We start from the raw sequence: 56,453 nt of genomic DNA on the forward strand, positions 1-56,453 counted from the left end.
ATGGTGGAAGAGTACGGTCCTCGGGAAAAGCCACGTTCGGCCCTCTCTCGTCGCGACGAGCATTTAATCAATGGTAGGGGATGCTTAGTGGACTTAATCTTAGGGAACTGACGAAAGAAAAAAATGAGAGAGCCGACGAAGAAGGGGCGTGGAGAGGCGGAATCGTAGCGAACGTCGAAATTTTTGATTGCGTCGCGCGAACGATGAGAATAAACAGAGGGTGATAGAAGCGACGAAGAAAGGACGAAGTAGCGATTGAGAAAGAGATTGGGCGGGGAGTTAGAAAGCATACGAAAGATACACTATGAAATATCAGGAGAAACATTTACGTAGAGTGAGAGAGAATGCGAGTAGGAGAGAGAGAGTGTAAGATTTTGCTGCGTGTTGCGGGGTGTATGTCGAAAAATTACGCGCGTACAGAAACGCGAGCTGGACGAAATTAACGTGTAACGAAGCAGGAAAGGGAATTGGAAGAATAGTAATGAAAAGCGGGTGATATAAGAGAGATAATAAATGGAGACGTTGTACTGAGAAGAAATAGGGGTGAATTAGGGAGAGAGAGAAAGAGTGACAGAGAGCGAGAGCGAGAGAGAGAGAGAGAGAGAGAGAGAGAGAGAGAGAGAGAGAGAGAGAGAGTGAGAGAGAGAGGGAGAATGAACGGGTGGAATGCGAAGCTAGCTTAAAAAAAGGCACATTCTGTCAATTTGTCAATATTGTCATGATTCGATAATGGTCGATTGGTATGCCTACGATTGAACTTCTATTTACCGGGTGGATGTATGATGATTCAGTACGATTCTTATAATTATTATCATTATTATTCTTAATTAATTAATTGATTATCATTATCAATTATCATTAACAGTGCGAAAGTAGGAGTAATAAACCACAAAACAGAGAAAACAGGAAACCGATGATAAAGCAAAAACACAAAAAAAAAAAAAAATAAGGAAAGAAAGGCAACCACTTATATTATTGTACATATTTACTTGTAACTGCTATTCGTATTGCAGTGGTTTTGTTCTCTCAACAAATGATTTCCTCGATTCTGCGGGAAGAAAAAAAAATGAATAAAATAAAATTTGTGTATTATTAAGATCCGCGAGTACGTTTCATTTTCCCACTGACCTATCCTAAATTAGCCAATCTTAAATTACAGGAACAAAAGGTGAGAACAAGAATTTTTTCTTTATTTTCTTCGTCGTTTTACGGGGTTAATTTTCAGCTCGAAATTCAATTCAACGAACTTTTTTTTTCTTACGCGATCGAGTTCCACTCTTTCGAATTCGGGACGGTAATTTCACGGAATCGCGACCGTTCGTGGTAAAATTGAATCCGTGCCGCGTTACATTCCTGGATCTTTTACGGCATCGAAGATAAGCTATCTATCGGCGTGCGCGACGATCTCGCGTTTTTATTTGTTCTTCGAAACGATTTACCTCTTCGGCCACCCTGTCCTCTTTCGACCGCGAAAGATCAAACACGATACGCGCGTTCTGTCGCCATCTTGTGGATTTATAACCGTATCAGAGTATTGATTTCTTACTTGTGGGCAAAAATTACAGATACCGTCGCTCGTTCTTTCCTAGAAATGAGGGTTTCAATTTATTATGAGACGTAATCAAGTTGCAGCGCCGATACCACGCACGGACCTGTTATCCTGCCAATGCGCTGGATTATTGAATTATCCGAAAGTGGTTGCGTGTATCCGGGCTTAAGCGTATTTATAGCTTCGTTTTGCCGCGGAAACGTGTTTGCGTTTTGTAATATTCGGTTGTTTAATTCATGAAAGACCGAGCAGTAAAGTAATCTATAGCAGTTACATAATCGCATCATTGAGAAAAGTAAATAAACTAATTTATGTACTGTTTTATCAAGGTAGCAGAAATGCATTAAAATGTTATTATAATTATATTTATATACATAGAAAAGATTTTAAAAGGGATATGTGATCATAATACTTCTATTTCCCCAAATTTTACAAAATTGTTGGATCTAGATAGATGATAATAATACTCATTAAGATAAGCAGACAATTCAGGAATCATATGTTTCTGTGAGATTTAAAAAATGTAATCATAGGATTCCGTATGATAAGATAAGAAAATTAAAGCATTTAATTGCCGAATAAAAGCAGTCTCCGATTTTAAAACATAAAATAATCTCTAACGAGATATGATGTACATACTCTGTATTCAAAGAAACAGTACATATCCGAAACAACTATTACTGGCAAGAAACTTGTGAAACAGTATAAAACCTCTTATGTTCGTGCAATAATCGTTGTTTGATTTAATAAATATTCAATGCTACTAAATTAAAAAATAGTCTTCCTAGAAAACACATTGAAATAATATATTACATATACTACTTATATAAAATCTCCTATGAGAGATAGAATCAAATACATTTGATTAGAGTAAGTTCTTGTAATTTCATCTTAAGTGTCCTTCGCTTTAAGTTTAATATTTAGCATTTGACGCAATCCTCAAATAAATTCCATTTCATTCCTGTCAATAATTCCTATCAAATTCTCCAAAATTAGAAACTATCAGCAATGAACTGCGTATCACCAAGTCCTTATATATTTCTTTGGAAACATCAAAATCACCTGGAAACCGAAACAAACTTAACAGCGATATTCGTTTCATTCAAATTCCACCTCGAAGGGAATGCAATCCGAGAGACGAGCAGAGAAGATCCACGAGAAATTCCTGACAAAAACGAGGGTTCATCCCCGGCTTCAATCTCAAGGAAACATGCATACTTTGGTGTTCCGAGTTGCGAGGCAAAGTCCGTGAGGACTCGGCACGTAATAAGGTCTGGCAGAACGAATCGAGTTCGAAGGTGTGAGAGCTCGACGTCGGACCGAATCAACAGAATGGAAGAGAAGATCCGGACAAAATGAACGAAGTGACGTCATTATACCGAGCTCGAGCACACAACGTGTCTCGCAAAGGAATCGTGATCCATGTCTGTATCGAGGTTTGTGACGTAATGACGGTGAAGCACGCGTTGCTACGCACCCCACTAATTACGAGACACCGAGTACAATCGGACCCTCCAAGCGAAATCCGGCCAACCTACGCCCTTCGAGCCTCGGTCTCCGGGCGACCGAGTTTCGCGGAACCATGTATCACGAGCACGCGCTGCTTAACGACACGTGGCTCGTTTCCGCATGGCCGATACCACCCTTCCGCCAAGGACGAGTCTACCTGGTCGAAAGTGTGTAGGCGAAGATGAAGATACAACGGAAGAGTGAATTAGATCTTGACGAAAAAAGGTTGCATTTGTTGGATTACATGTGTCCTTGAGAGTTCACGGACTTGATTTTTGAAAATGTGAAAAATGATATTTGGTAAAAGGTTGTAAGTGGAAAAGAGATTGGCCAGTAGAGTGGTCGAGTCTATGTTGAAGTTGCTTGCTTGATTTTTGAAGGAAAAATTGAAGAAAATAGATCTTTGTGGATGAAAAGAGCGAAGTTTGAAGACCTGTAACGATAGTTGAACTTACATGTTTCTGCAATTAGAATCCTGTTTAGACCATGGACCTTTTAGTATACTAAAGAGGACAAGAATTTTCCTATTTTAATTGATAATACCAATATAGCTTCTCACATTGTACTATTACATTTGCATATATAAGAAGTTAGAAAGTAAGAAATTTAGTTCCTCGATAATAGTGAAATTATGCCTTCAATTAATTCACTAATTGTTTTAAATGAAGTAAATTTTCAATTTTGTGCAGCTACAATATCTACGCATTGATATTTTAGAATTTAAATGAAAATGCTCTTTGAAGTAAATCTCACGTAACAATAATGTAAATGAAAATTTTGGAAAATATGATTTCGCTGAAATGCACACAAAATAAAAAACTATTCTGGGTAGTTGACAGAATGAGAATAAGTAAACAGTGTTTCGCTTAACGCATCCTCTACTACTAAATCCATCAGTGGAAGGGGTATACAAGGGACGTGTACCTATCCTTCCCATGATTTCCGTCACTTCGTCAAAGTAGAATAGGTCAACCGAGAACGTATAGTCAGTGTGGTATAGCCACGATTACTATCATTATCGTATATAACATGGGAAATTATATACTTTAATAATAAACTTCATCAATTATATCAAAATATTTCTATTCGATATTTGCATTTATCTTATTTTGCAATTAATATTCAGACACCACGGGAACAGAGCAAAGAAGGGCAACCGAACAAGAAGTTCAATTCGACTATCCGAATAGTATTATGATCTTTCTGCATATTTTATGGATTGTTGGTGTATGTCCTATATATTATAACACTGAAGTGTACGGATGTCGCAATAAATACATATTAACTTACCATTTAGTCACCAGTAAATGGTAATTGAACTGTTTTTATATTATTTTGTTGTTAAGAAAAAAAATTATCGAACAATTCTTCGAAGATTGATATTGTCTCGTAGATATTCCGTTTAGAAAGCGTTTTACAATTATTCAATCTCATAGCCAATTTTGCCAAGCCATAATTTCTTGGCGTGGAAAATTTACGACTCACCTATCGCAGAATAATCAAGAACACCTTTCTGCCGCTAATATTACTGACGTTGCTGACTCATGCTGAAGATACATTCATAGCAGTCTCAGTTGAACGATGTACATATATCACACAAGGAATCTGTTAAGAAATTTAGTACAATTAGAATGTTCCAGAATTCAAAAAGTCAATTCTATAAGATTTTAAGTTTTAGTGAATTTATTATGCGGTTAACATATTGATTTTAAATAAAGAAAGAAATAGTCCACATTTATGTTACATTTCGTTATGAACGGATAATAAAGTAACAATGTATTAACAATAAAAATGCTATTACTTTCATATAACATGCAAAAAAAAGCTAAAAATACGTACTCAAAACTTTTCTGACGATACGGTGAATCGCACATTCAATTCTTTGATCATTCTGAAGCTGTCCCTCCAATGTATCGCAGGCATCGATAATATCGATTGTACTTTGGCGCCTTTGAAATGTTCTCGCGCGATATTTTTTACTGAATACTTGAATCAAATAAAAGTAATTCCTCGATAAATAAAAGTTAAGAAATGTATTATATTCATAATATATTGTAAAACTCGTTTAATATGTTACAGATTATTAATAAAATATAATATCAGCAAGAATTATTAATTAGCTAGAAAAGATAAACTATTACACATGATATGCTCCTATGTTATTAATTAAATTGTTAATCAGTATTGGTTAAGCATAACAATATTAGGGAAGGAGAAAGATTTTGAAATTAATACAATACTCAATAAATAATAATTATATGTCAAAACGCTCTTCACGTTTATGATATAAAATTTACAATACCATTTTATAATCTATGTGTGTTTAAATATGTACAATGATTTAGGAACACGTAATTGAAAATTAAACATTCAATATCATTTGCATTATTACGTAATTATTGTTTTTACACTATATTAGCACAATTCTTGTTAGCATCAAACATTGCAATAGCCTAATAAGTTATTTTAGGACTATTATTTCTATATAGAAATATTATTTAACCTTCTAAAGTTATTTATTACTAATACTTACATATAGTTTTCGTAGATTTAAAACTTTCTATATAAATAACTAATTTTCTAAAGTCTATTTGTATCGATTTTTTTACGTAATAAATAGATTGATAAACGTCTTGATATAGATAAATTAAGATATCGATACAAATTATATACTCTATTAAGTCAATACAGTAGATCGTTTCGAAGAGCCTCTTGAAAAGACAGGGTGATATTTCGACATGCATCAAATTAATAATTGACTATCGTTTCGAAATCTCCTCATTGACTACAGTAGTTGGTGGCTTATATAAAAACTGATAAAATATAAAGATTATGCAATATGTAAAAGTTGACGAGTTTTAAAGATTATTTAAGACGATCATGTTGAAAACAATATCTCAATTGACTCCTGTAGTAGCACCGTCTCAAATATGGCTGAAACATCAGCCAGTGTGCAGTCCGTACAGTGTGGTTGCATGTTACGGTGTCTCGCGTAACAATTTACGTCGTACTATTATTCAATCTAAATGTTCCGTGTTCTGCTTATACAAAACTACAAGAAGCGAGTTCCAGCAGTCAAGTAAACGTGCTGTCATCACATGCTGCGGGACAAAAGAAGAAAAAATGGCACCAACGCGTGTTATTCTTATGTCGTGTGGCAGTTATAACCCTCCAACCAATATGCATTTAAGAATGTTTGGTACATATATATCACTCCTTATAATCAATATCGAGCCTTCATATAAACACAAAATTCTTCAATTCGTGTACAATATAGTAGACGAATTTTACGACATTTAAGATTTGTTGATTATTTGAACGAATCAGAACATTGTTAAGATAACACCGTGTAAACAATCCAAATTGGTGTTGTCAACGTTCACAAATAAGAATTATTTAGGATATGAAGTTTTAATCAGATTTGCGAATAAAATTTTGTATTAATGAACAAGTTCAAATTATTCATGCAATTCTATCTTTTGTAGAAATTGTTTCACAATTGAAATATTAAATGTGATTTTCTTTTGATAATGTAGTAACCTTTTTTTGAAAATTTACAGAAATTGCCAGAGATCATCTTCACAGAATGGGAACACATATTGTGGTTGGCGGTGTTATATCTCCTGTACATGATGCATATGCTAAGAAAGAACTGGCAAGCGCAACGCATAGATGTGCTATGCTGAGATTAGCTTTACAAAACAGCGAATGGATTCGACTTAGCACTTGGGAAACTAGACAGAATGGTTGGACAAAGACTAGACTAAGTTTACAGTACCATCAAAATTTATTGAACTCTGTGGTATTTGACTGGACTAATGTTAAACATAATGTATCAACGGAGGATCTGGAATGGATTCCAGAAAATGTAAAAAATAGTTCTGATCACACTCCAATCCAAATTAAATTATTGTGCGGTGCTGATCTATTAGAAAGTTTTGGAACTTATGATCTTTGGGCTGAAGAAGACGTAAGTAACACTTTTATTTATCTTATTTTGTTATTTATACTGTTTTGATAATTAAAGAGAGTTTTTATAATTTTATATTTGCAGATCGATGCAATTGTTGGAGAATATGGTTTGGTAGTTATTACAAGGGAAGGCTCTAATCCAAATAAGTTCATATATGATTCAGATATTCTTTCCAAGTATATGGTAATTGTCTTATCAACAATTGTTATATATCTTTTACATCAACGTAGTATTCTTATAATTAATTTCTGTACAGCACAATATATACATAGTAACTGAATGGATTCCAAATGAAGTTAGCTCAACTAGAATAAGGAGAGCATTGAAACGAGGTGAGAGTGTCAGGTATCTCGTACAAGATTCTGTGATTGATTATGTCTATAAGCAAGGAATTTATGATGCAAAGTCAACAACATCGACAATGTGAGTTTAAACATAATTTCACTGGAACAATAGTTCACTTAATTAGTGGGAACTTAATAGTATGTCTTCCAGTAGATTTAAACAGAAATTTATTTTTATGTATTTTGTACGAAAAGAATATATTTTTATAGCATTCATATTCCTCATAGTTGGTGAGTTTAGAACATACAGAATTGGTTGATCTAATATATTGTAAACTTGTACAGTCATATACATACACAGTTGTATATATCATAATTAAAATTTAACCCTGTTATTACTCAATAACATGAATGCATTGTCATAAGATGGATTATAATAATCAATATATTGGTTTTTAAATATATAAATATTTGAATGTTGAATAAGAAAGGAGATATGGAATTTTTGTTTTCTACAAAGTAACTTTTTAAATATTTTATAAATAATATAAAGAATGTTAAAGAAATAATTGGTAGTATATAGATTTATTTTATTAGAAAATTTAATAATATATTTTTCACAAGGTACATATGATTACCAAACATACATGGGCGATATAATGTAACTTAGAATTAGATATTAGATGTAGTCGATAAAAATATTTCAACACTAAAAATACTATATTCTTATAAATTTTTCGAATTGTTTATTCGATAAATACTCGTAAAGCAACAGGTGCCAAACAATTCTGAAAAGAACTTATTGAGTGTTAAAAGGGTTAACACATCTCATATAAACAATATGCAGCAATATATTAGTCTAGTCTAAGAATTTTTTATTTATTATGTAAATCTAATCAGATCTATTTCTTAGTAACTCGACTGTAATTACAAATAAATTTTAGCAACTGCATTTTTTTTTTTATTTAATTTAAATTGTATTCAATTTGCTAATCGTGGGGAAAGTATCGATTCACGGATAAAGGTAATTTTCCTTGCTTCATTCAGAACATAATTAAACAAGAAAATTAAATAACGACTTTACATAAATGTGACATAAGTATCTCGATGTCAAGATATAGTTCGATAAAAAAAATTAGTGGAACAACTTTTCCCTGAATCGGACTTCTACCAAGCATCGAGTTAACGAAAACCATATAAAAAATAGTGTCTTGTTTTTCACGCTGCCAATCTACTTGGACACTGAAGTAAGTTGGAACTGACCTCGCCCAACGCGAATAATTACTTGACCATTGATTCCAAGTATCAAAGCACCTTTCTCACGCCGTCGCCTAGCGACGTTACCATGGACTCCCCGAGTCCGATCGAAATTATATCCATCGATGTGCCTGATACCGTTCTGCGTAAGAATATCCAGAACGCAACAAACATGGCTTGCGTGGCCTCCCGTCACGCCGGCTGCGGTGGTTTCGAGGAGGCGCGCGAGAAATTCATTAGCGCTCTCGTTGCCGAGAACGGCAACGCTAAACATATAACGACCGCGAAGGCCGCGTATCCAGGTCTCGCGAAACAGATCATCGCCACCGAAACCGGCGAGTCGCAGATCCTCGACGAGGTAGGTTTCGTTGACGATGATAAGAAGGTTAGGAAGGTGGTCAGGGTACAGCCCCGATCGAGTCAATTGGAAGAGGTGTCCCCGGGTGTCGCCACCTCGTCGAAACGCGAGAATCTCGTCAAACTTAATACGAAGCCGTCAATCGAGGCGAAAAATAGCGTAGCTAAATCGTCAGAGACTAGTAACAGACTTCGAGTCCAGTATGACGTCATTGATGTAGAATCAGGAGGAAGTAGAGTCATGAATCGCGAAGCTAGATCGTCGATTTCATCTTCGACTGTTTCGTCCTCGACGATGTCCGCTATGGACAGTGGTGGAGGACGCCACGAAGGCGCTTTATCTGACTTTAGCGTGGACAAGGAGGATTACAGGCTCACGCGGTATGGCTTGGACGACACGGTCGAAGACGAAGTCCAAGACAAGCATAAAGATTCTTGGTTAGGTAAACAACGATCAAACGACTCTATAGAGAGTCAGCAGGACGGTCTATCGCGCAAAAAACAATACCCTGATCCAAAGGGAAGCGATGAGGTTTGCGATCAGGACGGCTTTCCAAACGATAGCGTTCGATGCTCAAACACGCAGGTATTAGTGTTAGTTAGCGCGATGATTCATAATCCTTTCGACAAGGAAGGTACGACGTTGATTGTTGAAGAGAACGGGGTACAGGGTAAAGGCGAGATCACGATATACAAAGGCGAGTCGGATGGAAGTGTCGATAAATTGAGTCTCTTGGTGCAGTCGCCTGTTCCGTCGTCCATTAGCGAAGAGAGCACCGTAAAGATACAAGAGATAGTCGATGATGGAACGGAAATCGTAAAAGAAGCTTCCGATGACTCGTTGGCCTTAGATGACAAGTCCTCGAAGAGGGACGTAAGCCTAGAAATAGATGGTAAGTATGTAAAGTCAATAGTGAACGCGCGCAAGAGTCCCAGGAAGACAAAGAACGGTCAGATGAGAATACATAATGAAAGTGACGAGAAAAGAGTGAAAGAGAACGAAGCAATAGAGAAGAGCGTCGACTCGGACACGCAATCGGAAGAAACGTTCTATAAGACTCTCTCGACTGCTTCTTCATCGAGATCAAAGAGCCCTAAAAGAGAAAGCAAATCTCGATCGAAGATTCACGAGTCTATGATCAGCGATGAGAGAACCAAGAAAGTGAAACGGTACGACGCGTCATTAAAAGGAAGTCTCGATTCGGTGATCGCCACGAACGATTCGAGGACGATTTCTAGAAGGAGATCGAAGGCTGAGGAAACGTTCTCGAAGAAATCGAAGAGCTGCGAGTCCATTAAGAAGATCCAGGAAGTGTGTTACGAAGATCCTTCCAAAGCGGACAGTACGTCTCAGCTGATCACGGCGAACGAACTAGACATGCAAACCGACGAATTTTGCTTTGCCTGCTGCTACGTGAACGAATTGTCTTTAAGGACGGAAGAGATACTGGGAACGGAAGAAGTAATCATGCGTTCCAATTGCAGTTCCATCATCGACGAAGATTCTACGGAATGCGATATTTGTAGTTCTTGGAATCTGCAAGAGTCGACTGACACCTTGGATCGGAAACTCATTTCCTCCACGACCGACTGCGATCAGCTATGCGAGGTTTGTGACATCTGCAACGAGATCTGTGCCACTTTCAACCCCGACCAGGAGCCAAGATCGTACTCTACCAGAGATCCAAGAGATTTGACTCATAGTCGGGCGATCGAGTCTTCCTCGAGAAGTCTTCCTAAGAACAGTTCCAGAATCGACGACAGTATCGCGACTAATCCGTCTCTGGACGATGACAGCTTCGAGATTGAGAACTGTGGATTCCAGAGTGGACCAAAGTCGATGGACGATCGAAAGTTCAGCGATCAAATAAGCGAAATACAATTTTCCAAGTCTTTCAATATCTCCGATTCGGCTGTTATTAAAAAGAAATCACGCGATAAATATTTTATCCCTAAAGACGAGTTGGCTATCCTGTCTAGTAATTCCAGGCGCATGAATCGCAAGGGATCGTTATTTAGAAAAAAACCAGCCGAGGATCCTGCCAACGTTTCTCAAGATAAGAGACGTTATTCCTCGGTGGATAATCTTCAATCAGCCAGAACATCTTCCAGAAACAATGACAAAGTTCTGAGGCCTAAGAACAGCAAGCTGATCGGCTCAGCGGATAACATACGCGCTTCTAGAAGCTCCAGAAGATGCAAATCGTTGCAGAGATCGGCGGACAATGTTCGATACGTGGATTCGTCCACGGACAATTTGGATTCTCTGGTGGAAAGTTTAGGAAGGGAGGACGAGACGCAAGATGACGTCAACTGGATAGAGAAGCCTAAAGTCAGGGATAACGAAACTGTAAAGATGATCCTGACCAAGCATGGAATTAAGATAATTAGCGAAAAGGAAACCGCTCTATAATGAAATTAGAATGACGATATAAAAATTCAACGAATTTGGAGGAACGTAATTTGTTCGGAGGAAATCGCTCACGTTAGTTAAAGAAAAAATGTTGCAAGAGATATATACATATATTATTATTATACACGACACAAATTAGTTTGAACTCTCGTTAGGCTAACTGCAAACCTTAGGATGCAGACTTATCGACTCTCTTGTGATAATTCTGACCGATATATTGTCTTCAACAGATACAAGATTTTTCACATTATAATAGAAACTTAGTTAACGAATATACGTATCTATATATAAAGAGGAAAGAAGAAAAAGAAATATATATATACATATACATATACATATTATATATTTATAACTCGGGAAAGAGGTTCTTTTCCGAGAGAAAGAGAAACGCCAAATGTTACGAGATTTGATCCTACTCACAGATTCTATTTAATTAATAACGATGATGTTCACGCGACCGAGACTCTTTACGAAAATCCGCCAAAAAGATATTGCATAAAAAGAGAGAGAAAATGGAGCAAGATCTCAAAGCGTGATATTGTTGAGCCGCACGCTGTTCGTCGTGAATAGAAGGAAAAGAGTACTAAAACGATATGCATACAAGAGTACACAGGCCTTGGGAGAACTCCTTTAGGATAGGAATACAACCAGAGAAAACGATATTATATATGTATATTATTATTATTGCGTTATAACGAACTGAACTAACAGTCGCTGCTGTTGAGCGTGATTAAACAAATTAAATGAATCACGAGGTGTTTCGTTGTCGCGTGCGTTGGAAGGAAATATTAAAGAAAAAAGCTCGATAAATTTCAAATAAATACGAAATAAAAGGAAGATTACAAACTATTGTGGAAGAGAAATGAGTTCCGGACAACGCACGAGCATCGAGAACAGTAAATTATCGAGACAATCCTACAATTAACTCGTCAATATTATACGAAGAGAATAAAGAATGGTTTCGATTAACCATAAAGTATTCTATACATATAAACTACGTAAGCGATGCGTTACGATGGGCTGCGGTACATCGATCGGGGAGGCCGTGATTAATTAATGTCGCTTCTAATGGAACCCGCTGATCTCAGTTTACCTTTCGTCGTGTGCAAAGGAGGAAAGGGATCAAAAGAAAAAAAAAGGGGGGGAGGGTCAGATGAAACGATAAAGAGGACGTGCAATTTCGTTTGGAATACGAAATTTCACGAGAATGAATTATTCGCGAATTCAGTGACTGCCTTTCTGCGCGACGAATCTGACGATATAACAATTAATTAATTGATTACGGTTTACACATACATACATACATTACACCTCTGCCAAATAATTTTTATTAAGAACGTGCCAATTGTCTTTTAATATCTTTTTAGACATCGTGTTTTTTACTCTTTCGAAATCGTTGATATTTTTTCAACAAAAGCGATTCAAAGGGAGATCGAGAAGGGAGAGAAAACGTGGAACGTTCCTCGATTCCGACACTGTCGCTCATCGAGCATAATGCGTAATTTTTATGCGTATATTCGTATTTCCATTTTTTTTTTCTCTTTTTTTTTTAAGTCAATCTCTCTCTTTCGTATCTTTTTGTATCCTGTATGCACGGTGTCATGCGCCTCTCTTTTTGTCGTAAGTCTCGCTTAGAGAAATCCATCCAGCGATCGTAATTGCTGTCTTTTAGCGAATATTTTTTCCAAATATTGATCAACCACTCCACTGCATCTAACTGTGATGATATCGTTCCTGGAAGGAGAAGAATATACAGAGAAATCTCTGACAAATATCTCCTTTTACGATCGATACTTTTTCTTCTCTATCCTTCTTTCTTTCTTTTACAAGATTTTTATTATCAAACGTTTGCTCAGATTAATCGTTAACGAGAGTCACAAGACTCGATTGTAAATACGCTTAGGTGCAATGGAAACGAATCGTTGTTTGATATAATGGCTGAGCTTCTTAGGCGTATTACCTGTATTTTCATAGTGCCTAATTTCCTATTCTTCTGCCAGCAATCGCGCCTATTTTGGCGAGCCATTGTCAAGGTGCATCGTGTCTGCGAATGATTTTGCGAGATGCGATACTTTTTTACATTTTGTTTCATTCTTTTTTTTCTTAGCCGATAAGGACAAATTGTTTTGTTCTCGAACACACACCATCATCCTCCTTTCTATCACAGCCCTGTTCTTTTTCTTTAGTCTTGATGCGCAAGCCTAATTCTTTTACACATCCCCCCTCCCCTTTCGAGCAAACTGTTGTTCCGCTCTTGTTATTTGTATAGTAACGTAGATAGACGAAGGTGGCGAGAAATATGCTCAAGCTGACGGTATTCATTGTTTAAAATTCATGTAAAAGTGCTTCCTAAGTGCGACTAAAACGGCTCTAGGCCACCCTTGTATCTTTTTGGACCACTTCCGCTTCTTTTTTCTATTCCTCTATCGTTCGTTTCTTTGTTGTCTGTATTTTTCGATTATTTCGTGAGACATGTGAAATGTGTTTGGCCATCACGACTTCTATCATGCAATCGCTTGTCGAATAAACATCTTCGTTGTCTAAACCGTTTCTCTTATTCGTATTCGTACCGCGAAGTGTTCCCTGAAAAATTGAAGAAAGAGAAGAAAGCGTACAATTTGACTGTGTACAGATCAGTATTACTGTTCAATTTTTTAAATAATCCTATCATATATTAAGCATTCGGTATTGTTAATACTTTTAAGTAACGTTACAGATTACGCGTGATATTCACTATTACTTAAGAGATCTCGCGATACGTTAACGTTAATGTCACTTGTTAATGCTATATCATGTCGAAAACGCGAGGGTGATCTAAAAAGAGGCAACAAACGATCTAGAGAAATAAAAGAAATATAATTTCCATAGAATCTAGAAAGTAATCTTCCTTAATCAATAGGAAAGGAAGGACGAAGATCAAAGATCGCGACATTTGAATCACGATTGGAAATCAAACTATCGTAATTTTGTCTTCCATCACAGCTCCATATTTTACATTCGTCTAAGTCCCTATTCCAAAAACAAGGAAGATTCTTCATATCTGTAACTCCAATATACATATCCGTTATTTCGCGATTATTAAAAAATCCCTCCAAACTCTCTTCTCGTATCTTCCTTAGCTAAACCAGCGTTCGATCGATTTCGAGTTTCAGAAAATCCACGTGTCACGCCACAGCACTGCACTCCAGATCTATAGATCTTTATTCGATCGTTACGGAAATATGGCCGAGCCCTCTTTTTAGATTTTCCTTTAATCAAATCGCGATGGGTGGCAAATTTCATCAAATTCATACGTGTCGGTGTATAGGAATCGTGTTCGACGGAAACGTCTCTTTCTCAATTTTTGGCCAAAATTCGAAAACGGTGGTCGCCGCGCAAAGATCATCGTAAAAAGGAAGACGAGACAAGCGAAATAAACCCCCGATGGCGTGATAGAAGTCGATGTGTGGTTCGGTTCTGATGGAGCATGTGATATGTGTTTTCCAGGGTACAGCAAAACCTGCATGCCTACTGTAAGACAGATAATTGACTGTCTCGTTGCTGCTCGACCCATGCCAATCCGATGCGGCCCCTGCCTTACTGCTAAACGTACTAATACTGCTACTAACAATCGCGGTAGTAACGGCGCCAGTCGCGTTAGTAGCACGGCTAACAGCAACAACATCAACAGCTACATCAACAACAACAAGAACGTACACGCCTACGAGAACATTCAGAGCTTTAGTATGCGCGAGAACGTCCTGATCGGTTGCGCGACCAGCCGCGACTAGGATTTCCGTTTATCGCAGTGCTGGGGAGGCTTGGTCAAACCCTTACGAATCACTTGAGAATTGTACATCTTACGAGTTTCTATTCTTTTTCTCAATTGATATTCTTTACGAGCGAATGGAGCGAAGGAATAGATTGATTTATTATCTTTTCCTTTTGTTGGATTGTTTGGAAAGTTTCTGGCGAAATTGAAGAACAATGGAACCTAACATCGATCGTAAGAAATCGTTATGAACTTTCCGAAATACCTAAGGTTTTTCTTTGGTATAAACCAATGTACTATAACAATGGGAAATGTTTAGGATTGGACACCATTTAGGAGGAAAGGTTTTGTTTATTGTACGATCGTTTATTTTATGAGAATTTTTATAATAATGTACGATTAACTATTTTACTTCTATTTGTTAATTCTTTATGAAGAGCTATTATTTATTTCGTTTTTATTATCTGTTGTTTTTATATTATGCAAATATGAGAGAACTAGATACAAATCTTAGGGGTTATATAAGGATACGAAATTTCTCTTATCCTCCTTAAAAAACAGAAACTTGTTGTACCTGTTTTGATATAAGACGCAAGCACTTGACAAGATGTACTGAAATTGGAATTGCTTTTTTGAAATACGACATCGACAGATCATAACACGTATAATATAGTGTTATTAAGATAAGCGTGAAAAAATAAGAAAACATAAAAAAATATACGTATGCCTATGTATATTTTGTATTCTTTTGCCAATTCTAGTGGGTAGTATTCATTTATTTTATCGCTGCAGCAAGTATTTACACTATGTCATTAAAACTACCATACAAAGTATGACTCTTAGCGAGGACCTTATTGTTGCTAACGTTATGATCGCTGATCAATTGCAATGTTTCTCTGTTCGAACATTATTTCCCCAGCACTGCTTGTTTTAAAAAAAAGAAAGAAAGATTTTTGATTCCGTTCTTTTGTACTCGGACCGTATTTTTCAACGTTAGAATTTGATACATCTTTTTGCACTATTAATGTTAGAGAAAATGGTGTCAACTCGTTCGGTCATTGTGAACAAAGTTACGTCATATAAACAATTTATCCAGAAATTCACGGACAGGTCGTGGTAGCAATTAAATTTCGCATGACATCATTTTCTTTATCGTTAAAATTTCACAAGATTCAGAAGCTTATCGAGAAGCATGTATTTAAATATTTAAAAAAAAAAAAAGAAAAAAAATAGCAACTCTATTTAATACTGGCACGTTAGCAATTGTAACAGATTATGATTTCCACTTTTATGGGAACTTACATAAACGGAAGTAGGCTGAAGGGAAAAATAATTTCATCCATCTAACCATAGAACTGCTTCTGTCAACTTTAAACTTTCAGACCTTTGTTAAATTATTATCTCCATTGAAGCTTAGAAAAAGACTATACTATCTTACGTTACAGGCTATTAAACAGTTTCCGTGAATCAAGATCATTACAATCATTAAGGATCCGTTTGTATAGTATTTCCTTACATACGACGCTGCTACTTTTTACAATAGCTTCGTTTTTCTCGTATCTCACAGGTTGCGTGTCTACTATTATGGCTACAGTTATAATTTTGCAATATCCGCGACAATCCTAGCCGCTGTGGATGTTGCGTATTAACTATGGCGGTGCGTTATTTCGATTTAATGACATGACGATGGAAACGACTTATGCTTTGGTACTTGCTGCGGTCAATTTGCGAGTGTCGTTTCGAAACGATGTCAATGGTCATGCGAGCATGTGGCAACATATGCAAATTCAAAGCTACCGTGTCAATTGAACGATGATTCTTTAATTCTACGTCTAGATCGAAGAACGCATTTTACGAATTGGTACCACCATGAAGTGGCTGATCTTCGAATTATTTTTTATGTAGAATCATCCTCTTCCTGGCCGTACCATTAATCACAGAGGACACTTTGTATATTCGAATGTTATACGAATCTTGTTATACAAATTTTGTTCTTTACAAGGCGTTCGTTGATGTAATGATTTATTTTAAAACAATGCGAGGCGGAAAGATCGAAGTTAGATCGTAAAACGATCGTTCCAAACGATTAGCATTTTTCTATGGTTTCGCAGAGTATAGATGACCTTATCAGCCGCGAAACTTCCAAATTAGTATCTCGCGGTTACGAGGGTGAATTTATAAGGGAAATCAAAATAACCGATACATATTTTATATACGTTGGCAAGAGAGGAAGGATGCGAGGATGAATGAGAGAGAAAAAATGTTTGAAACTGAAGAAACGCGAACGAACTTCGACGGGCTTGGATTATTGTTATATTTTTTGAGAAACTTTGTTTCCTAACTACTACCAAAGAAAACCAAAGAAATAATTCGTCGAATTTTAATTATTTTTTTTTTTTTTTTTTTATTTTAGCTCTTACTACACTTTGAACTTTGCACTCCGACAGATTTGCATATTTCATTTCTTCTCAAATTTAAGCTTAAACAAAATTTATATTCAATTGAAATGAAAAATGAGAAGATTTGAATTAGTTGCGGCAAACAATCTATTTATATGCAGCAATTAAAATGACAAAAACATTAAAAGTCCAGGTGGAGTATAATTAAAAGTTGACAAGCCTCGATGTTTTATAAAAAGATAGTCTAACGAGTTCTTAACGAGTAATTAAAATTTTAAATCATTCGGAAATTTATTAGCCCCAACTTGACAAAGTTGCTCGAAGCAATTTTTAATAGGCTGAAAAAGAATTTTATTGCTATTTATCGAGAATCGTTCGAGTATCCAGCTACATACATATATACTTCTTTCGTTCAAAAGTCCTACGTTCACTACATATTGCGATTCGTTGATCATTTTTAAGGAAGTCCTTGGGAATGCAAAGATCAAGTGTCACGTATCTTTGCTTAATGATAGTATTATTCAAGAAAATCTTCCATGGCGCTTATAGTATACTAATACCGCTTTTTCCTTTCTTTTTTTCGTATTTAAGAGTATTCAAGAGTAGTTGCGAAGTAAGATGAACAAGAATCGTGATAGAATTCTAGCGGCTACACTTTACTATATAATATTTTTTAGATTTTATTATCTTATCTAATTTTTATGGTGTCAGGCAACTCTGACAATGAATCGCGTTTAATATTACGTGGCGTATTTATTTCGATAGATCATCGAATCAATCCTATAATAGAAATATTTAACGCATCCGTCGTGATTATTAAACAATGCTTGAAAAGTGATATTTGCTTCTTTGGTTCTGCTCTATGCGCATTTTACTATTTGAATCCTTTGTTTCGCAAAGACATTCCAGAATCGATGGTCGATGTGACGTATCCCAGTAGAATTATCGATAATATATTCCAGCCTAAGAACGAGTTACGAAAAAGAAAAAAAACGGGAAATTCTCACGCATAGTTCGCACGTTGTATATGTTTGTATACTATGTTAATCTCCGATAATAGTGAGTGTTGTAACACGTGTATATCTGTGGAAAAAAAACATGTAAGAGGAGATCAATAAATCAAAAAATGACAAATTATATTTCATTGGTGCCGAAACGATTAATCATTTCATCTTCGTTGTGTTTATTTTCTTTCATTATCTCCCTGAATGCTTTGATATCCAATATTACATGACTATAACATTGATGGAACATGTTCTGTTTCATGATTACATTTTTATAGATCAAGCATTGATATGGACGATTACGATACAATCCCAGAGCTGTAGACACAAGAAGTTTAAACGAAGAGTAAAAGTACGAGGTAAAGGCATATCCTCTTCCTAACATTTTTCCGCTTACTTACTGTGTAATCAACAATTAACGCATCTTTTATATAAAATATAATAATCTAAGAAGACTTAAAGAAACTTTGTTTGCGCACGTCTACACTTACCATATGAACAAAATGTACATTAATGACGTAGGCGAGAGTCCTTAACGTGGTCCTCCATTTTCTCAGTAGTTACAAAAAACATATTACAATTTTACAATATATATAAAAACGCAATATCCCGCTAGTATACATATGTACGCAACTACGAACTAACTCTATACTAGATCAATTTAAAATGAACTAACCCTGTAAAGCTTGCGAAGAAAGATGCCTTTTTCACTATTTAAACGATACGAGGTGGTTTATTTTCCAATTCAATGTCTTTTTTCACATTAATTTTAACCTTTATATCGAGATCAAGATTTATATCTTAATCGAAACAGACAGATGGATGTGAGAGCAAGAATCCACGCAATGACCACTAAAAATCCTGAGAATACCTCCGGCTCGTCGAAGTCAGTCCCTTTTTGCATAATCTCCCTTAGTGACTTTCCTGGTACCGTTATAGGCATCGTTAAACTAAACCATCGAAGAACTTTCGGCATACCCTCGATTGGCCAGAGCAATCCTTGAAAATGTCAAAATATTCTGAATAAGTATGTATTCTATGTATTTTTTCATATTATACATATTAAACGTAGACCAATTTTTCTTTGATCTTTCTGACAGATTCCAAACATCTTGCGCTCTTAGTAATAAATGATACTAAAATAAATAAACTTATGTTTAATCACTTACCACAAAGAAGAAGCAATGGATAAAAAGTTCCCGTTGACGCATAATTGGCCAAACTATGAGAAGCACATGACACTGATATAAAGAGACCTGCAAATGATTTTTTCTCATCAAGATCATAAAATTTGTAATTCAAGTGATACTGAATTTATATTATAATTCAAGGATGAAAAAAGTGTAACATAACATTTAATTAAATCGAAAGCTTACCGTATAGCATTCCACAAATTCCTTCTAGCATACCCATCGCGATGACGCCGATCTTTGATCCTTCGCAATACATATCATACTGCTCGAAACCAATATATAACGAAATTGATACTTGAAATATAATTATTACAGCTTGCGTTATCAAGTGAGTAATCAGAATCTCTGCGGTGGTAACACCTATTTTACATGAATATTTATGGATCAATAACAATGTAATTAATCATTTTACAATCGTGCAATAATTTTATGCGACTTATACGATAGTTTAGTATTATAGACTATGTATTATTTGTCTTATTCTGTATTATTTGAAATTGATTTCATTAAATGCTCAGAAATAGAGCGAACATAAAATAAAAAAAGGACTAAAGATGAAGAATGACGCAGTTAAATTCGTTTTCTTCATAGTACACATTTTTTACGTTCGGAATTCATTTTCATATAAATAAAATTGACACGTTAAACATAGGAGACAAAAACTAAATATTTGAATTTACCTTGAACTAAGACCCTATCCCATATGCCAGAATGACGATCGGTTATGATTGCGCTCGAAGAAATAGACGTCGCCAAAACGAATAACATTCTAGAGAAATAAAATTTATACATAAAGATAAAACGATCTTATAATTCGTAGGAAAATTGTAATTTACAACAGAAAAAGTATTACGTCAGCAAAAATACTGGTGTGACATATTCTGCATAGTCCATTTCCACCTTACCATAAATCGGATCTTCAAACTATAACATTAAAAAATATAGTATCATTCTGGATCATTTTCACAAATATTGAATTGTTTTTTAACATATACACACCTTTATTGGAGTATTTGCGTACTTTTTATTAATACCACATTCCTCAACAATTTTCTCAAACTCTTTGACGTATATTTTGTATAGGTATTGTTTTACGAATAAAATAATTTCTCTATCTACAACATTGAAGAAAAACGTGGATAGATGATTGTTCTAGATCCATTGGGGAACAATTAATTTTACGGCAGTTATATTTTTGTCACATACCTGGAATATCTAGCTCGACGTCGATTATAGAAGCCGAAATAACATCGTCAGATATAGTGAGCATATTTTCTAACTTCTGTTCCATTCCAAATGAAAAATTTCTCTGAAAATATAATATTCCAACGGCGTCGTGATTATCATTTAATATCTCCTTCGCTTTTTCGTAATTATCATAAAATTTCTGAAAAAAAAATACGATTAACAATTACTCTTATTCTATCAATTGGTTATTAATCTCTTAAAATAGTCCTTTTCTTAAAAAATATATTTTTTACGTACCATCTTTAGAATATCCTCGTCCATGTTGGCTATAAACCTACAACTGAGATCAATGAGCTTGCACGTTCGCTCTTCATCGTAGTATGTAATATTGCCTAAATATTTCTGACTATTACAGGCACCAGTCTCTTCGTTCACTACGTATATCTCGAGACTTTTCGGGTCTGGACCAATCGAGTGAAAGAAAAGCATCATTTCCAACACTGGTAAGACGATCGAAAATAAGAACCCCCTAAGGACGAACAAAGAAATCGTCAACTAAATTTCTCGTTCGTAATCTTCGTTAATGATCAAATATCTTATAACATTTACCCAGGATGACGCAAAAACTGAAGCGCATTCTTATAAAGCAAAGCCGTAATTCTCATCTTCCAGTTACTTTGAAATATCTTCTGCTGAAACATGATTTTTTTGTTGTTGTTTCATCTTAACAAATAAAATAAAATATTTCTTACATTCAGTGAAAGAGAATTTTGTTCTATGATTTATGAATATAGTTGAATTTTTTCTGGCGAAATAATTCATCGCAGCATCGAAACACTATGTAAAGTTTGGAAGGACTTGTATTTTTTGATGTATATATATGATTTATATGACCCCGAATGAGCTTCAAACATTGTATCACCTTCTGCCTATTGTCGACATTGTACGAATTATAAATCGGATTGATCCCCCCTGAAGTATCAGGAATCATATTATTTCCTTGTGAATCCTCAGTTTGTTGCTGACTCAAGGCTAAGAAGGCCTCCTCCAGAGAATCGGTTTGAAATCGCTCCAATAATTCATTCGGTGATGATTCAGCCAACAGCTGGCCATTTCTGAGCAATCCAATCTAAAGAGTATAATAGTGACATTAACATACGATGAAACTTATCTTTTTATAGCAGCTCGCTTTACCTTTCTTGCTAGAACAATGTCATCAAGGCAGCTATTATAAAGTACAATTATACAGGCTGTTACTATTACAAACGCGAACGAATAGAATAGGATTACGAAAATATATGAAAAGAAAATAAAGAAAGTGTCGGTAAATAATTGTCAGATATTTATCGCTCGGATATTGGAACTTAACTGAAATGAAAATTATTGAAAAATATCTAATCAGCATATGCACTGATTCAACCAAAGTAATAAAGGTTTGAAAGTTTACGTAAGTGAATTTGTATTGTAAAATACGTATTTACTAAGGCTAATATTTATACGAATGATCTTTAACTTGTCTTGTTAATATATGCTAGTTTTGTCGCGTAAAGTAAGATATTCTACTATGTAATTATCGATTTAATAAGATAATTTATGCTTAATTAATTTATCCTATAACTGTTCATCATGATTGAAGGATACGAACGTTTATTTTTGTATTTAATTTACCTTGTCAGATTGTTTTGCTTCCTCGATATAATGCGTAGTGATAATCACCGTGACACCTTCTTGTTTTGTGATCTGTACCAAGTGGTTCCAAATACTGTGCAAAAAGTCTTCGTTTATGTTATTGTCCTTACGTTAAGCTTAAAAAAGATGGAAGGAAATGAAAGTATACTTGCTTGTCCCTTAAAACCGGATCTAAACCGACAGTGGGTTCATCGAGGATCAGCAGTTCAGGCTTCTGAAGCAGAGCTGCTGCGAAGGATATTCTTCTTTGCTGGCCACCGCTCATGTTCTTCACCAAACGATCCCTGGGTGGCAGTTGGAGTAAATCCTTTAATTCTATGTATCTTTCTTCTGAAAATAATTTTCTCGATTTCGCTAACATAACTTGATATATGCATGCATGATGATTTGTTCGCTTTTTGATTAAAATCTTTAACAGTTTAAATTAAATCCTATACGATTCGATAATGTACAACTCTTTTGCATTCGTAAGGGAAAAATAGAAGAATATAGTTATAAGTTCTTAAATTTACCAATTTCAAATTTTTCCATGCCACTGATTGTTCCAAAAAAGATTAGCGCGTCAATCACAGAAAATTCGCCGACCAGCGAAACATCTTGCGGCATGTAACCGATACGAGGCCCTGGTATTCCAGAATCTTTGGTTCCCGGCTGGCCACCAAGTACCCAAATTTCCCCATAATCTAATTTTCGGACGCCAACCACGCAAGAGAGTAAAGTGGTTTTTCCGCATCCACTAGCTCCCAGTAAGCTATATCTGTGTAAAGTAATGTACGTATATGAGCGAATTGGAAAAATTTTAAAAGATGTTATAACACAAATTCTATCTAACGTTTTACTCACATACAGCCTTTGGGAACAGTAACATTCACGCCATTCAAGATGTATACTTGATCACCATATGTTTTCTTCGCATTCCTGACGATGACTGCATTTTGCAATGCCATTTTGTAAGGCACCGATTTCAACTAAAAATTGCAACCTATAACATTAATTATAAGCACAGATATATTCACGAATACATAACAAGGGGAATATTTGAAAAATAATGTATATGTATATTTGTGCACAAATAATGCAAATTTGGTAATTATTTACAAGTGATTATGAACAACATTTCATAAAAAATGTTATTCAACTGTACAAATCAACAGTAAATTAATAACTAGTAACACTTGTTACCTTTTTATACTTAGTATATCAAATTACTTATTAATATGTCTATTAAAATGACATGAAATCTTTTCGAAATACATCATTTTTATGAAATTTATTGAATATCATTCAAAATATTCATCGTTGAGACTTTTCTGAACCAGATAGTTTATTTTTGTAAAATTATACCTCGTTTATCCTTTCGTTTTTTACTTCTATAGACTACTGTATATTTATAGTAAAAAGAATTATCATAATTCTCCCATTAATTTGAAAAATTCTAGAGAACGGATTATTATATATAAACACAGTGATTGAAATTCCAGCCTTCTTGCAGCCTAAAATTCTCTCCTTCGTGAGATACTTTCAAGGATTGTCAAATACGAGAGACATAGGACGAGATTGATTAAAGAATAGATAGATATAGGGCGAATATAAAAAATAATTTGAATACGTAATTTGAAGCAATCTAAAGTAATTTTGAAACAGATAAATGCCAAAGGAGAATTATTTCGTTATTTAAAGAAACATATAAAACCGTATTACAAAAATAATTTCCATCATACATTCAATAATCTTTTCTATTAGTTCTCCATAATAAATTATACTTTGTTAAACTATTAAGTGCACATCGCAGTGTAAAGAATGAATAATCAATCGTTTTACGCATAATTCTCGAAGACTAAAATAATTAACATATTGAATTTGAAATGCTGTTTATTAATATGTAAATATACCATTACACGGGAATAAATTAATACGAAGGCTGTTTATTTTAATAAAATATATATCACGTTCTATTGATAAATTGTTATGTCAAAGTGTTGTAGACAAAGAATATTGAACACAAATATTATATAGCGCATATTACACACTAAATAATATTATATATTACTGAATATTACATTGAGTTTGATATCAACAAAACTGTTGGCTAAAATTATCTGTCTCGGCATAGAAACGAGAGTAAATAATGAATTCGTATTTTATAATGCAGAATACATGTGAATCAGAGTACGTTGTTTAATACTTATTAAAAACTTCATGAAAATTAATAACTGGAAAACCAGACATAATCTCTTCTAAAAGAAAACAATTTTTTCGCGTACGTTCCGTCACGTCCCGCGCACTTATAAGAATTCTTATACGATCTCAAGATATAGAATTAAGAAATGTACGCGTCATATTTCAAGAGAAACGTAAAACATCATTGAAAGTCAAAGTCCTAAAATTAAGAGTATCCATAAGGACACAGAAGGAAGAAGAAAGTTCAAGAAATGATCCCATCCACATGAGAAGTTTTATTTTTCAGCTCTTCGTCTTATAGAAACGTTCTATTCATACAAATCACCTATTTCCAGAAACGAAGAAACAACTGTGTATTTTTTTTTCATCCTACAAGTACGACTATGTTCCTAGGCAACATATGCACCTGACAGTCTTAAGTAATACAACATTCCGTGGGTCTACATTCTCACTGTCGAAACGTTTCATTAAACGGCAGTAGGTATGGCAACTCTTTCACGTGTTCAACAAACTTGGTTCGTTTTAATATTATTTATCTTTCACCGCTGTAAAAGGGCTCCGTGAATCTAGGACTAACGACCACGTAATACCGAATAGATTGCTCTTAAGAAGGAATTCCACCAAGGCCATCGAGGCTTATTCTTCCACTTGCATTAGACATCGTTTCTTCTTATGGCAAATTGTCCATTTTTTGCGCAATTCTGTATGGTCTCTTCTACTTTCACGATCCGTGAAATTTCAATTGGACTCATTACAAGAAAATTGCGCAAAGTTTACACACTTCAATGGTTTTCAACTCTTCCGATCGGGGGTCTTACGAAATACCAATTCGCCAATGAACCTTGTAATTAATGACGTGTTAAAACAGTGTAATTGGAACTTTATGTTCTTTACTTTTGTAAATTTCTCGATTTCATTGTCAAAACGATTCTTCGACGAACTGATTCGATTTCTTCAGAAATAGAATAATCGAATGATTATTGAAAAGAATCGTTTAACGATAGATGTATAGAAATTAATCTATTAATCCCACGCTTTCTCAGGTCATCATAACAGCGTTTGTCTGTTGGAATCTTAATTTTCCAAAATTCTTTTCTTAAAGTTACGTTGATCTTTCATTTATGAATATAATGTCATCCGAAGAATTCTCAGCTATCAACTCAGTTGTCAAGCTACTTATTATTTCTCAATTATATCCAAGTGACTAATAAACTGGTTTTGTGACTTACATCTTCCGTCTAAAGACATTCACCCTATCGAATGACATAGAATAGCACGTAAGTTCGATGCCGTCGATATGTTTAAAGTCGAGTTACAACAAGTTTCGCACTGACCGTTGCTCTCATCATTATGAATTCCTATCGGTTCGCCCCCGCACATTAAATGTCAATCACTTGGCCCCATCTATTTATCATTCAACACATCTATCTTCGATATACGTTATCGTGATCGTGTGACACGAATTCGTAACGGTCGCTCCTTTGACTGTAATTACACGATATTGTATCAGATATTGAGGGAATTTCTAAATATAGTCTGCTTTGAATGTCCATTGGAAAATTCATAACATATTTAAAATTGGATATTATTTCTTTTATCGTACAATGGTTTATCGTGTAAAAAGTAATACTAGTATTCGACACCAATCAGCACTTTCAATTTTAGATTCTGTTAAAGTACACCTAATCCAGGTTATATCATATTATGGATTTTCTATATAAGATGAAGAGAAAATTTGTTATTTGTTATTAATGAAAGTTAGAATTTTAAAAAGTGGGTCGTTCTTCTAACAGAAGATATCAAAAATATAGAAAAGCGTAGTTAGCTACGCTCTAGCGATTTCAGTAACTTGATTAGACAACTAAACGAGGTAATTGAAAATCAATTTGTGAATGATGTTTAGTATGTAACAATGAAAGATTCGATGACGTACCACGAGATCAGAATCATTCGTAAAGTATCAAATTTTCGGTGATCTCATAGCTAATACCTTCCATTAACTCGATTATGCAAACTTGATTTATGTAAATAAAATAATCTTATTAAAAAAATAAGATCGTAACTGCGAAGAGAGATGACTTTGTTACAAATTACAAAAAACAGGTTTCCTCGTCATTTTTTAACCTAACATAATATTAAATCAAAGCCACAGTACATGTCGTAGCGACACGTGTCAAAATCTTTCAAAAGTCATCGGCTTATGACCATCCACAGTACGACACCCGATGTCGTTACTGATTCGATTTAAAAGAAAAAAGAGATTTTGCTACACTGTCGTTTCTTATAAATATATTTTACACTGAAATATCTCTAAAAATGTAAATAATACATCAAAAATGTTTTAGAAGAAAATTGAATGGCAAAATTGAATTTTGTGATTTTGAAACTTTCTGATATTTTTAAACGGATACATCCATTTTCTATTGCAAATTCTTGTAACTCGTTATCGCTATGTAAATTTTGGAATTTAAAATCAATACATAATACTGTCTGAAAGCGATTATTTGAAATCTGTTGATTGTTTCGAAGACATCAAGAAAATGCCATACTACTAGCAGCATTATAAAAAGTCACATGGAATTTTAAAGTTCATAGTTCGATTACACGGATTTATGCCTGTTTAAAAACGTCTTTACGTTTGTATTACATAAATGATTTATTCTAAGAGCATGTAATAAAAAATGGAGGCATCCATAAACATTTTATTACATATTTCAAGATTACCGCAAAATCGAATACAGAAACCACGTCGGCATTGTGTAACTTTTGCCCCCGGTTCGAAATACGCTGTATATATTTACATACATATATAAAGTATATTTGTATGCTTGTAAATCGTTTATAATCGTAACACAGTATATGCGTTTGAAGCGTCTACGCGCTATTCCTGTAATTATCAGAAATATGAAAATCGTGTGGAATCGAGAAGAACATATGATAATATCTTTATCTCGAGCTAAAGTTGGAACGACCTTTGAAGATCCCATTTGAATTTTTAAATAGGAATCGAAGGACCTGTGAAGATCACATTTGAATTTTTAAATAGGAATCTACATTTTTTGTCGTATATTCATTGCAACGGATGTCTAAACCTTTTCGAAACGTTAATCTATACGTGTAACTTGTATATACCGTTTTAGAGATAGTAGTTCTTATAATCGATATGTCGCAGGTATTAAAGTTACCCAATGTGCAGCACTAGAATGTTGCCCGGTCGAGCTTTATACACCACAGTGGCTTTAAAAGAAACCGATTTTTGCGTGCGTGTGTTTCGAGAAAATGTAACATTTAGCTTTAGCCGGTTAGAATGAGGTTAATGAAATTTTTGCACACTTGGCGATAAGACAAATATCCGTAGTCTAGAGGTAATAGAAATTCAACTTTCTTTTCAATAGCAAATCATGTAATTAATATTCGTTATTTCCTATTTCTAGAATGGAGAATAAGTGATTATAAATTAATTATAAAATTCTTTCCTTTGCTCCAGTTACGAGATTGCAATAATACATGAATATCGATGACACTGTGCAATCGTATGGCATCCAATAAACAGAATCGAATCGACGTTGCTCAGGCCAATCGTTTTCATCAATAAAAATAATCCAGTTTATTAAATAGCATTTTTGGGATATACAATTATTTTCGTCAATAAAAATAACCCGGTTTATTAAATAGTTTTTTTGAGATATACATTGGGCAACGCTGACGTCATAATCCAAGAAGTCATATATCCAAAATTATAGATTACATGTGTAATAATTAAATGTAAATGCGTGATCTTCACAGATCACTCGAATGTTACTTCAAGATCGAATAATTATCATTTTGATTATCTCATCCCTCTCGATGACAAATGCAAATTTTACCGAAGAAAATATATCTCCATTATTGATAATTACAAAAATAATATTGTCTACACATTTAAAAATACTATTACTTATGAGGTATATACTGTTGCCGAACTTGACATTTCGTTTCTTGATTTATATTCTTTTTTTTTTCGAAGAAATAAGCCGTCTTATATTGAATGTGTAATTTTGTTTTCATTCAGCTGATTTCGATGGTTGTAACTCGAAATGATTACCTGAAGGAATAAAATTTGCATCTTGAATAAACATATACAGATGTAACGACCATGGACACCATAACATGAAATCTTTCCCTATGATGTTTTTCTAATTTTTCCTTGGAATAAATGTACAGGTCAGCCTAGTTGCTAGAATCATCCTGTATTTTATAATTACAGAAATTAGTTTTAGTGACTGACCTCGTGGAATTCAGAATTCCTATCGCTAAATAAATAAACCGGTATAATTTAATCTAGAAACCAGATATACCAGCAGCCTGAAACGGCGTCGATGCTCGAGAGAAATAGATTTTATCGAAGAGAGCAAAATTTTCCTTCGTCGTATATCCCGTAACTGTTTAAATACTTTATTTCTGTGTTGTTTTCCATTTATCGTCGCTTCAATCTATAAAACGTAGAATCATTAATATTCAAAGCTAGAAAATTCTCAGGGTGATGCAAATCTTTATGCGTATCATTAGATTTTCGTCACGTAACATTAATCGATTAATCTTATACATATCTCGACCGTGAACGTTCTCCGGAAATAATCTCGACTTCTACGTACGAAAGGAATAATCCCCTTCCTACTTCCTCGGCGCATGTTCGTAAAAGAAGAGCATAATGCGGTTGCAATTTCTTCGATGGCGAATCGATTTAGGAAAAAGGGAAACTTGCACGTTGGACGAACCGTTCATTCGATGATAACGCGAGACGTTTACACCTCTGTATACTTTCTCACATCTCTGTTTAATTCCTTTCTCAAGCTACAATCTAACGCGTGCTTCATAAACACTTTCACCGTGTTTGACCGCGAAATATTTTAATTAATTTCGAGGTCTTATCTCGATGAACACCGGATGAGGATATAATCATTTCTCGATAACGAGCATCATACATAAAGTGAAATGGAGATATTTTTTAATAGAATATATTGCTATAATAAAACGACTGAAGAAATCGTACTCAGATTTCAAAGGAAGTTATCTTCACGGGGAGACAAACTAACAAGAATACGTGGACCCAAATTATCGATCATCGTACGGTTTATTGCACTTTTCACGTCAAGCTGAACTAAAAAAGAGGAAACTAAATAAGTCCGGAAATGAAGGAAAATGTGATACACAGCGGAATAAATTATCGCCACTTTTCGAACACCACCTGTTGATTTATACCGGTAACGCAATAATAAATGAGAGGCCGCTTGGCATGCGATCAATCTTTTGAGTTACTGTTCGTATTTCATATGAAATAGAAAAATATTATAAAATTTGTAGAAGATTAAAATCGCTTAGATTCTTTAGTATGGACCGAAATTCTATGCATAAAAATATTAATAAAAGACCTTATCGATAATCGACTGAGGAGCTAAGTCTATAACTTGCAACAGAAAAAGAAGACTATCAGAGAATTTGGGATAAGAATTTTCGCGTTTCCAAGAATTGGATCGCAACTCGACGTATCGAGAGAAGCCGAATTGTCCGAAATTATTCGATCTTAAAAGTTGAAATCCACCGAAAATCCAACTTCCATTGAACACTGTCATTAAAATTATTACCTTTTCGTTTCTTCGCGATACTAAACACATCCACTATGAAAGAACGAACTGCCGAAAGAACGAACATATCGTCGGTGATAATTATAGCTGCTGGCTGCAGATGTCGCTGATGGGGTACTGCTGTTTTTTTTTCATTTTTGATGCGTAGGAGAAAAATCGGACTCCGGTAGCCGGGTTCCGAACGATCGTAACTTGAGGCGCCAACTTGTCCGGTGGTAGTTAGTGCCGAGCGGTGGTATTCGCTGTCGAGTGCCGTCACAGAACCATTGAAATTCCTCGCTTCTGCATATCTTCTTAATTTAAATTCCTTCCACTCGCTGATTATTTTAATTTTCCCCAACGATTCGTGATTTCGATCAAAATCGAATCTTCAAAAATTGCTTCGTCCTTCCATTTACATTCGAATCGCTCCGAACTTTCAAGAGTCGGGAATACATCGGGAATGCATCGGAAAGTACGAACACGATTAACAAGAAGCACTGGAGAACTGTCCTAAGGTTATACCTTTCCCCACGGCCATGCTTTGCAAGCGTAACTGGCTGACACGCGATAGAACTGCGTTTAAGAGTACATAGAAGGTTTCTTTATAACGGTAGATCATCCGTATATACGTGCAATACGTATCTGAATAGGTTGGATGTTCGTGTACGTGAAACTGGTCTTGCGATCGGATTATGCGAAGATGGGCTATTGCTCGTGAACTACAATAGTGATTGTCCGTTATATTTGCTCAAAGATAATATTATATGTATCGTACTCGATTGTTTTCTAAATTTGCTATGCTATATTGTGTTACGTCTTACTAAAATTGAACTAATTGAATTCTTGTACGCTATACAGAGTGATCCGCGCAACTATTTCACGTTGTAACTCCGTTACAGTGCAGTTACGGAAAGATGTCAAAGGAGATGATTAAGGTGAATAGTTCAAGGAGTACCATCCGTAGGAGCATGTTTCTTCCTTTAGAAATGCAGTGAACGCATGTACGATCAGCAATCGCATTGCCTTTTTAAACGGAAACGCATACTACGAGAAGGAGCGTTAAGTAAATAAAAAAGTAATAAAATACAGAATGAAAATTATTAATTAACAAGATTTAAACGAAGTAAGAACTGATTGGTTACCGAGATATTTTAACTACAATTTTGTAGAATTTATCACGTATAAGACAAAGGAAACTCTAACGGTTTTGTCATAGAGTGACGAGAGGAATCTATCTATGTAAAGCAGAGTATGCATTTGCATTTAAAAAAATATTGCAATTGTTGATTGCACATGTACCATTACACTCTCAAAAAAAAAAAGAAATCATCCTACGAATATAATAGTTACTCTTTGAATTATTCATCTTTCTCCTTTGATATTTTTTTGCAACTGCATTGGTAACAGAGAATAAGACGAAACAGTAGTACGAATAATTTTGAAAAAACTTATTTATGTATATATAATATTACTATTTATATAAAAAAAATACTTATTATGTGCAATTTGAGACTTTATACATGCAATAAATGTTTCATCGTTGTTTTATGTATAAAATTACATTTATATCTGTCTCATAAGTTTGTCAAAAATAATGTTTTTGTCTTAATGAACTTTTAAAATTGATTTTCTCGAAGACGCTAAACACGGTCAAAGATATAATATTTACGGTGTGATTTATTTAAAGATTCCACCATAGCAAATATTTATGCTATATATGCATTTCATGCTAATGCATATTTTGCATTAATCACTGCGCAAGTTATTTTACAGCTTCGAGATGTTAATTTACATTCCGCATTCGTACAACACACGTACATATGTTAAACATTTTTTAATTGGATATTCAATAGTTATTAACATTAATTATTCTTATGAATCTTTGGAATGAATCCAAGAATTCGCATAACAATTTCAAATAACTTTTTAGCCTTCTATACGTAGTCAAGATGCACAGAATAAAAGTGTCACGTTTGCATCAGCAGTCAGCATGTATAACACGCACGTCTGTGCACAAATAATATATAATCGAATCAATGCAACGTATCCGTCAGCAACAGTAAATATGCAATTTTATTTTATCTAATAAATTGACTGTTTAATATTATATAATTCATATTTAATTCTTTTATATGTGATAGTGTTTTATACATATTTATTCTGTTGTCAAAATTCCTATGTAAAAATTAATACAATAAAAAATATATATATATTTGTATTTATAAATATAGATATATATATATATAATATAAAAAATTAATAAAAATCAGCAAATACAAATTTCAATCTTCTTCCATACACGTTCCTAGATCTTTACTATTAGATTGAATGATACAGAAGATAAAGAACTGACTAGGGAAAAAATGCATTCATATGTAAAGACATTTATGAATATATATACAGAATTGTCAAAAAAATATAGCAACAAAAGACGATGACGTCTCCGATATTATTATTCAGAATTTTTATGTAATCACGATGAAGAATGGTAATTTGTTCATTTTTCATGTGTAACTCGATAGCACTCTTGACAGACAGCAAAAATGAAATGGTATTATTTTAAGTAATTACTGCAGAATATGGTTTGCGGATAATTATTATATCCCCTTTTTATAAGCGAACATCATAAAATGAATATGAGCTTTGAAACTATCTTTGAAAGCAATTAAAGATCTTATTTAGATAGCGAAGAGAATCAATCGGTTAAAATCAATAAATTAAAATGACGTTATTTCTTCACTTTGTATAATATGTTACTATGTTGTAATATGTTATATACTTAATACAATTCAAATAACAGATTCGAGTTGTATAATAATGAAAACTATTATGTAAAGCTGATTTAATAAACTATTAGTAATATAATTAGCAACAAATTCCAAAAGATTCAGAATACGAAGAATTTAGCATTTCTATATTGTAGAATAGCGACTAGTTTTCATGCAAAGTTTAGAAGTTCACAAGAACATATTTTTTAAACATTTAAACGACTGCCGAAATGTCGATTAAGTATACGGGCAAACGCTGTTTCTTTTTCTTTTCCATTGCATATTTTATTATATCGTTGCTTTTAATATCTTTGATATTAGTTTTACGATTTAATAGTTCGTCAAAAAAAAAAAAAAAAAAAACGCGGATAAGACAATTTAATAAGGAAAATATCACGAATTTAATTCAATTTTATTTAATCCGAAAATTCAATCCAGGAATTTGCGCAGAGCTGTAATGATAAATCCAGGACGAATCCATACAAACTGTGATAATATCGTATAATTTGCCGTTTAATCGCAATGTAATTGTCCTCGTTCGTTGCTAACTTAGAACCTGGTTTTCGAGTGAACGTATATCATTCTTAGTGACAATTGGAGCGCGTATAAGTTTCCACAGGGTGTTCGTCAAATCGATATATTCGTCACCGATTGACCTTTCAATTTTTCAGAAACGACACGAGCTCAAGACTTTCCCGTTGCGAAGAAAATGTTATAGAATACGAATTTTCAGTAAACATTATCGCCATAGATTTTTTCGATTTCATAAATTACATTTTATGAATTATATCTGTAACTAAGAAAATGGAATCAGGTCTGTTTCAAGCAGAAAACGCTATAACTTAAGGTTAATAAGTATTTTGTAAATTTTTGTATCTTTCTAATCCATCGATAAAGTTAAGTGTTACAATGAATATAGTTGCAAAAATATACCTGTCTGATAAGATATTGCTGTACTTTCATTCAACATTACTTTAGAAAAAGCATTTAATAAGCTTGTTTTTATTATCTCTTGCAGAATTATTATATTTGCTAATTTATAGTTGGCCATTTATAATCCTAATACGTATGAACACTCAACACCAATTAGAACAAATCAATCAATTATATCATGTTAAAATATATAAAATATTATATCATGCGTGTATCATGTTATTAAAATAACAATGTTCCATTAACCGGTATCATTTTTCAAATTACTTCAAATTAAATTACTTTAGTTAAAAAGAGATATTGTAAACCTTGAAACATAGTGATTTATTACGAAGTTGTGAATTTATTCAAACAACTCTTTGAAGAGTTTTTGTATTTGACCATTGAAACCATTAACGCAAAATAAAAATTCATTTAACTCAGGTTCATTAGCAATAACAAAATTGCAAAATTATAACTGACAATAAAGAAATCGAATGATCGTGACTAATGATGATCTTGGCAATGCACGACAGAGTTGAAGGTTGCATAAAATGATCTTTCATATGGTAATAACTATAGTATAAATAATAATGGCGAGATGCGGTTAGGTGAGAAATATTTTGTATCTTTTATTCATATTTGTATATTTTAGGGTATAACTAAAAAGTCTTATTAATACAGAATTAGTTCTATGTTCTGTTTATTTTCTGCACTGATTTTGTAAAATACACTTTTATATAATATCTGTCTACGTTGACGAGGAATCATAGAGAAAGTGAGTAACTCACTTTTCCTTTTTATTTTGTATGCGAGATTTTGTTGGAACGTCATGATCCTCTTGTTATAAGGTGAGTTTGTTTTGAATAACGTAGACAGTTTCTTAAATCCAGCCTACCTTGTCTCGATCTTGTTTACTTCTAATTTTCACTCGTACGATACACAATGTATGAAGAAATATATTCTACCGAGAAATAAATTTGAGAAACATTGTCCTTCATAAAACATATCCATATTTTGCAGGAATTTGTGGAATACATACATTAATATTCATATACATATATGAATATTAAATACTCCAAGAAGTATTAAATGCTCTTACGATATCGACTGTTATGTTAATTAAATCTAAAATCACTTGTTGCAAAAAAAAATAGACATTTAAAACAGCAATTTTAAGCTTAGACCAATCTTAACTAATGAGTGGAATCTGTTTTTATTTATACAAAGTGGAATGATGAAACAAAGTTCTTTTGCTAAATGGAAAAAATATTTGATAAAAATTAGCATACCTCGAAAATTTATTTACCACAAACGGTACCTACGTTTGTTCGCCTAAATGAATCTGTTCTACGTCTGACAACGATATAACACGAAATTTGACAATCAGCTCTGATCCTTCGCATCTTTCCATGAATCTGAACTATAATTATGGGGAATTTTTTAAATTCAAATTACAAAAAAGTGCGTGTGAGTTGGATAATTAGTAACCGACACCAGTTGATAGTTTTATTTTCAGACAAATGGTACGATGCAACACGGCGTAGTCATAGAATCCATGTGGCCAATAGGCAACGAAAATAGGCGAATGTAGAAAGTAAATTCACGACGGAGAAATTCACGTCGAAAGGATGGATCAGGCAGCATCACTAACTATCAACGACTGATCGCTTTTCGAGCATGTTCCTGTTAATTTTTCCATAAAATGTAAACGACGGTTGATGATATACACGTGTCGTACATTGTTAATTATATATGTACATAAATACCTAGTTAGGTAATATTCTCATATCAAAGTTTATATATTGACATTTTTAACGTTCGTCGTTTGACTCGATTAGAGGCGCGCAGAGGTGATTAATTCCTTTCCTTTCCTGAATTGATCCATCTGCTATATCTATGTTCATCGTATCATCGCAATTTGTATATTAATTTTTTTACTCCGTTACATGTCAGATATTACGATAGCTATGATTTAAAAAACCATGGTTAGAATATTTTAAAGAAGTAATCGATAAATCGACGTCGAAAACAGGAGAGAATATTTTTTTCATAAAAAGAGTGAAAACGTGAAAAATAAACGATTCCTGTTGTGAAATTTTTCAACTTGAAGATGAAACCAGCGATGTGATAACTTTCGATTCGAGCGGCTCAAATGAAGCGATTCCTAATAGAGAAGAAGGAATACACGGTTTCGTACTCTCGCTTTCTTTTGTCGCCACGTTCGAAATAAGTAAAATAAACATTATACAATGGTTGAATAGTTCTGTTTCGAGCATGCAACGAAAATATTTCATGGTTCGTCGAGATCTTTCGACCCTCGTTTCAACGTCCTCTTGTCGTTCTTGTATATAACATATTAATGAATTTATCAACTTGGCGATGTATTTCACAGCTACTAGTGGCAAATGGTTTGTCTGCTGTCAATTGGGCCGTAGATCAAGTTCCCTCCTAGTTCCTTTTGGCACTGAATTTCTCTGCAGAGATTGGTGTCTCGTTAAATAGAAATTTCTAAATTCCCTTATTAAACGAATAAAATTAAAAACGAATTAAATTCCAGGAATTAGTCTACGTTTTATAGGATTATATAAATCTACAGATTTACAAATTGTCGAAAATGTCGCGATACAGGAGAACTTCCCTTATTCGAAGTAATATGTAGACAAAACTGTTGGAACAAAGAAATTTTCGGATAACAATCGTTTTTCGTTCAGATTGATGGACAGATTTTTGAAATATTTACAGATCCCATATCTTTCTGGATACAAGTTCGCATGATGTTTGCAACATAGTTAACTTTATAGAGTCGTATTCTTTCGTACTTTAGACCGTCAATTTTCGAATGTCACGAATGCCTCGACACGAGAAGACACCTCTCCATTACCACTTTCGTTTCCTGTTTCTATTCGTATAAAATTATTTTTATTGTCTTTTTTATCGCAATGAAACCATTTAATTACATCAGTACGTTTTCTTATTGCTGGCCACCCGAGCAATCTACATGCTTGAGACAATTTTTAATAACATATTTTTGTGTTTTTGTGTCTGCGATCGTAATTTTTCCAGTTTTCTATATCTTTGCTAATTCTCCCCCACTTACGCTGCTTTCGAGCTTTTTTAATTAGATGTAATATATTATATATAAATAAATAATGAAATTCACTCGATTAAAGAAAACAAAGAACATTTTGTATATGGCAGGAAATGTACATGCAACGTACGTATATATTTGAAATGGAGAAAAGCATCTGCTAATAGGAAATTCAGATAATGAAACGTTCGGACATTGTGGTATTTCGATGTTGGAGTAACGGTACGACAATTGTATCAAGGTTTCTTCAGATAAGCGCTCTACTGTATTTTAAATATACATCCTGTATCTACTAAATATACCATTGTATAAATATATATAATTATAAACATTCCGACCGAGCCATTCGTTAAGCCTTTGTTATGCCGAGCCTTTTGTTATGCAGTTCTATCCTTTTCCGTTGTATTGTATCATTTGGGATTTAATGTATCGATGCATAATGTTATTCTGCTTGTTCCTTCGAGCAAAAATTGTCATAACACAAAATTATATTCTTCCTCGCTTGTTTCATAAATTACGATGCTAACTTGAAACCTGTCAAAACTGTATAATTAAATGGACTACTGTTTTATCATTAAATTTCATGCTACCGGGATTTATGATTTCCTATCTTAAATATCGTGAATTGCACAGTTAACTAGCTATCACCTTACTTTATTCTTCTGTTATGCAACATTTACTAGCGGGTCCGTAAGAGATTAAGACTTCCATCGCTGTCGAACCTTTACGTTGTGTTATGAAAGGAACAGCAAATCATGACAATACAGAAATCGGCAAACATTGTAACGATGTCACTTTGTTGTGTAATAGCATGTTAATTCTCAAAATATACTGGCAACAATGTTTGGCGCTTAAACTAGATGATAATTTACCATTCAAATCTGTTTCGATGTGTATTTGTAAAACAGGCATTACCCTATTCAAAAATTAATTTCAACTAAATTTAAGGATGAATTTCTTATCTTTTTCTTGGAAACATCGATTTTTTGTTGCATTTTTCGTTAGAAACCAGTATGAAATTAATTAATATGCAACTTTTTATATTTTTTTTTTTTTTACTAAGCTACACAAATTTATTCAGATTAATTTGCAGAGAAATAGGATTTGAATGCGGTGTTCGCCAAACAGGTTTTTGCAATTGCTTGGCACAATTAAAAAGAAAGTATTGGTCTTATTAATTTGAAATTTTAATCATATATCAATAAAGAGTGCTTTCATCGTTTAACGTAAAAGCAAAGTGATAGTTTCTTTCTTTGTAGGCTAATATTAAGTCAACCTAATTTCGCCATATATCCTAGTTCACGAGCAGTTCAAACTATATTTTTTGGTAAATTTTTTCTAATAAAAAGTGCTAAAAGATCGATAGCTTTTATTTAAAAAAAAAAAAAGGAAAGAATGCCCCTCTAATAAATTATACTCGCTACGAATAATTGGCTTCGGTTACTTTCGTTTCGCTACACAGAGCGCAGAGAATTTTTTTACAAAATTTGCCTTAATTTCGACAATTTTAAAAATACGACAATGAAATTGAAAGAACAGGTATAGGAAAAAATAATTGGCTTCGGTTACTTTCGTTTCGCTACACAGAGCGCAGAGAATTTTTTTACAAAATTTGCCTTAATTACGACAATTTTAAAAATACGACAATGAAATTGAAAGAACAGGAATAGGAAAAAGGATCTGACAAAAAAAAAAAAGATTCGTAAAACGAATTTTCTTCGTTCTAGTGCGTCTAACGTGCGTCTTAAAAGAATTATCAATGGAAACGAGCAATCGCTAAAAGTATAGCCTTCTCTTCTAAAAACTATAGTCATTGTACGGCTGCGAATTGATTATACAATTACCATGACCTATTATCATTCGGCGGAGCTCGTTTCATACAATTTTCACGTATTTTCTTCGCATAGATAAATACCAAGTTTAATTAAAATGAAATTAGGTGCATTTTTGATTATCTTAAATTTATTTCCAATCGAAAATTTAATTTTTCATTAGATGCGATTCTACACTTTTTATTAAAAGATTTTAATTCTATGGTTTTTGACCCTACTACTTGAAAATATATTAATTCTCGTGATTAATTAATTACAGAGAACTACATAATTAAGAAAACTATGAAACATCATATGAAATTACTCTATTTTATCGGAAGCGAACATTTCAACCTTGTACAGTATCAATTTACCCATTTTCTTGTTTCCATAAGAAAGTTACTATATACATAATCATTAAGAATTTGATAGATTCTTTAGATAGGAGACCGATTTCGATGGACTCAACAATTAATATCCATACAATATCGGAAAAACAAAAGGGACAGTTCCATAAAATAAAATCCTCTACTGTCAGCTGTTCGACAATATGCAGTTTCGATTGACGTACGAATAGTAAAAACAGTAATAATACATGTAATACATCTGATCATAGTCTACAGTTACCATTATAATCTCCACATAATTATTTCACTTTCTAACAACAATCGTATTTTCTCATGACAATTAAGTATTATTTGGCCGAACGATGTATGATTGTTACAAAACTATAGCAGTCATTCATCGCGTACGAAAAATGAGGAAAGATTATAATAAAAAACAACAATATGAAATTGCATAATTTTCCCGTTATTCTTCCTCTGTTCGTGTTATCTACGAAAAGTGAATTCATTAACATTCCGTGGTAATAAGCCGAACTTCCGGTTCACTTACCTCACTGCAAATAGTCCTTCGATTCTTGAAAGTAAAAAGGTAAACACAATTGAATACTTCTGAAACGTCAATGTCCGTACTGCGAGTTAATCGATCTTTTCGATATTTCCGATAATCGCGACCCAAGTTAATGCACTAGTGATATTCACACGGAAACACGATCGTCGAATTACTTGAAATAATGTATCGCAAAAATAGATATAAATACGGTAAAATTCACACGTATATTTCTTTTTTTACTGTGTTATCTATCTAATGTTTCTCGTTGTGTGTCCAACTTTCTCGAGTTTCTTCACTGAATACTTTTCTCTTTGCTCCGCGAATCTAACCTTTTCTCTCGAGTTACAGGTAATGCCGGTAATTTTGCGCGCGAATCAAAACCGCGAAAAATATATATATATATATATGTACATGTATAAGCCAGAATATATCGACGGTTCCTAAGAGGTATTGCTGGTACAATTGTTCGTTATGAAGTGCCGATTGGAGATTGCTAATGACCGATTATTGAATACCTAATGGTCTCGCGGGTGTATGTGTCATGACAGTATTAAGAGTGTGTTAAGACGCATTTCCGTGTAAGCCAAATCTTTCCCAACGTCCGATCGTCACACCGTCGACCACCCGACTGCCGCTGAAGCTGTTCCCTTTAGGAAATCAAGATCAAACCTAAGTTAACTTGGTGAAGGTGGGGATTTCATGAATCGGTAAGCGGTATACAGTCGGTATGTATCTATTTCAGGTGTGAGTACATCCAACGAGAAGGGGGAAGGTAGCTCTTTCTCTCACAGGCTTTTGAAATGCTCGATGTGATTGCGTCTGTGTCTGACTCCCCCAATCACATCATACGATAAACAATCACGGCGCAATCGCTTAAAATATTGGTTAGTAAACAAATAGTATTAAACATTATTAATTATCACCCTGGTTTGCATTTATGCAAATTAATTACCTCGTGATAACCTAAACTTAAAACATACATAGAGAACGATTTATGAAATTCAACTCTGAAGCAACTTCTTGCTTTATAAGAAGTGGATAAAAATTAAGATATATGTACATAAATGAATGAATGAATAATGATTTTTAAGAAAATTGTTAGAAGATCACTGTATTTTCGAAAAACATTACTATTCTCATTTGCTATTTCATTACGAAAATTAATGGAACACTTTACGTGGATCATGTTTATATATTTAAAGATATCGTTTGAATTTATTTATTGATAACGTTTGTTGCTTAATTGAAACAGTCTTAACTTATTGTATTTTGAATCACTTGCCAATTTATTCAGATTCTGAAAAGTTGGTAAATATAGTCATTGACCAGGTACAGACACTGACAAGGTACAAAAAGTACGGTGCCTGGTGTATCAACCACGAAAAACTCAGTGTTTCTTACGCCCTCTATGATTTGCTACGACGAATATATGAATTACATATGTACAATCAGAGGTTAGTGCTGCGCCAAGCGGCCAAGTGCTGAAAATAACACACGTTAGCATAGACAAGAACCCATTGAGTTCCATGCTACAGAAATGCATTTAACTGTACGGTTCTACAAAAAAGTTCATATCTACTTTTCTACTCGAGGTAGACAAGTATAAATATTTTTTAAATAAGAAAAGAGAATATTCCCTTTCAAATGATAATGGTTCGTTAAGCCGTAAATAAGTAAAAACCACTGTTTCAACCGTTCGCGGAGAGACGCGATCGCGAGATAATGCGTCAATGAGAGTCGTAAATTTTCGTTACGCGTTTCGCCGCGTATGCGTTCTTCTGAGAATTCGGCGAAAGAAACATAGAGATATCGACGGTAGATTGGGCACGTCGGTATTGGGCTTTGACGGCATAGCTCTTTGTATCGCGAAGCCGTTGGAAAGTTCCGTGGTCGATGCTGCCACAAATTAAAGTTTACTTGAACACTTCATTAGAGAGATGATTGGCAAACCGTAACATCCTCCCCCCGTTGAGAGGGTACCGATCAAAAATATCGAGATGTGGTGTTATTTGAGGTTCCGAGCCTATTTCGTCTCGATCGCTGGTTGTTCGGGTTTCTCGAGATCGGGTTGAATTGGCAATGGGACAAGACTTTTGACGCCCCGATCCAAAATGCTCGTTGCCGTCTGAGCTGTAGCTGTCCGGATGACGTCATCGGCACTTGGATGGACCTTGATAACTCGGCACAGAGGCCATTGCATTGAGGGCACGTTGTCCTCTCTGAGGATGACGATTGTGCCTTCCTGAATGCTGTGTCCACCCTTGCTCCATTTGTTGCGGGTGATCAGCTCGTTCAGATACTCCTTATGCCAACGGTTCCAAAAATGCTGTTTGAGTTGCTGGATATGCTGCCATCTGGAAGGTCTCTGAAATTTCGCTCACGCAAACTGATTAGTGAATCGCCAATGAGGAAATGCCGGGAGTGGAGGACTAAGGAAATGAGGACTAAGAGATCGTTTTGGGTCGGTGAATATTGGAGTTAATGGTCGCGAGTTGAGAATAGATTCTATTTCTATAATGAGTGTATTAAACTGTTCAAATGTAAGCAATTCGTTACCGACGACGCGTTTAAGATGGCGTTTGAAGGATTTCACCGCTGCTTCCCATAGCCCACCGAAATGCGGAGAACGAGGGGGGATAAAGCGCCATTCAATTTGCTTATTGGCTAGGAATGCGTTTACTTTTTCGTTGTGGTCGTCCGATTGTAATAGACCATGAAGCTCTCGTAATTCGTTGTTTGCGCCGATGAAGTTGGTGCCATTATCAGAATGGATGGTGGAGCAAAGCCCTCGTCGAGCGATAAATCTACGGAGAGCGGCGATGAAGGCTTCGCTTGTGAGATCGTCAACGAGTTCGATATGTACCGCCTTAACTGCTAGGCATACAAAGATGGCCACGTAGACTTTGATCTGACGATTGTAATTCTGCGAGTTCCGTTCTAAGTGCACGGGCTTCGTCCTTTGTATCAGCTCCGGTGAGAGCATCGTCGACGTAGAAATCCCGCTGCAGTACCTGCGCTGCATGTGGAAATCGATGACCCTCGTCTTCTGCCAGTTGCTTGAGACACCGAATAGCTAGATACGGGGCTGCGGATAAACCGAACGTTACTGTGTTAAGTTGATATGTTTCGGTTTCTCCGCTCGCGCTGCGTCATAATATCTTTTGATATTTTCGGTCCTCTGGTCGTACAAGGAATTGCCGATACATTTTTTCGATGTCATCAGTGAGTACGTATTGATGAGAACGGAATCTAATTAGTATGCAAAATAAATCTTCCTGTAACTTGGGTCCTGTGTGAAGTGCGTCATTTAGTGAAAGTCCGGTGGTGCTTGGTGCCGATCCATCGAAGACTACACGGAGTTTAGTGGTTTGACTCGATGCCTTGATTACGGCGTGATGAGGTAAGTAGTATCCGTTAGCGTCGGAGTGGTTGGTGTTGACCTTCGTCATGTGTCCCAATGCCAGGTACTCCTGTAATACCGTTCGATATTCTGTTTCGAAGTGTTTGTCGTGCTGGAATCGGCGGTTGAGCGAAGCAAGTCGTTTAAGTGCCATCGTTTTAGAGGAACTGAGTGATTGAAGCCGGTCGTTGAATGGTAGGGCGACCATGTATCGTCCTTCGCAGCCCCTATGGGGGCTGGCAAACCCACGTTCCCGCAGCCAGGGGGACCGTCGGGACAAACGTCCCGCTTACGTGAGTCCCTATATACTCCGCAGGGAAAATCGCCGGGAGTGTAAGGCGTTTAATTACGGTTACATTCTCTCTACGTGGTCTTGGATAGTAGCGCACCCACGATCCTGATGCCAAGGATGGGACCGTCGGGATAAGTTCCCGAGTACGAAAGTACCTTGAGGCCCCCGCTTACGTGAGTCCCATCTGGAACTGCCGAGCACGGTTAGCAGGTCGCCGGCCGGCAGTGACGTGGCCATACATCCATACGATAGTCCCACCAACGAATAAGGTTGGTACCACGGGCGGTCGAGTTACAGCCCGGAGGAAGTAGTGACCCCTCTGCTCGGCCAATTAATGGGTATGGACTCGTGGTGGCAGTGGTTGATGGCCAAGATGCTGGCAAGAGGGCAGAGTTAAGGTGATTGGCTCCACCGAATGGCCTTCGGCGGATGAGCAGCGTCCCACCTGCTTCGGAACAGTACTCGTGAGACGGGAGGGCTTAGAATGTGCCCCGTTCGACCTGAGACGAGCGACAGTCCCTGCAGGCTTAGCTAATCCAGGGAGCAAGGTACTGGGTGCCTTGTGCGATGGTTGGGCGTTTTCTCCAACCCCTATGATCCTAGGGGGCCCGGGTACTGTATGGATTCTATATCTGAGGAAAGCACCCGTTACCAAAAGACAATACTAGTTGTATCGTCCTTCGCTGGTGCGTCGGATGTGGGTTTGGAAGTGTTCCTCGCATCGTCGATCTGTCTCTGAGAGGTGTTTGTTCGAGGGTCCTTCGTCTATTTCCCAAAACCGCGCGAGATCTGCTTGTAAAGCCGTCGTGGATGCGTGAAACGTGTTTGTCGCGGTTTGGGAATTTGGGCTCCCCCCGATTACCCAACCGAATCGCGTTTTTTGCAGACGCAGTTCAGGCTCGTCTGGCTGAGTTAGGTTGATTTGTCCAACACACATCGAGGCGAGTGTTGAACCTGAGCTTAGTAAGACATCGATCGGGGCTGGTGAATGAAATCGTGGATCGGCCAATTTGATATTTCTAGGAATCTCAAGTGTTAAACGGTCGATGGGTTCGCTTGGAATTAAAATCGAAATGGTCGGAATAACAAGAAACGTTAATGTTCGTTCGTACGCGTCGTCCGTAGAAGTGATCGTGGCCGTGATGTATCGCCTAGAAGTCGTCGTCAAGGTGTTTAGAGCTCCAATTGGGACCGAACATTTGTTTTGCTTTATTTCAAGCGATTTTGCCAATTTTTCTGTAATGAAATTCATGCTACATCCGGAGTCGAGCAGCGCTCGACAACGGATTGGTTGATGTTTATCGTTCAAAATGTTGATGTGTGCAGTGATGATTATGTCATTGGATAGTGATTTGGATGCTGTTGGTCTAGTATGTTCGGTCGAAGATGGGCTTGGAGGCGAGGCTGTTTGCGGTGTTCCCATTCTGTGGTTTGTCGTGTGTCGTCTGCGGCGAGTGGGTGATGAAGGGGGTGACAAAGAAGGTGTTGTGGATCGACTGTTTGAAGGAGAGGATTTTGGACTGGGCGTGCTGGAACGAGACCCTGAGTGTCGTTTTGCCCTATGTAACATCGTATGATGGCGTTCTCCGCACGCCCGACATGACCCGGCGTGGCAATCTCGCACTGTATGCCCCTTCCGGAGACAATTCATGCATAAGAACGCTCGTTTGACCTCTCGAAGGCGCTCGCCAAGGGATTTTATTTTGAAGCTATCACACCTCCAGATAGAATGTGATCCTTGGCAAGTGGGACAGGTTGACGGCGCCTGGGATGTGATAAATGCGTGTCCTTGTGGTCGTTGACGGGGACGTTGGTCGCACGCCCCTTTTGTCTCCTTTGAAGTGAAATTGTTTTGATCGCCATTCGCACGTGTTGTAAGAAAGTTTATCAAGTGTGTATGAGAGGGCATTCTTTTATTGGGTAAGGTGCGCTGCCATTCGCGAATGGTGGATGAAGGTAACTTTGATGTGAGTATTTTGACGAGGATGACATTTGATGTGACAGGTTTGCCAAAGCTTTCTAACACTCGGAAATTCACCTTGATCGTTTCGAGAAAGTCTTCTATGGCTTCGAGTGTTTCCGTCGTTATTTGTGGATAGTCGCAGATCAAGTCCCAGTGGCGCATGCAGATTTGACGGTGGCAGTCAAATTTTTCTTTAAGCACGTCAATAGCGATAGAATAATTTATCTCTGTGATGTCTAACGATTGAATGCTTCTCGCGGCCCTTCCGGTCAAGGATGATCGGAGATAATGAAATTTTTGTACGGGTGTAAGTCGTTCGTTTTGATCTATAGTGGACGAAAAGGAGTCGTAAAATGCATGCCAATTCTCGATAGTACCGTCGAAAGTAGGTAAATGAATTTCTGGTAACTTAATGGATGTCGGCTCGGCGACATTAGATGAATCGCAGTTTGGAGATTTCGATGATGATGCTGGTGCATCATTCATGAGAGTGTGTATTCGTATTACCAGATCGTAATATGTGTTTGTTATCTTGAGAATGCGCGCGTCGTCCTCCTCGCCTAAATCTTCTAGTTCTTCTTGGAATCGTCTGTATTGTTTCCACGCGTCTTCGAGTAGTGTCTTATGGGCCGTTAAAGAGGCCTTCTTACTCGGTTGGTTGGATTGTTCATATCCATCGAGCCGTTTCGATAAGAGAGTAAATCGGCCGATTTGAAAGCCTCGTTTCTGACGCAAAGAGGTAATTTTATCCGTGTCCTCCATTGGTATAGCGGATTGTAAAGATAATATACTGAACGAGCTTACCTTGTGGTTGTGAGTTTAAATGTTGCTCGTCACCGTGTGTGTCTCGTATGATGTATAAGATGTGTCCTTGCGGAAGTTGGCCCTTTAGTTGTTGGCGTGAGGTCGCGTGGATGCTCAGCAAGAAAGGCGTTCCTACCCCTCGGCCACTCGTTTGGTTGTGTGATTGAAATTGTTGGACTGCTTTGAATTGATGATTGTCCTGAGGCGGGAGGCTGCGCGATTGCGTTCCTCGACCAGTAGGTTATGCTTCTTCGAAGGTGACGCTCCAGACGTCATTGGATTCGCTGTAGTGATAACGCTTTCGCGGCTGATTTCATGTATTCACGTGGCACTGTGTGGTCACTGGTAAGTGCACTTTTCACTGACACGTGATCCGGCAGCGAAGGACCAAATGTTTCAACCGTTCGCGGAGAGACGCGATCGCGAGATAACACGTCAACGAGAGTCGTAAATTCTCGTTACGATTAAACAATCGACGCCACGAACTGATTGATCCCCTATTTCTATTACGAGAATAGAGGTGGTTGGAATGAGTGCATACGGAAAACTACACTGGATTTGTTAATAAAAGTTTAATAAAAAATGAAGCAACAATTTCAGTCAACGATCAACAATTAAGAACGAAAATATAACAATCAAGGTTTGGTTAATGGTTTGCTTATAACGAGACCTTTCGTACTTCGCAGCTTGAGATAGACTAATTGATACTTTTGTTCGAAACCACGGAGTCTTTCCTTTGTCGCCCCTCGATATCCCTACTACACGTGTGTTTATTAGATGTATCGCGGCGGTCGCCGCGTATGCGTTCTTCTGAGAATTCGGCGAAAGAAACATAGAGATATCGACGGTAGATTGGGCACGTCGGTATTGCGCTTTGACGGTATAGCTCTTTGTATCGCGAAACCGTTGGAAAGTTCCGTGGTCGATGCCGCCACAAATTAAAGTTTACTTGAACACTTCACTAGAGAGATGATTGGTAAACCGTAACAACCACCAAAAATCGCACTATTTCCTATTGTTAATTATTCGTGTAAAATTAAGAATGCAAAATTGATACTTTGTGAAAATATAATTTTTGTTATTCTGAAAAAGTGTGCAAAATTTCATGCTTAAATGTTTATTAATTTTTGCAAAAAGCTATTTATTAATTAAAAAGGAGTCTTCGTTGCATACTCTTCATCTCCACTGTTCCGTACCACGACCTAGTTATTACACACTCGTCCATTTCTTCATCCACAACAATCTTTCGAGAATAGCCGTTTCTAAATTTTTAAAGATGCCATATACCTTTTTCCAGTTTTATTTCTCTGTCTACGCTTTCCTTAACATACTGAAGGAATACCATTACCAGAGAAGAAATTTCCTCTCTGCCGTTACTTGAGACTTACCATTTTTTAACCATATGCGACGTTATCGGTTCAATAAATGCTACTGGTTTGAGTTAAAATTACATAAAATCTTATACAGCATTAAAATTAGGGAACATTAAGAATATAATAGATTCTGCGCGAAATCAATATTCCAATCAGTTATATCATATGTAATACGGTTGAAAAAATATAATACAATTGAGTATTGACTAATTGGGTAAATACCTTATCTGTTATTTCATAGGAAAGTTTAGTTGCAATTTAAACCACTATTGTACCGAATCGATAACGTCGCATGCGATACGAAAACTGTATGGAACGTCGGGTAACCTCGGAAACGTGAGACGCGAAAAAGCATTGAATGTCACATCCACGGTCGTATACGCAGATCTAACAACTCCCGTAATGGAAGTATGGTTCTTAGTGATCAGACAAATTGACCAATACTGTTCAGTCGCTAAGGAAGTGAAACGGCTCGATCTATTTGTTGCGATTTGTTGTATAGCGCGATCTTGTATCTGTAAGCTACAATACTACTGTATTATGTCGTTAAATCCACGCATATACGCTTGGTTGATAAGTAGGTTACAATGCACCCGTCAAAGAATCCATTGAAAAAACAAAAGAAGCCGGTTTGAAATGATAATTTTTTAAAAATAAAAGCTTAAGATCACAACCGTGATTTACGTCACCACGTGGACCATGTTATAACAAATATTGGAAAATTATAATTGTAATACATACAATTTTAACACGAATACCATAATCATTATTACTTTTACAATATATTTATTTATATTTGTAATATTTCAATTCAATATGCCATAATTTTGTATTATTCCAAATTATAGGCCTAATAAAATTAAATATAGTAATAAACTATTTGTTTTTGTAGTGAAGTACCACATGAAATGCTGTGTATGTACTTTAAATAAGTTGTAAAAAAGTGTGAACAATAGTTTAATTTAGTTTATATTCTTTACCTTCAGTGTACGCAGTTATTGTTTTCACCGCAAGATGGCAAAATCGTAACAAATAGAACGAGGCTCATTCTCTTTTTATTTGCGAATGGTAATAAATTATGAAATTTTGTTAATTCTACAAAATGCGAACAATTGTTGATTTATTAAAGATAGACATTTCTATCTTTTTATTTCATTCAAGCATAATAATTACATGTATATATGTACATTATTTGTTACAGGGATTGCAAAATATTTTCCAATATATACCCTGCCGTTTTTCTTGAATACTAAAATATTATTCGTAAATTACAATAAATGTAAAAACAACGCTTTTTAAAAATTTGGAGGTTTGATTTTTTTTTAAGAAGCTATATCGTAAAAATTAACTTGGAAAAGAAATGTGATACGTTAATTTTCATTATAAAAGACTCCAACGTTCATAACAAAGTTAAACACACAATGACTGCGAATATTTTTCGTGTACCTATTCAAATTAGAAGGAAAAATACTACGCTAATAAGAAATACAATATTTCGTTTGTGATAACAGACAGTCAACAAATCTGTTAAAAATTCCTGAATACTGTGTCTGGGTTGAATTTGTCACGATGATTTAAAAACGATACATTACAATGCGCAAGTGGCTGAATAACATTCGATTTGACAGTGATTGAAGATTTGTGAATAATGCAAAAGGATATTCACAGGATATTGTCCTCGCTTCAACGATCGCCAAGGAATCTTTTTTTTGCATTATAAAGTGTGGTTTTTTGAGATTTCTTTGAATTCGTAAAGTTCGATGTTACGTGCTGTGCGTGTATGATAGAAAACACCAAGTATACTCGTCTGTGATAAAAAGAAGAGACTTTTTGGTATCTTACAGTACTACATTAAATACTCTATTAAACGTAAAATAACTATATAAATAAATAAATAATAATATATGTAAATAATAAATGTAAATTTTTCTGCTTCGATTTTTCACGATACGATGAGGAAGGATGATAAAAATGTCCAAATTCAATGACATAACCTTGTCAGTATTCGTCCAAAAAATCAGACTGCGATCTATTCGATCTAACAAGAACAATTCTTCTTCCCTTTCTTTTTTCCACAATGAATTTATTTTCACGATGAAGCAAAGTTCAAACGTTAATTATCAATCTACAAAAACATCGACTTCAAATAATTAATGTTCAGCTTGACGCTAGCTGTATCGAGTTCTCCACAAATGCGATGTCAAGCGATAAACGTTCGAAACGATTTGTAATTGACGTATCTATCGAAGCGTTAATCATAGCGGAAGGATTCTCAGTTGAGGACAAGCCGTTTTATATTCATCGTAAGCTATACCGATCGTTTGAAAATGAAAACTGGTTTACCATCGTACCGGCCGACCTTGTCGTTCACCGCGAAACGTGTCAGTGCCATTGTTTCACAAGGTTCCGTTTTCTAACACCGAATTTCGTCGATACCCGTCTGACTGCGTGCCTTTCTTTACTCTTACAACAGTTATCGCTTATGCCAGTGACTCTCAATCAATCGTACCACTGATGATACAATCTATAGATGTCACGTTAGATACACATGCGGTTTTCGCATGTACGAACCGAACTCGACCGTAATTTTCCACAAAAGAAAGCAATCGGCAGAAATCTGTTCAACTCAATCAAATATATTATTAGTCTGTCAGAATATGAAAAAACAAGTTAAAATCTTGTCTCAATGGTTTGATAGCGTCTTGAACTTAATAATTTCTTTATCTAGAGATTCGACGAACAATTCAGTGTTTCTGACATTAGAATTACCAAGTTTGTTAAAGTGGTACATCGCAGATTTTTCTCTTCTTTTCGCAATTATCGGAAATATAAAATTAACCTTCACTTTTATTTAAATCATATTCGTTTGAATTACGTTCATCTAGGTATGTGATATATTTAAACGTATATTACACGGTGATAGTTCTAGTGTTAAAAAACAACCCAGTCAACAGGCTTAGGCATAGTATAACAGGCAAGACACTTGAGGCAAACTGATTAATTTCAATAATTTCTCCGCAAACTTTCGACGCTGTTACATTGCGTTATCTCCGGAACCGACCTTCCTTCTGTTCAGTGATCGTGGACAAAATGGTTGGCCAGTGAAATGGAAAGTATTCCTAATCCATGGCTCTTTCTACGCCGGTAATAATCCTCGTGAGGAAAGTAAAAAGCGGTTACGTAATCGGCTGAAAGAAGCCAATCTGAATCAGATAGGATTACAATTTCCTCGACTCGATAAAATAGTCCATTACGTCGTTCAGTAATCGTCTCTTTTTGTTCGGTTAACGAATACAAGGAGATCGGCTTTCAGGACGTCGTCAAAAAATCGGGAATGATGGAAATGATCGCGCGAAATTTTTTACGCTTCTTTATCCGAGAAAGTAAAATTTCCTATTTTTATCATTTTCTGCTTCTTCGATTCTGCTGACTGAAAAGATCTATTTTCCATTGCAACTTTCTCAATTTGCACAATTTTTCATAAACGAACTTCAGACATTACTCGAAGTTTCAACCATCTTTCTAGATATTAGTATCCTGCTCTCGATTGCGTAAACGTTCGTTTTCCTTTCTAACAGAAACTCACAATAGGAATTTACAATATCGTTGAACAGCAATTTTCACTCTTTCAGCCGTGATTTAAAATTAGGCTGCCGCATCAAGGCAATGATCACATATTCTTTCCTTGCGGCCTCATTTCCTTTGTCGCACCATAAACGACGTCACTGGACAACCTCTGATATAAAAAAAGAATTAAAGAGTTTCTTATACGTGTTAAATGCCTTGATTTTTCACGTGGTGTAACTCATAATTGTGCGTAGCAGAGGCAACAGGACGTTATTCATTATGAGATATGATATTTTATTCGCTGTCAGTAAAAACGTTTACAGGTGACGATATTATTGTTAGACGACATAATTAGAAAAAATTCGACTGGCTTATATTATTTAATAATAAATAAACGTTTCTATACAATAAACATGATATTATATGCAGAATGTGTGTAGAATAAAAAATTCTTATTAGGATAGACGCAGACGTATAATGTCAAAACAAGCAGTGGCATTTGCTTGTCTGTTTTTACAATCGAAGATGCATTTTTATGTCTGTTTGAGATATATGAATAAGTACGAAAGAAATATATTTCATACGCGTAATGTTATTGAATGATTTTTATCTACACGATCTAACGATAGGATTTTACATAATATGCTTGTAATTGCAGCATTAAAAACTCACTTCAACTTATGACAAACAACTTGGTTAACAAGAAACGAAGTGCATTCGTTATAGATCGAGTTCATAGAAAAATTGCGGCGACAGATAATAAATTTTTAGAATTATTTTCTATACGAGATCCGCCTGATCAATATCAGCGATTTTGTCGTACATTGTTAAGCGATGTTTTTCCGTTTCAGAATAAATATGAAATATGCCAATCCTGATAATTACCATAATTATAAAGCTACAAATAAAGTAAAAATGATAGTGAACTGTGCAGTCGATAGGATCGATCGCGCGTCTACTGAATGTTCCAAAATAATTCAAGTACCAGCCCGACAAAAATATATTGTTTTTCACTTATCTTCGCATGCAGAATCATCTGATCGGTTCTGCCACATTACACAGCATACCTTGTAAACAGATAAGTGTCTCTTCTACTAACAGAAATAAGGACGACCTTAACTTCTCATCGATGTGAAATTTTTTCTAAAGTTCTTAACATTGCGATTTGTAGTCGATTGAAAAGTCTGGTCAACTCTTGTTCGAAACAGCTTTCGTCCGATTATGTCGGAAGCGCACTCTGTAAATCAAATTCCAGTGTGAATAAAATCAGCGCGTGAAAGTTTAATTTGTCTTGATTCCTGCCACGTTTTACTTCCTTAGATGAACAAATCAAATAGTGAATTTTCTATATCAACAAAAAGAATGAAACATTCCAACGAAAAGCGAGATATCGAGCGTTATATTTAATAGCAAACACTGATATATTAAGAAATTTCTAATCACACGATCAAGATAGATGGATTATAAATCGAGCTTGACTCATCGGACAGCGTTTCCGAGCAAACAGCAGCTGTTTCTTTCAAGGTCACACCAGTAATTCACATCGTTTGCAAGCACGTTAATCACATTAGAGTCTTTCAATCGAACCATTTCCTTGGTAATCCATATAAAGCGAACCGACTGCACTCTCCTTCCTCGTATTCTGCGTCTTTCGTGCGTCTCGTATTCTTTAGAATCAAAGTTCAAAGCGTATCGGCCACCACGTTGCACGACGGAAATGCACGCGATTGTTGTATATCATTAAATTGTAAATGTTTATGCAACTGCATAGTTTTCTGGAAAATTTATAATAAAATCGAATTTGATTTGATTCGAAACATCCATACAACCGCGTATTCCATTCTTTCTTATAAGAATTGTCCTCTAAAGCAACGATCGAGATTTTTAACTAAATCAATTTGACTTGCGCCGTTCGCGACTTTTATTCACTATAGTGTGGCTACGTATGTGCTACATGTCTTCCTGCGTTTCGGAGATTTTTAATTAATTCAGCCCGACCATTCCATATTACAATTCCACATTCTAAAATCAATGAATTAATCTAACAAGGATTACGTAAGAATCGTCGAGTTCTTTTCGAGGCAAACAAACAGATTTCACGAAATTGCCATTTTCCTGCACGCTGAGGAGTCTTCTTGCAGGTCGATCGTGCACGTCTGTTCATTGAACTAAAATTACTGGGACTAAAAACTAAATCTGTTCAGCTCTTCAAAATCGTGGATTTTGTCGTGCAATTGCATACATGTGCCGGCGTGATCGCGCGAGTATCACCGAGTTTTGCAATTTCGCGCATCGAGCGAGACTCATTAAGACGTTAAGAAATTAAGCCGAGTGTTACACGAATGTTTCGACGCAATCGACGTAGAACATAAGTAAATTACACGTGTCGCAATCAGATTTCCGAGTCTCCTGCCGAAGGACATCGAGCCGAGCACCCTGAATGGCTATCTATCTATTTAGTCTACCAAAAAGACTACGTCTGATGGTCATAAATCATATTTTATCGTTGCTGCCGCAGCTGCTACGCGAATATGGAAATAGGCGTCCGTTTGGCCCATTGAACGAAGTCAAACTGCTAGTGGAAAGATTTGATCGCTCGTAGTTACGTCGTTACACGGTAGGATAAATCATAAAAGAAGGAACAAAACGAAAGTGGTGCGATTTGCCGAGTCTGTTGAAATGTTCTTATTTTTCCTTCTTTCATGGCGATTAGTATGGTTCGGAACGTCGATTTCAAACTTCTCGATCGATCTTGTGTTATTCTAACGCGTAAAATCGCAATTACAGAGACGAATTTACGCGAAACCTACGATCGCGAGGGGAGTCCACGATACAAAGAGATACATTTGGTTGTAACATTAAAAATAAAGAAACGGATGTTCAATTACGCTTGCAGCGGAGAATGACATTAAATGATAATTCCGAAGAATATTAACATTGAATCGGTGATTAAAAAGCGATTATAGCTGAATGAACAAAACTCGGACAATGTGAAAACATTCTCTAAGACCCATGAACAGCGCGGAACGCACCGTAAGACGAAGGAAAGGTCGCACGATCAATAATTCATTTCCATTGGCGATTTCGTATAACACGCAACGATTATCTACATCTGAGGTGCGACCGATTCAGTTCCCTCGTGAGAAACTATTTCGAGGAAGTAAAACAGGTCGACGTGGAAAAATTGCCCGTTCTTTTGCTCTTGCAGGTTTTACAAGCCTACTGTTCCTGACAGTAAATGAAGGCTAACGCATGCCAAATTCAACTCGTGCTTCTCGTTTTATCGTCGACCAAAAGACATCAAAAGGTGTCGTGCATTCCCGAAATATATCGTTCAATTAAAAAAGATGTAAATAAAATAAACGATGAATAGTGGATATTGTTAAATGCAGGTATTAGCTAATATGGAAATTTACGAGAGAGAAGATATTTATTACTTTTACGTTTCTACGATACTGGATTTAGTAATATCCACTATTTTTATATTTCTGCGCGTTATTAACCACTTAACCTACGATGATCGGGCCAAACGTAAATATTACCGGGCTTAGCCCGTAGTATGTCCTAGACAAGTCGTGCGAATAGCTCGAAGACCGCGCGAACTTGTTTACGTTTTCGGCCCAAAATTCTCGAATGTAAATCATAGGTTAATGAGCCAATATTTGCTAATGTTATTAATAGCGATTTACAAAGCAACGACCTCGCTGATTTCAAGGTTATTAAAATACGTATTCAAGATCAACATTCGGGACAACTTTTCCTTACACGTACGGCTCCACTTTAATTTCTGAGATATATTAGGAAAAATTATATCCCGTACAAGTGTTTTTGTACTATATCGTACTTTGTCTCTGACAAGAGACGCTTCACAATACACACACAAAGTTCTAATATCGTTTATCTGCGTATTAGGCGGCCGCATTTCTACCTAGCCTAATCAAAATTAATCTGACTCATCTTTTACTAAATTGGTGTTGATTGAAGCTGGATTAAATTGCGGCTGAGACAACGAAGCCAGATTTATGATAACATACCACAATTATTGAGCATCGAATATATTTATAATCATTTGTGTTAAGCTTTGTAGTGTATTATCGTTATTAAACAATGCCAGAGCTTTGTGGTATGTATTGTAGAATATCTCGGACCAATAACATACACGTTGTAACTAACAATATGCCATACATTACTACTAGTTTGAAGATCGATGTAACTGCTCATTTTCCGTTAAACATTTTCGTTGACGGTTTATTTTCCGAGAAATTTGTCCCGTGCATAATCTACGAACGCTCAATCATTTTGTGTAAATTTGCACAACTTTTTTGTGTAACTGCTGAAACGTTACAGTAATTACTGAGCCACGCGTATATTATATAGATTATTTTGGCAATAAAACGGTTTTTTAGAAAATGAAGAGATACCTACCATACGTGGTATATAGTATCGAATATATTTTTGCTGCTATTTTGGAAAGTAAGGACGAGCGTCGGTTATTTTTGCAGGGAGCAGTTGCACAGCATGTTGTCGCTGAATGTATCTCGACGTCAGAAAAACCGATGAGGTCATCCTCTTTGTAAATAATTAGCATAGTATTAACTTTGTCGCTGTTCGACAAATGGCAAATATTAAAATGGCATAGGCATGAAAATGTTACTTTTTTCTTTTGCTAAAACGACACATTCATCAAACATCGGCACTGTAACTACGTAGAATGATTGAGATGCATAGCGTGAATAGAAAGGAATCTCCTAACTCGAATTCCGAGCCCGCGAACGTGAATATCAAATTTCGACGGTATTCAAACGAAACATTGGAATTTACGCAGGTGAATCTTGTTCTCATTGAGGTAATGTCACCTTGGTATTTCTTGGGAATAACTATAATTGCGCATATCGTTACTGCCTAGGAGACACCAAAGTAACCTTCAGTCGAGTTCAAACTGACACTGGGCACCTAGCATCTTTTGCTCATGAATAATAATATGGAAATGTCGTAAATGATCGCAGCAAACAGAAAACAGTTTTATTTTACATGAACATTACCTTTTAACCAATGGGGAACTATAATTAGATCCTCTAGATTGTTCGAAACTTATAATACCAATTTCGGTCTCCTTGCGACGATAAATAGGATCTTCAAAGTTTTAAGAAAGCGTGAAGCTAAGACGAGAAATCGAAGATCAAAGAAATTCTTTAGCGATAAAAAGAAGTGGACTGATTCAACCT

General features: G+C 35.6%; 3 protein-coding genes across 9 annotated transcripts; 1 reads left to right on the forward strand and 2 right to left on the reverse strand.

The window, feature by feature from the left end:
• The first annotated feature begins 5,923 nt into the window (after positions 1–5,923).
• On the forward strand, positions 5,924–19,503 carry LOC126924444 (nicotinamide/nicotinic acid mononucleotide adenylyltransferase 3). Of its 4 annotated transcripts, none has more exons than XM_050738914.1 (6): positions 5,924–6,257; positions 6,619–7,028; positions 7,113–7,214; positions 7,288–7,454; positions 8,523–8,562; positions 14,829–15,078. In XM_050738914.1, exons 1-6 carry the CDS (start codon positions 5,939–5,941, stop codon positions 14,856–14,858), a joined length of 1,068 nt encoding a protein of 355 aa, XP_050594871.1. In that variant the 5' UTR covers positions 5,924–5,938; the 3' UTR covers positions 14,859–15,078. The 4 variants fall into 4 exon arrangements, with proteins under 4 accessions (XP_050594871.1, XP_050594869.1, XP_050594870.1 ...); XM_050738912.1 differs by lacking the exon at positions 8,523–8,562 and adding an exon at positions 8,564–8,930; XM_050738913.1 differs by lacking the exon at positions 8,523–8,562 and having other exon boundaries at positions 14,830–19,503.
• LOC126924448 (ABC transporter G family member 20-like) lies at positions 18,627–40,474 on the reverse strand. 4 transcript variants are annotated; one of them, XM_050738941.1, is made up of 15 exons: positions 39,830–40,474; positions 23,410–23,548; positions 23,079–23,323; positions 22,719–22,896; positions 22,546–22,639; positions 21,800–22,006; positions 21,487–21,569; positions 21,175–21,406; positions 20,896–21,076; positions 20,689–20,804; positions 20,543–20,613; positions 20,370–20,458; positions 19,873–20,049; positions 19,666–19,752; positions 18,627–19,495 (listed from the first exon to the last, which is right to left on the reverse strand). In XM_050738941.1, the coding sequence occupies exons 2-15, from the start codon at positions 23,511–23,513 to the stop codon at positions 19,284–19,286; spliced, it is 2,076 nt and encodes a 691-aa protein (XP_050594898.1). In that variant the 5' UTR covers positions 23,514–23,548; positions 39,830–40,474; the 3' UTR covers positions 18,627–19,283. The 4 variants fall into 4 exon arrangements, with proteins under 4 accessions (XP_050594898.1, XP_050594900.1, XP_050594899.1 ...); XM_050738943.1 differs by lacking the exon at positions 39,830–40,474 and adding an exon at positions 30,372–30,538 and having other exon boundaries at positions 22,719–22,893; XM_050738942.1 differs by lacking the exon at positions 39,830–40,474 and adding an exon at positions 30,372–30,537 and having other exon boundaries at positions 21,487–21,566.
• A 3,202-nt stretch (positions 40,475–43,676) lies between these two features.
• LOC126924450 (uncharacterized) lies at positions 43,677–48,435 on the reverse strand. The gene is made up of 2 exons (XM_050738944.1): positions 46,289–48,435; positions 43,677–46,210 (listed from the first exon to the last, which is right to left on the reverse strand). The coding sequence occupies exon 2, from the start codon at positions 45,968–45,970 to the stop codon at positions 44,186–44,188; it is 1,785 nt and encodes a 594-aa protein (XP_050594901.1). The 5' UTR covers positions 45,971–46,210; positions 46,289–48,435; the 3' UTR covers positions 43,677–44,185.
• Between the last annotated feature and the right edge of the window lie 8,018 nt (positions 48,436–56,453).

Source organism: Bombus affinis, chromosome 14 (assembly GCF_024516045.1).
Source record: "Bombus affinis isolate iyBomAffi1 chromosome 14, iyBomAffi1.2, whole genome shotgun sequence".
NCBI classification, from domain to species: Eukaryota; Metazoa; Arthropoda; class Insecta; order Hymenoptera; family Apidae; genus Bombus; species Bombus affinis.

Excerpts from the sequence above, each read along its gene's own strand:
- LOC126924444 (XM_050738911.1), top strand. The coding sequence starts at position 5,939 with ATGTTGAAAACAATATCTCAATTGACTCCTGTAGTAGCACCGTCTCAA. Across the intron at positions 7,029-7,112 it reads ATCTTTGGGCTGAAGAAGAC|ATCGATGCAATTGTTGGAGA; the intron begins GTAAGTAACACT and ends TTATATTTGCAG. Across the intron at positions 7,215-7,287 it reads ATATTCTTTCCAAGTATATG|CACAATATATACATAGTAAC; the intron begins GTAATTGTCTTA and ends ATTTCTGTACAG.
- LOC126924448 (XM_050738941.1), bottom strand. The coding sequence starts at position 23,513 with ATGGCATTGCAAAATGCAGTCATCGTCAGGAATGCGAAGAAAACATAT. Across the intron at positions 22,897-23,078 it reads CATGGAAAAATTTGAAATTG|AAGAAAGATACATAGAATTA; the intron begins GTAAATTTAAGA and ends AATTATTTTCAG. Across the intron at positions 22,640-22,718 it reads GATCCGGTTTTAAGGGACAA|TATTTGGAACCACTTGGTAC; the intron begins GCAAGTATACTT and ends CTTTTTGCACAG.
- LOC126924450 (XM_050738944.1), bottom strand. The coding sequence starts at position 45,970 with ATGAATGATGCACCAGCATCATCATCGAAATCTCCAAACTGCGATTCA.